Below are 71,171 nucleotides of genomic sequence, written 5' to 3'. Positions count from 1 at the left end.
GCAATAGGTGGGGTGATAATGGCAGACCATGGCGGTATCGCAAGGAATGTGTTGTATGGGGTCACACATACATGCAGTCAAGGCTGCCACTAGGAATTTCGGGGCCCCAGACTGGCAAAAATATTCGGGGCCCCCTTGAGACTCTGCCCAGTTCCGCCTCCACCTCACGAAATTTCCACAGTCCCTCCTCCCTTTTTTGGAAAAACTCCACTTCTGCACCACGTCCTCACACATTAACACCATATCACACACATTATTATTTATTTATATAGCACCATTGATTCCATGGTGCTGTACATGAGAAGGGGTTACATACAAGTTACAAATATCACATACAGTAAACAAACTAACAATGACGGACTGATACAGAGGGACGAGGACCCTGCCTTTGAGGGCTTACATTCTACAGGATTATGGAGAAGGAGACAGTAGGTTGAGGGTTGCACACATAGCCATCAACTTTTCTTTTGACCAAAATATTTTTTAAGGCTACTTTCACACTAGCATCGTACGACGCACGTCGCAATGTGTCGTTTTGCAGAAAAAAACGCATCCTGCAAAGTTGTCTGCAGGATGGGTTTTGATAGGGTATTCAGGGACCCTCATGGTTCACTCACACATATATGAATAATCAATCATAAAAATAAATAGAAATGGATGGCACTAGAGCGACAAAATGTAATCAGGACTTAGAACGGAATCCCAAGTTGCCAGGTGTCACGCATGCTGGGGGTAGTGGTGCTCTGCACGATAATAAAGCATGAAGAGTTCATATGAGCGGTAAAGAAAAAATCTGCGGCACTCACCCCAATGTAGCAGTGAAGACGTGAAACTTTAATGGAGAAAATAAATCAATATTACATCCATCAGGACATAAGGTAAGCAGGAGGGTGCGGTAATGGAGCTTGGACGACGGCCGTTTCGCACGTAATGTGCTTCGACGGGTCCGGGACCCGTTGAAGCACATTACGTGCGAAACGGCCGTCGTCCAAGCTCCATTACCGCACCCTCCTGCTTACCTTATGTCCTGATGGATGTAATATTGATTTATTTTCTCCATTAAAGTTTCACGTCTTCACTGCTACATTGGGGTGAGTGCCGCAGATTTTTTCTTTACCACACATATATGAATATATGACTTGTGTTTCACCTCTTCTCTTGTTTACCACATTCTTTCAGTTATGTGAGCTACTGACAAACCCTATATTGCTTAAAGGGAACCTGTCACCCCGAAAATCGCGGGTGAGGTAAGCTTCATCAGGGGCTTATCTACAGCATTCTGTAATGCTGTAGATAAGCCCCTGATGTTACCTGAAAGAGGAGAAAAAGACATTAGATTATACTCACCCAAGGGCGGTCCCGCTGCTGGTCCGGTCGGATGGGCGTCTCTGGTACGCTGCGGCGCCTCCCATCTACATTCCAAGACGTCCTCTTCTGATCTTCAGCCATGGCTCCGGAGCAGGCGTACTTTGTCTGCCCTGTTGAGGGCAGAACAAAGTACTGCAGTGCGCAGGCGCCGGAAAGCTCAGAGAGGCCCGGCGCCTGCGCACTGCAGTACTTTGCTCTTCCCTCAACAGGGCAGACAAAGTACGCCTGCGCCGCAGCCGTGGCTGAAGATCAGAAGAGGACGTCTTGGAATGAAGATGGGAGGCGCCGCATCGGACCAGAGACGCCCATCCGACCAGACCAGCAGCGGGACCGCCCCTGGGTGACTATAATCTAACGTCTTTTTCTCCTCTTTCAGGTACCATCGGGGGCTTATCTACAGCATTACAGAATGCTGTAGATAAGCCCCTGATGCCGGTGGGCTTACCTCACCCGCGATTTTTGGGGTGAAAGGTTCCCTTTAATTAAGGGAATAGTTAAAGGGACACTGTCACCCCCTCCAGCCGTTATAAACTAAAAGAGCCACCTTGTGCAGCAGTAATGCTGCATTCTAACAAGGTGACTCTTAGTTTTTGCTGCTGTTATTCCCTCAATAAAGCGTTTTATAATTTTCCCCAAATACCTATCTTTATACCTGGAGGCGGGTCTGAAGCCTCCTCTGTGAAGCGCCCAACTGCCGTCAGTCATCTCTTCTGGGGCGCTGGTCGTCGCACCCTGAGTGCTGTTTTCGTCTGAAATCCGGCGCCTGCGCTGTGCTCACCTGCCTGGGGCAGGCGTATTGAGCATTGGCCGTCATAGTTCCTGACTGTGCCTGTGCGGGCAGGCAGCCACCCTGTTACTGAATCACCGCCCCGCACTGTGTTATGCATTATGCACAGTGCGGGGCTGGGATTCCTGGGCATGCGCACTGCGCTTGTCAGACGCTCCCCCAGGTCCACCGCCTTCCAACGTCGGTCTGTGCAGCTGATCCATCCTCCTTCCAATCGCCGGCAAGGATACTTGTATATTCCTGCAAGGATGGATCAGCTGCACAGGCCGACGCTGGAAGGCGGGGGACCTGGGGGAGCGTCTGACAAGCGCAGTGCGCATGCCCAGGAATCCCAGCCCCGCACTGTGCATCATGCATAACATAGTGCAGGGCGGGGATTCAGTAACAGGGTGGCCGCACTGCCCGCACAGGCGCAGTCAGGAACTATGACGGCCAATGCTCAATACGCCTGCTCCAGGCAGGCGAGCACAGCGCAGGCGCCGCATTTCAGACGAAAACAGCGCTCAGGGGGCGGCGACAAGCGCCCCAGAAGAGATGACTGACGGCAGTTGGGCGCTTCACAGAGGAGGCTTCAGACCTGCCTCCAGGTATAAAGATAGGTATTTGGGGAAAATTATAAAACGCTTTATTGAGGGAATAACAGCAGCAAAAACTAAAAGAGTCACCTTGTTAGAATGCAGCATTACTGCTGCACAAGGTGGCTCTTTTAGTTTATAACGGCTGGAGGGGGTGACAGTGTCCCTTTAATAACGGTGTTGGTGGTGGGAGCTATCAGATAGTAATGATTAACCCCTTTACCCCCAAGGGTGGTTTGCATTTTAATGACCAGGCCAATTTTTACAATTCTGACCACTGTCCCTTTATGAGGTTATAACTCTGGAACGCTTCAACGGATCCCAGTGATTCTGACACTGTTTTCTCGTGACTTATTGTACTTCATGATAGTGGTAAAATTTCTTTGATATTACCTGCGTTTATTTGTGAAAAAAACGGAAATTTGGCGAAAATTTTGGAAATTTTGCAATTTTCCAGCTTTTAATTTTTATGCAATTAAATCACAGAGATATGTCACACAAAATTACACACACACACAATTGTCACACACAATTAATAAGTAACATTTCCCACATGTCTACTTTACATCAGCACAATTTTGGAACCAAAATTTTTTTTTTTAGGGAGTTAAAGTTGACCAGCAATTTCTTATTTTTACAACACCATTTTTTTTATTTTTTTTAGGGACCACATCTCATTTGAAGTCATTTTGAGGGGTCTATATGATAGAAAATACCCAAGTGTGACACCATTCTAAAAACTGCACCCCTCAAGGTGCTCAAAACCATATTCAAGAAGTTTATTAACCCTTCTGGTGCTTCACAGGAATTTTTGGAATGTTTAAATAAAAATGAACATTTAACTTTTTTTCACAAAAAATTTACTTCAGCTCCAATTTGTTTTATTTTACCAAGGGTAACAGGAGAAAATGGACCACAAAAGTTGTTGTACAACTTGTACTGAGTACACCGATACCCCGTATGTGAGGATAAACCACTGTTTGGGCGCATGACAGAGCTCGGAAGCGAAGGAGCGCCATTTGACTTTTCAATGCAAAATTGACTGGAATCGAGATGGGACACCATGTTGCGATTGGAGAGCCCCTGATGTGCCTAAACATTGAAACCCCCACAAGTGACACCATTTTGGAAAGTAGACCCCCTAAGGAACTTATCTAGAGGTGTGGTGAGCACTTTGACCAACCAAGTGCTTTACAGAAGTTTATAATGCAGAACCGTAAAAATAAAAAATCATATTTTTTCACAAAAATTATCTTTTCGCCCCCAATTTTTTATTTTCTCAAGGGTAAGAGACGAAATTGGACCCCAAAAGTTGTACAATTTGTCCTGAGTATGCTGATCCCCCATATGTGGGGGTAAACCACTGTTTGGGCGCATGGGAGGGCTCGGAAGGGAAGGAGGGCTCGGAAAGGAAGGAGCGCCGTTTGACTTTTCAATGCAAAATTGACAGGAATTGAGATGGGACGCCATGTTGCATTTGGAGAGCCACTGATGTGCCCAAACATTGAAACCCCCCACAAGTGACACCATTTTGGAAAGTAGACCCCCTAAGGAACTTATCTGGATGTGTGGTGAGCGCTTTGACCCACCAAGGGCTTCACAGAAGTTTATAATGCAGAGCCATAAAAATAAAACAAACATTTTTTCCCACAAAAATTATTTTTTAGCCCCCAGTTTTGTATTTTTCCAAGGGTAACAGGAAAAATTGGACCTTAAAATTTGTTGTCCAATTTTGTTATGTAGGCAATCCAGTGACACAGTGTGCCAGCAATCAGAGCACATACAGTGATCTGACAATAACCCAAAAACAATAGAACGAGCTCTGAGACGTGGAATCTCTGTAGACCGCAATACCTGAACCTAACCTAAACACAACTAAAAGGCAGCTGTGGATTGCGCCTGACACTACCTATGCAACTCGGCACAGCCTGAGGAGCTGACTAGCCTGAAGATAGAAAAACAAGCCTGACTTGCCTCAGAGAAATACCCCAAAGGAAAAGGCAGCCCCCCACATATAATGACTGTTAGCAAGATGAAAAGACAAACGTAGGGATGAAATAGATTCAGCAAAGTGAGGCCCGATATTCTAGATAGAGCGAGGATAGCAAAGAGAACTTTGCAGTCTACAAAAAACCCTAAAGCAAAAAACCACGCAAAGGGGGCAAAAAGACCCACCGTGCCGAACTAACGGCACGGCGGTACACCCTTTGCGTCTCAGAGCTTCCAGCAAAACGAAATGACAAGCTGGACAGAAAAAGTAGCAACAAAAGCAAAAAGCACTTATCTAAGCAGAGCAGCAGGCCACAGGAAAGATCCTTAAGCTCAGATCCAACACTGGAACATTGACAAGGAGCAAGGAAGACAGAATCAGGTGGAGTTAAATAACAAAGCAGCCAACGAGCTCACCAGAACACCTGAGAGAGGAAGCTCAGAAGCTGCAGTACCACTTGTGACCACAGGAGTGAATTCAGCCACAGAATTCACAACACAATTTGTCCTGAGTGCGCTGATACCCCATATGTGGGGGGGGAACCACCGTTTGGATGCATGGGAGGGCTCGGAAGGGAAGGAGCGCCATTTGGAATGCAGACTTAGATGGAATGGTCTGCAAGCGTCACATTGCATTTGCAGAGCCCCTAATGTACCTAAACAGTAGAAACCCCCACAAGTGACACCATTTTGGAAAGGAGACCCCCTAAGAAACTCATCTAGATGTGCTGTGAGAGCTTTGAACCCCCAAGTGTTTCACTACAGTTTATAACGCAGAGCCGTGAAAATAAAAAAAAAAACTTTCCCCCCAAAATTATTTTTTAGCCCCCAGTTTTGTATTTTCCCGAGGGTAACAGGAGAAATTCGACCCCAAAAGTTGTTGTCCAATTTGTCCTGAGTACGCTGATACCCCATATGTGGGGGGGAACCACCGTTTGGGCGCATGGTAGGGCTCGGAAGGGAAGGAGCGCCATTTGGAATGCAGACTTAGATGGAATGGTCTGCAGGCGTCACATTCCGTTTGCAGAGCCCCTAATGTACCTAAACAGTAGAAACCCCCCACAAGTGACCCCATATTGGAAACTAGACGCCCCAAGGAACTTATCTAGATATGTTGTGAGAACTTTGAACCACCAAGTGTTTCACTACAGTTTATAACGCAGAGCCGTGAAAATAAAAAATCTTTTTTTTCCCACAAAAATTATTTTTTAGCCCCCAATTTTGTATTTTCCCAAGAGTAACAGGAGAAATTGGACCCCAAAAGTTGTCCTATTTGTCCTGAGTACGCTGATACTGCATATGTTGGGGTAAACCCCTGTTTGGGCATACGGGAGAGCTCGGAAGGGAAGGAGCACTGTTTTACTTTTTCAACGCAGAATTGGCTGGAATTGAGATCTGACGCCATGTCGCGTTTGGAGAGCCCCTGATGTGCCTAAACAGTGGAAACCCCCCAATTATAACTGAAACCCTAATCCAAACACATCCCTAACCCTAATCCCAACAGTAACCCTAACCACACCTCTAACCCTGGCACACCCCTAACCGTAATCCCAACCCTATTCCAAACCGTAAATGTAATCTAAACCCTAACCGTAACTTTAGCCCCAACCCTAACCCTAACTTTAGCCCCAACCCTAATTGTAGCCTTAACCCTAGCCCTAACCCTAGCCCCAACCCTAGCCCTAACCCTAACCCTAGCCCTAACCCTAGCCCTAATGGGAAAATGGAAATAAATACATTTTTTTAATTTTTCCCTAATTAAGGGGGTGATGAAGGGGGGGTTTGATTTACTTTTATAACGGGTTTTTTAGCGGATTTTTATGATTGGCAGCCGTCACACACTGAAAGACGCTTTTTATTGCAAAAAATATGTTTTGCGTTGCCACATTTTGAGAGCTATAATTTTTCCATATTTTGGTTCACAGAGTCATGTGAGGTCTTGTTTTTTGCGGGACGAGCTTACGTTTTTATTGCTAACATTTTCGGGCACGTGACATTTTTTGATCGCTTTTTATTCCGATTTTTGTGAGGCAGAATGACCAAAAACCGGCTATTCATGAATTTCTTTTGGGGGAGGCGTTTATACCATTCCACGTTTGGTAAAATTGATGAAGCAGTTTTATTCTTCGGGTCAGTACGATTACAGTGATACCTCATTTATATCATTTTTTAATGTTTTGGCACTTTTATACGATAAAAACTATTTCATAGAAAAAATAATTATTTTTGCATCACTTTATTCTGAGGACTGTAACTTTTTTATTTTTTTGCTGATGATGCTGTATAGTGGCTCGTTTTTTGCGGGACAAGATAACGTTTTCAGCGGTACCATTGTTATTTATATCTATCTTTTTGATCGCGTGTTATTCCACTTTTTGTTCGGCGGTATGATAATAAAGCGTTGTTTTTTGCCTCGTTTTTTTTTTTTTCTTACGGTGTTTACTGAAGGGGTTAACTAGTGGGCCAGTTTTTTAGTTCGGGTCGTTACGGACGCGGCGATACTAAATATGTGAACTTTTATTGTTTTTTTAACCCCTTCATGACCCAGCCTATTTTGACCTTAAAGACCTTGCCGTTTTTTGCAATTCTGACCAGTGTCCCTTTATGAGGTAATAACTCAGGAACGCTTCAACGGATCCTAGCAGTTCTGAGATTGTTTTTTCGTGACATATTGGGCTTCATGTTAGTGGTAAATTTAGGTCAATAAATTCTGCGTTTATTTGTGATAAAAACGGAAATTTGGCGAAAATTTTGAAAATTTCGCAATTTTCACATTTTGAATTTTTATTCTGTTAAACCAGAGAGATATGTGACACAAAATAGTTAATAAATAACATTTCCCACATGTTTACTTTACATCAGCACAATTTTGGAAACAAAATTTTTTTTTGTTAGGAAGTTATAAGGGTTAAAATTTGACCAGCGATTTGTCATTTTTACAACGAAATTTACAAAACCATTTTTTTTAGGGACCACCTCACATTTGAAGTCAGTTTGAGGGGTCTATATGGCTGAAAATACCCAAAAGTGACACCATTCTAAAAACTGCACCCCTCAAGGTACTCAAAACCACATTCAAGAAGTTTATTAACCCTTCAGGTGCTTCACAGCAGCAGAAGCAACATGGAAGGAAAAAATGAACATTTAACTTTTTAGTCACAAAAATTATCTTTTAGCAACAATTTTTTTATTTTCCCAATGGTAAAAGGAGAAACTGAACCACGAAAGTTGTTGTCCAATTTGTCCTGAGTACGCTGATACCTCATATGTGGGGGTAAACCACTGTTTGGGCGCACGGCAGGGCTTGGAAGGGAAGGAGCGCCATTTGACTTTTTGAATCAAAAATTGGCTCCACTCTTTTTTTTTATCAGATAGATTTTTATTATCCGCAAAGAATAAACAATCAGAATATTTCTCATGGCAATGTTTCATTAAACATTTACAGATAACTTTTTCCCCCCCGACCCAGAGCCCCCCCACCCTGCCCAACCCGAGACCTCAGCCAGAGCCACCCCACTTCCCATCATCATACAACCATTTGAATAAACATCCGTTATATTTCCATTGAATACTAGGTTCCCTATATTCTCATGGCTCCACTCTTTAGCGGACACCATGTCACGTTTGGAGAGCCCCCGTGTGCCTAAAAATTGGAGCTCCCCCACAAGTGACCCCATTTTGGAAACTAGACGCCCCAAGGAACTTATCTAGATGCATAGTGAGCACTTTGAACCCCCAGGTGCTTCACAAATTAATCCGTAAAAATGAAAAAGTACTTTTTTTTCACAAAAAAATTCTTTTAGCCTCAATTTTTTCATTTTCACATGGGCAACAGGATAAAATGGATCCTTTAATGTGTTGGGCAATTTCTCCTGAGTACACCAATACCTCACATGTGGGGGTAAACCACTGTTTGGGCACATGGTAAGGCTCGGAAGGGAAGGAGCGCCATTTGACTTTTTGAATGAAAAATTATTTCCATCGTTAGCGGACACCATGTCGCGTTTGGAGAGCTCCTGTGTGCCTAAACATTGGCGCTCCCCCACAAGTGACCCCATTTTGGAAACTAGACCCCCCAAGGAACTTATTTAGATGCCTAGTGAGCACTTTAAACCCTCAGGTGCTTCACAAATTGATCTGTAAAAATGAAAAAGTACTTTTTTTTCACAAAAAAATTCTTTTCGCCTCAATTTTTTCATTTTCACATGGGCAGTAGGGTAAAATGGATCATAAAATTTGTTGGGCAATTTCTCCCGAGTACGTCGATACCTCATATGTGGGGGTAAACCACTGTTTGGGCACTCGGCAGGGCTCGGAAGGGAAGGCGCGCCATTTGACTTTTTGAATGGAAAATTAGCTCCAATTGTTAGCGGACACCATGTCGCGTTTGGAGAGCCCCTGTGTGCCTAAACATTGGAGCTCCCCCACAAGTGACCCCATTTTGGAAACTAGACCCCCCAAGGAACTTATCTAGATGCATATTGAGCACTTTAAACCCCCAGGTGCTTCACAGAAGTTTATAACGCAGAGCCATGAAAATAAAAAATAATTTTTCTTTCCTCAAAAATGATTTTTTAGCCTGGAATTTCCTATTTTGCCAAGGATAATAGGAGAAATTGGACCCCAAATATTGTTGTCCTGTTTGTCCTGAGTACGCAGATACCCCATATGTGGGGGTAAACCACTGTTTGGGCGCACGGCAGGGCTCGGAAGGGATGGCACGCCATTTGGCTTTTTAAATGGAAAATTAGCTTCAATCATTAGCGGACACCATGTCACGTTTGGAGAGCCCCTGTGTGCCTAAACATTGGAGATCCCCCAGAAATGACACCATTTTGGAAACTAGACCCCCAAAGGAACTAATCTAGATGTGTGGTGAGGACTTTGAACCCCCAAGTGCTTCACAGAAGTTTATAACGCAGAGCCATGAAAAAAAAAAAAAATTATTTTCTCAAAAATGATCTTTTAGCCTGCAATTTTTTATTTTCCCAAGGGTAACAGGAGAAATTTGACCCCAAAAGTTGTTGTCCAGTTTCTCCTGAGTACGATGATACCCCATATGTGGGGGTAAATTACTGTTTGGGCACATGCCGGGGCTCGGAAGTGAAGTAGTGACGTTTTGAAATGCAGACTTTGATGGAATGCTCTGTGGGCGTCACGTTGCGTTTGCAGAGCCCCTGATGTGGCTTAACAGTAGAAACCCCCCACAAGTGACCCCATTTTGGAAACTAGACCCCCAAAGGAACTTATCTAGATGTGTGGTGAGCACTTTGAACCCCCAAGTGCTTCATAGAAGTTTATAATGCAGAGCCGTGAAAATAATAAATACGTTTTCTTTCCTCAAAAATAATTATTTAGCCCAGATTTTTTTATTTTCCCAAGGGTTACAGAAGAAATTGGACCCCAAAAGTTGTTGTCCAGTTTCTCCTGAGTACGCTGATACCCCATATGTGGGGGTAAACCACTGTTTGGGCACATGCCGAGGCTCGGAAGTGAAGTAGTGACGTTTTGAAATGCAGACTTTGATGGAATGCTCTGTGGGCGTCACGTTGCGTTTGCAGAGCCCCTGATGTGGCTTAACAGTAGAAACCCCCCACAAGTGACCGCATTTTGGAAACTAGACCCCGAAAGGAACTTATCTAGATGTGTGGTGAGCACTTTGAACCCCCAAGCGCTTCATAGAAGTTTATAATGCAGAGCCGTGAAAATAATAAATACGTTTTCTTTCCTCAAAAATAATTATTTAGCCCAGAATTTTTTAATTTTCCCAAGGGTAACAGGAGAAATTTGACCCCAAAAGTTGTTGTCCAGTTTCTCCTGAGTACGCTGATACCCCATGAGTGGGGGTAAACCACTGTTTGGGCACATGTCGGGGCTCAGAAGGGAAGTAGTGACTTTTGAAATGCAGACTTTGATGGAATGGTCTGCGGGTGTCACGTTGCGTTTGCAGAGCCCCTGGTGTGCCTAAACAGTAGAAACCCCCACAAGTGACCCCATTTTAGAAATTAGACCCCCCAAGGAACTTATCTAGATATGTGGTGAGCACTTTGAACCCCCAAGTGCTTCACAGACGTTTACAACGCAGAGCCGTGAAAATAAAAAATCATTTTTCTTTCCTCAAAAATTATGTTTTAGCAAGCATTTTTTTTGATTCACAAGGGTAACAGGAGAAATTGGACCCCAGTAATTGTTGCGCAGTTTGTCCTGAGTATGCTGGTACCCCATATGTGGGGGTAAACCACTGTTTGGGCACACGTCAGGGCTCGGAAGTGAGGGAGCACCATTTGACTTTTTGAATACGAGATTGGCTGGAATCAATGGTGGCGCCATGTTGCGTTTGGAGACCCCTGATGTGCCTAAACAGTGGTAACCCCTCAATTCTACCTCCAACACTAACCCCAACACACCCCTAACCCTAATCCCAACTGTAGCCATAACCCTAAACACAACCCTAACCGCAACACACCCCTAACCATAACCACAACCCTAATTCCAACCCTAAGGCTATGTGCCCACGTTGCGGATTCGTGTGAGATATTTTCGCACCATTTTTGAAAAATCCGCGGGTAAAAGGCACTGCGTTTTACCTGCGGATTTTCCGCGGATTTCCAGTGTTTTTTGTGCGGATTTCACCTGCGGATTCCTATTGAGGAACAGGTGTAATTCGCTGCGGAATCCGCACAAAGAATTGACATGCTGCGGAAAATACAACGCAGCGTTTCCGCGCGGTATTTTCCGCACCATGGGCACAGCGGATTTGGTTTTTCATATGTTTACATGGTACTGTAAACCTGATTGAACACTGCTGCGAATCCGCAGCGGCCAATCCGCACCGTGTGCACATAGCCTAATTCTAAAGGTATGTGCACACGCTGCGGAAAACGCTGCGGATCCGCAGCAGTTTCCCATGAGTTTACAGTTCAATGTAAACCTACGGGAAACAAAAATCGCTGTACACATGCTGCGGAAAAACTGCACGGAAACGCAGCGGTTTACATTCCGCAGCATGTCACTTCTTTGTGTGGATTCCGCAGCGGTTTTACAACTGCTGAAATAGAAAATCGAAGTTGTAAAACCGCAGTGAAATGCGCAGAAAAACCGCGGTAAATCCGCCATAAATCCGCAGCGGTTTAGCACTGCGGATTTATCAAATCCGCAGCGGAAAAATCCGCAGAGGACCAGAATACGTGTGCACATACCGAAACCCTACCCCTAACCCTAACCCTACCCCTAACCCTACCCCTAACCCTAACCCTACCCCTAACCCTAACCCTATTCTAACATTAGTGGAAAAAAAAAATTTCTTTATTTTTTTATTGTCCCTACCTATGGGGGTGACAAAGTGGGGGGGTCATTTATTATTTTTTTTATTTTGATCACTGAGATATAATCTATCTCAGTGATCAAAATGCACTTTGGAACGAATCTGCCGGCCGGCAGATTCGGCGGGCGCACTGCGTATGCGCCCGCCATTTTGGAAAATGGCGGCGCCCAGGGAGAAGACGGACGGGACCCCGGCTGGATCGGTAAGTATGATGGGGTGGGGGGGAGACCACGGGGGGGGATTGGAGCACGGGGGGGGAATCGGAGTGCGGGAGGGGTGGAACGGAGCACGGGGGGCGTGGAACGGAGCACGGGGGGCGTGGAACGGAGCACGGGGGGGCTGGAATGGACCACGGGGGGGTGGAACGGAGCACCGGGGGGGGTGGATCGGAGTGCGGGGGGGGGGTGGATCGGAGTGCAGGGGGGGTGATTGGAGCACGGGGGGGTGATTGGAGCACGGGGGGAGCGGACAAGAGCACGGGGGGGGAGCGGAGCACTGGACGGAGGGGAGCCGGAGCAGTGTACCGGCCAGATCAGAGGGCTGGGGGGGCGATCGGTGGGGTGGGGTGGGGGCACACTAGTATTTCCAGCCATGGCCGATGATATTTCAGCATCGGCCATGGCTGGATTGTAATATTTCACCCGTTATAATAGGTGAAATATTACAAATCGCTCTGATTGGCAGTTTCACTTTCAACAGCCAATCAGAGCGATCGTAGCCACGAGGGGGTGAAGCCACCCCCCCTGGGCTAAACTACCACTCCCCCTGTCCCTGCAGATGGGGTGAAATGGGAGTTAACCCTTTCACCCGATCTGCAGGGACGCGATCTTTCCATGACGCCGCATAGGCGTCATGGGTCGGAATGGCACCGACTTTCATGACGCCTACGTGGCGTCATGGGTCGGGAAGGGGTTAAATTTAGATAAAGAAATGTATTTATGGGAATAATATATATTTTTTTTTTTCATTATTTAGGAATTTTTTTTTTAATTTTTTTTACACATTTGGAAATTTATTTTTTTTTTACTTTGTCCCAGGGGGGGACATCACAGATCAGTGATCTGACAGTTTGCACAGCACTCTGTCAGATCACCGATCTGTCTCAGAGCACTGCAGCCTTACCAAGCGCCTGCTCTGAGCAGGCACTTGGTAAGACACCTCCCTCCCTGCAGGACCCGGATGCCGCGGCCATATTGGATCCGGGCCTGCTGCAGGGAGGGAGGTAGGAGACCCTCGCAGCAACGCGATCACATCGCGTTGCTGTGGGGGTCTCAGGGAAGCCCGCAGGGAGCCCCCTCCCTGCGTGATGCTTCCCTGCACTGCCGGCACACCGCGATCATGTTTGATCGCGGTGTGCCGGGGGTTAATGTGCTGGGGGCGGTCCGTGACCGCTCCTGGCACATAGTTCCGGACATCAGCTGCGATAGGCAGCTGACACCCCGCCGCAATCAGCCGCGCTCCACCCGTGAGCGCGTCCGATCGCGTATGACATACTATCCCGTCAGTGGTCATACGGGCCCACCCCACCTCGACGGGATAGTACGTCATATGGCAGAAAGGGTTAATGAGCGTTGTCCACCTTAATCATACTAATTATCTACTTTCTGTAGAGGAACAGTACTTTTCCATGTGAGAATATGTGTTTATCCAATCAATAGTTTGTATATCACATTGATGTAAACGCCCTAAGGTGAAAGGGTATATAATGTGAGCTATGGAATAAAGGAGTTATGATTGTTTTCTATGCAGATACAATTTGTCTCTGTGTGAATTCATCATCCGCTCGAGCTTCCTCATAATAATATTTGGAAACCATCCAATATACTCTGGTCCGCTTGAGACCACCCTAACAGTTTTTTCTCCATAGGCTTGTATTAGCGACGCATTGCCACACGTCGCAACCGTCGTGCGACGGTTGCGTCGTGTTGTGGCGGACAGTCGGCACCAAAAAACATTGCTTGTAACGTTTTTTGGTGCGTTGTGTCCGCCATTTCCGACTGCGCATGCGCGGCCGGAACTCCGCCCCCTCCTCCCCGCAACTCACAATGGGGCAGCGGATGCGTTGTAATAATGCATCCTTTGCCCCCGTTGTGCTGCGTTGTCACAGGATGCGTCGGTACGTCGGCATGACGCACTGCGACGGGCCGACGCTAGTGTGAAAGTAGCCTAAGGCTGCCACCACGACAAGGTAGACTCTTGGCAGGGCCCTACTCTAACCTATTAAACAGTCAACTTTTTTTGGGGGGATACCATTCTGTCCTCCGATTTCGACAATACGAAGGTCTGTCTTATCATCAGTAAAGACGGAGGGGAGACCTCAACGGCCATATCCAGAGACCACCTGAAAATATGCCCTGATAAGCTGAAAGATGGGGAAACAGATCCCAGGACTTCTCCGCCCGTGGAAGAGGAGAAGATGATGCACACTGTTCTTGGCGATTTTCCCCAGTCCTGGACCCAAATAAATCAGGCCATTGTGGTACCTGTCTTAACGTTTCGTCAACTGAGACCGCCAGAACTAAATGTGGTGCCAGGGCATCTGGACCCGCAAGCGCAGCCGACCCCACCGGAAGATGCGATGCCAACGGTCGAGCCAGTGGGCCCTCCCTCTGCCATCGGTGAATCTGCTATGCCCACCACTAGTAGTGGCAGCACTGAGAACTCCAGCATGCCAGTGATGCCCAGACTCACTATAATTGTAGCTATAAGACAGTGCACTACACCAGCGATAGCAAGCGTAGCGGGCCCTGTCAGGCCAATAGCAACCCCTGCGCTGCGAAGGTCTACGCATAGCACCCAGAATCAGACTCCACTTCGCTATAAAACGTGGAGATATTAACGATAGTTGCTATTTGGTTGAAAATGCTTGTGTAAATATCTGTGTTATAGGTTTAAAAATGGACAATGGTGTGATGGACAGTGAGTCACTCCAAAGCTTTCACAGGGGCCCCTTTGTTTACCCGGGGTCCCTGCTGTTCTATGGTTGCACCTACTGAACTGGGAGTCATGGACTATGCATGACCAATCTTTTGCAACGTTCAAGCGTCCTTACCTTCCGTAACGGAAAGCACTGTTATATTTACTTGTTCATAGTATGTAAAAATTTTGTGTGTTTTCTATTAACATGTATTGTTATTCTTCTTTTCCCAGTCCGGGAGTACTGGAATCACCCGGGGGGGAGTGCAGCGCCCCAGAGTTCTGGTTGTTGCAGTAATGTCGCTCTGCCAAATAAGAGGAGCGATGTTATGTCTGATTGCACTAAAGGAGTTCATCTGACCAGGTATCACAAACACACATTACACTTCACACTCTGGCCACCAGGGGGAGTGGTTCTATCTACTAGGCCACTCCTCACACTCTGGTAAAACTGGGGGTTGGACGGGAAGTTAGGCAGAAAGCCCGGGAGAGTTCGGGAGAGGACCTGTCAGGGGTGGGATCCTGACAGCAGCCTAGAAAGAGGACAGATCGTTACGGAGCCGCGCCTTCACTACCTTGCGGCGGCATCTTAAGAAAGGACGCAAAGCGAAGTATAGTGTGGGGAAGTGAGAAGCGTGATCACAGCACAAAGGAGATATAACCAACATCCTTCTGAGGCGCGTAGCCGGTGGCCGGAGCACCGAGAAAGTAAGAGACTCTTCGCATTACTTTGAACCACGGCAGGACAGTTAACTCTAGGTTGGCTGTCTCACCTAAATCACCTAAGCAGACAAAGGAGGCAATTGTGGGAGAGGGGCGACTCTAGGGCCCCGGAAGAACTCCAGACCTACCCCGTCATACGGGTGCGTCCTAGCCATATCATCTGGGGGACGGAGAGAGACAAGAACATCAGAAACAGACACGACAGTTGTTAGGACTATCCCGTGGTTCTCAGCAGGGAAGGACTACAACACACAGGCGCTAGTTGGTATGCACTGATTTCCACCTGCAAAGGGAACTCTGGATGTGCCTTCGGACCGGCCGGTCTCAGCCAGCCCTGTTAGCAGTGCTCTGGATTGCGGATCCCTAAGTCTCCAGTAAAGAGACTGCAACCCTGTGTCCTCGTTATTCATTACACCTTGCACCACGCACCAAACCACCACCTTTCATTGGATGCTCCTTAGCAGGGTCACGAACCAGGTCTAGCCACCGTGACATCCTCAGAACAGAAGAAGAAGAGGCCCGGTACCGAGTACCCCGTGGCCCTGTGTCTGGGGGCGCTCCACTGACATGTCCGTTTTTTGCCGTCAGCATAGACAGCAAAACATCCCGCACATATGCACATGGATAACACACTTTGATGTCCTCCGTGTGACTCGGCCGGAGCTACAGTAAGCGCTGTTCCACGGTGACTGGTGCTAAAGACGGCTCTCTTCATTCTCCCCTGCTCTGCCGGCGAGCAGAGGAGAATGATGAGCGTTATATTAACGTCCGAATGACAGCAGATGGTGGCTTTTGGGACTGTTACCCCCATCATCCGACACCTGCTGTCGCTAATAACAGCTGATTTTTAATTATTTAAATAAATAATTTTAAAAAATGGCGTGGGGTCCCCCCCATTTTTGACAACAAGCCTTGCTAAAGCTCACAGCTGGGGGCTGCTATTCTCAGACTGGTAATGGGCCATTGTTATAGGCCCCCAGCCTAAAAACAACAGCCCGCAGCTGCCCAGAATAGGCACATCTGTTATATGCTCCTTTTCTAGCGCTTTGCCCGGCTCTTCCCACTTGCCTTGTAGCGTTGGCAAGTGGGGTAATATTTGTGGGGTTGATGTCACCTTTCAGGTGACATCAAGCCCACGGGTAAGTAATGGAAAAGCGTCTATAAGAAACCTATCCATTACTAATTCTATAGTTGTAATGTTAAATAAAGACACAGCCAGAATAAAGTCTTTTATTTGAAATAATTAGACACCTTTAATGTTCCAAATGAAACCATACTTACTGTAACACCTAATTCCCCGATGCCCTCGATCTCCTGAAATAAAAATAAAATAATAAACCAAAAATATACCATACCTGTCCGTTGTTGTGTCCCACTTTGTAATCCAAGTCTGGGGGCTAAATAGTTTTCAACCAGGACGGTGCCAAGATGCGACCGTCCCGGCTGAAAACCACTGGTAAATGAGCTGCAGAGAGCGCAGCATCATTCATCAGTGGTGAAATCATCACCGCCTTTTTCCCATGGTCCAGAGTCACCTCAGTTCAGGCCGGGTGTGATGATGTCACCGCTGGTGAATGATGCTGCGCTCTCTGTAGCTCATTCACCAGTGGTTTTCAGCCGGAACGGTCGAGCTGGCAGAGCAGAGGAGAATGATGAGAGCCGTCTTCAGCACCAGCCGTCCGTGTGGTACTGATGCGGTACACGGTTGCCATACGTAATACACACATGGACACACGTACATGGATATCTCCGGTACAGTTTTTTCCGGTATCGGAAATATCAGGATGTGTGAAATCGGCCTAAACGTATTTTGTCTGTATGGATTTTGTCTGATTTATTTTTACTGATATTGTGGAATAAAATTTTTAATTTTTATCCATATTGTGGTTTGCTGTTACTTTAATCAGTTGTGATTAGCATATTTGGAGTACTCCACTTTATTTACAATGTTTGTATTGTAGTTGGGAGAGCCTGATACAAATATGCTCTTGACCCCGTTATTTAACTTGTGTTTTTGATTACTTATTTAATAAGCATTATAGAATGCTGTAGACAAGCCCTGAAAGGCGGTGGCTGTAATTCGTATTGGCCAAACCTGGTGACAGGTTTGCTTTAAATAACAAATGTTTCCGAGCAGTCGGCTGGGGACATTTTCAGAAGCGCGCAAACCCTAAGCATTCTCCCAGGTAACTTGCATGCCGTATGGAGGCTCTGGGAGTCGACAGAACCGGCAGGGACTGATGCAGCATGGAGAGGTGAGAGAACATGCTGGAATCTCTGCTGAGAAGGGGAAGAGGACTCATGCAGGGTAGCCGGCGCTGTCCTAACAGTTGGCATCTATGCCAGTTCCATTAATTACTTGTGCAAGCTCTACTCCATCACTTGGTAACACTGCTATTGTGTGGTCCATTTTTGCCTAAATCAACATTACCATTCTGCTACCAGCTTTGCATTGGACTTTGTGACAAATTCAGTTCTGCTATATCTCTGAGTTCACATTGCCATATTATTGTGAACCTAAGCTTTGATCCAGTGGTTCCCTTAGGCTGGTTTCACATTTGCGGTAGTGTCCGCAGCGTTTCGGATGCATACATCTGTATGCGTCTCGATTTCCTATATTTAACATTGTAGACGCAGGTGCATGAATTTGCCTGCGTTAGCCTGCGTTTGCTTACGCATGCATATTTTGGCGGTGTGCGGCGGGCACGGCTGACGCACCATGTTAGAATTTTTGTGGCGGCAAATTTCCGCCGCCATACCCGTGGGTACACCTGCGGAAGGAATGTGTAAAATTAACGCGTTACAGTCTATGGGAATGCACGCGTACGCAAGTGTTTGTGTTTGCTTGCGTTTGCGTACGCATGCGTTCTCAGCAAACATGTCTAGGAACTTGTTTGAAGCCACCCCCCAAGCAAAGGTTATAAAAGTAGGTGTGGGCAGTGGAACTCCATTAGGCCGGCGTCACACTCAGCGTATGAAAATACGGTCCATTTTTTACGGCCGTAATACGCAGAAATGTTCCCAAAATAGTGATCCGTATGTCATCCGTAGGCAGGGTGCGTCAGCGTATTTTGCGCATGTCATCCTCCGTATGTTATCCGTATGGCATCCGTACTGCGAGATTTTTTCACAGTTTTGCAAAACCGACATACAATGGATCCATGGTCTCAAATATTTGTTAAAACATATATACTGTCATATATACAGTGGGGCAAAAAAGTATTTAGTCAGTCAGCAATAGTGCAAGTTCCACCACTTAAAAAGATGAGAGGCGTCTGTAATTTACATCATAGGTAGACCTCAACTATGGGAGACAAACTGAGAAAAAAAAATCCAGAAAATCACATTGTCTGTTTTTTTAACATTTTATTTGCATATTATGGTGGAAAATAAGTATTTGGTCAGAAACAAAATTTCATCTCAATACTTTGTAATATATCCTTTGTTGGCAATGACAGAGGTCAAACGTTTCTGTAAGTCTTCACAAGGTTGCCACACACTGTTGTTGGTATGTTGGCCCATTCCTCCATGCAGATCTCCTCTAGAGCAGTGATGTTTTTGGCTTTTCGCTTGGCAACACGGACTTTCAACTCCCTCCAAAGGTTTTCTATAGGGTTGAGATCTGGAGACTGGCTAGGCCACTCCAGGACCTTGAAATGCTTCTTACGAAGCCACTCCTTCGTTGCCCTGGTGGTGTGCTTTGGATCATTGTCATGTTGAAAGACCCAGCCACGTTTCATCTTCAATGCCCTTGCTGATGGAAGGAGGTTTGCACTCAAAATCTCACGATACATGGCCCCATTCATTCTTTCATGTACCCGGATCAGTCGTACTGGCCCCTTTGCAGAGAAACAGCCCCAAAGCATGATGTTTCCACCAGCATGCTTTTCGGTAGGTATGGTGTTTGATGGATGCAACTCAGTATTCTTTTTCCTCCAAACACGACAAGTTGTGTTTCTACCAAACAGTTCCAGTTTGGTTTCATCAGACCATAGGACATTCTCCCAAAACTCCTCTGGATCATCCAAATGCTCTCTAGCAAACTTCAGACGGGCCCGGACATGTACTGGCTTAAGCAGTGGGACACGTCTGGCACTGCAGGATCTGAGTCCATGGTGGCGTAGTGTGTTACTTATGGTAGGCCTTGTTACATTGGTCCCAGCTCTCTGCAGTTCATTCACTAGGTCCCCCCGCGTGGTTCTGGGATTTTTGCTCACCGTTCTTGTGATCATTCTGACCCCACGGGGTGGGATTTTGCGTGGAGCCCCAGATCGAGGGAGATTATCAGTGGTCTTGTATGTCTTCCATTTTCTAATTATTGCTCCCACTGTTGATTTCTTCACTCCAAGCTGGTTGGCTATTGCAGATTCAGTCTTCCCAGCCTGGTGCAGGGCTACAATTTTGTTTCTGGTGTCCTTTGACAGCTCTTTGGTCTTCACCATAGTGGAGTTTGGAGTCAGACTGTTTGAGGGTGTGCACAGGTGTCTTTTTATACTGATAACAAGTTTAAACAGGTGCCATTACTACAGGTAATGAGTGGAGGAAAGAGGAGACTCTTAAAGAAGAAGTTACAGGTCTGTGAGAGTCAGAAATCTTGATTGTTTGTTTCTGACCAAATACTTATTTTCCACCATAATATGCAAAAAAAATGATAAAAAAACAGACAATGTGATTTTCTGGATTTTTTTTTCTCAGTTTGTCTCCCATAGTTGAGGTCTACCTATGATGTAAATTACAGACGCCTCTCATCTTTTTAAGTGGTGGAACTTGCACTATTGCTGACTGACTAAATACTTTTTTGCCCCACTGTATATATATATATATGTCAGTGAGACACATATATGTATATATATTAATATTTCATACAGCGCTAGATAGCAGAAAAGCCGATAATTCAATTGCCGGCTTTTCCTATCTCCTTCTCTAACCCAACATGATATGAGACATGGTTTACATACAGTAAACCATGTCATATCCCTTCTTTTATTACATATTCCTCTTTAGTAATGTAAGAAGTGTCTTGGTGTAAAATTTGGGGGCTCTAGCTATTAAATTGAAGGGTTAAATCGCGGAAAAAATTGGCATGGGCTCCCGCGCAATTTTGTCCGCCAGAGTGGGAAAGCCAGTGACTGAAGGCAGATATTAATAGCCTAGAGAGGGTCCATGGTTATTGCCCCCCCCCCTGGCTAAAAACATCTGCCCCCAGCCACCCCAGAAGAGGCACATCTGGAAAATGCGCCTATTCTGGCACTTAGCCTCTCTCTTCCCACTCCCGTGTAGCAGTGGGATATGGGGTAATGAAGGGTTAATGTCACCTTGCTATTGTAAGGTGACATTAAACCAGATTAATAATAGAGAGGCGTCAATTATGACACCTATCCATTATTAATCCAATAGTATGAAATGGCTAAATAAAACACACACACATTATTACAAAGTATTTTAATGAAATAAAGACACAGGTTGTTTTAATATTTTATTATACTCTTAATCCACCTGAAGACCCTTGTCACCTGAAACAAAGTTAAAAAAAAAAAACAACAATATTCCATACCTTCCGTCGTTCAGTCTTGTCCCACGCTGTAAATCCATCTGAAGGGGTTAAATCATTTTACACCCAGGAGCTCTGCTAATGCAGCTGTGCTCCTGGCTGTAAAAACCCGGGGAATTAATGGAATGCAGGGGAACGTACTGTAGTTACCTCGAGTCGCGGTGATGCGCCCTCTGCTGGATGAACTCATATGAACTCGAGCCTGGGAACTTTTCAGAATATTTTCCCACGCTCAAGTTCATATGAAGACATCCAGCAGAAGGCGCATCACCGCAACTCGAGGTAACTACAGGTCATTCCCCTGCATTCCATTCATTCCCCAGAATGTCTTCTTCTTCGGCTTCTTCTCATGAGGAGTTTGTTCCTGGGCCGTCGAAAGTCGAGCATGTCAGTGAGGTGAGTACTTGCCTCGTCCGATTGGTAAGTATTCATTGTCACATCCACACATGGGACAATTTTTGTTTTTAATTTTTTTAGAGCTCTTCTTCATCTGTGGCAGAGACTGGGCAGGAGCAGCGGAGTCAAGGTCGGGTGGAAAGACAGCAGCAGGTACGTATACAAGGCTGACTGTTTTATGTATCCTCAGTGTAATATTCTTGAATCTTCCTTTCTTTCCATTCGTATTTCTTTACTTTTTTCTTCTGGAATGCTTTTGTATGTTGACTTTCCTATTCATGCCATTTTTCTGCATCTTTTTTCTTTCTTTTCCTTATGTTAATTGACCAAACTTTAATGACTTTATTTAATTTTTAGGTTTCACAATGGGAAAATGATCTCATAGAGAATGAACTCCTCATCTCCCTGGTCCAGGAGCGAGTCCCGTTGTGGGACACCCGGGATCCACTGCACTCAAACAATGTCACGATGCGGCGCCTATGGAATGAGGTGGCCAAAGAGCTGTGGGATGGCTGGGACAACGCCCCGACTCGGGTCCGAAGTGCATTTGGTAGGTATTGCACTGCAGTGTGAAGCAGCAGAGACCTTGGCCGTGCTCACTCGACTGTGTGTGATGAAAGAAACTCTGAGGAGTTTCTGTCATCACACACAGTTGTGTGAGCACGGCCAAAAGTCCTTTTTGTGACTTTTTTTTTTTTTAATTTATTTTAACAGTGGCCAAAGTCAAAAGACGTTGGCGTTCGATTAAGGACCGCTTCAACAAGGACCTGCGTCAAGAGAGCCGTGTTCCCAGTGGTTCAGGAGCAAGGATCCGAACGTACAAATACCATCGCGTTCTGGCATTTTTAAGACCGGTCTTTGCTCAGAGAACGTAAGTATTTCTCCTGTGCATTTGGATGTGTTGTATTGCCATACTATGTATGTTTCTATTCCACAGGATTTGGCGTCTTGTTAAATTTTGGTATTAATTTTCTTTTTCCTTTTTTCACAGCACATGGAGCACTACTGTTGGCCCAGGTTCTGGAGCGGTCCTTCATCCGACAGACGCGGACCCGTCCCAGCCATCCAGCAGCGCAGTAGCAAGTGGGCCTTCCACATTAACTGGAGACCAGGGAGCTGGTCCATCAGGTCTTCCCCTTTCGCAGTCCTCTTCCACTGCCCCTTTGTTTTTGGGCTCCTCCTGGCAGCGGCAGGGGGCTTCGGACAGGTCACTCATGCCCGAGTTTTTGCACTTGAGCTCGGTTTTACACGAAGCAGTCAAGGCTTTGGGTGACCGAATGGATGTTTCACATAGCCTCTTGAATGCACGTATCCAGGAGGTCACCAAAAGCCTTGATCAAGTGAAATCCGACCTCCAGAGGCCAGCACATCATTTTTTTTAACCAAATTGAACAGGGCATGTCGGAACACCTTACTCCTGATCTCCAGCTGAGTGTCATGCAGGCCTGCAATGCTGCACGTAAGCAGGCTATGCAGCAGAGTTGGTATTTCCAGCAGACAGTGTCGGCATATCCAACTGTGCCTTCACTGTCACGATTAACCTCAATGCCGACCTCTGCTGCATACCACTGCACGGCCACCTCAATTCCTTCCAGAGCCGGACACCACTACAGCGCCAGCACCATGCCGAGTGCAGTTGGACATCCCACCGCCACCACCATGACAACCGCTGCTCCTGCTTGGACCTCCTCCACTGACACCACGATGCAGCAGGACCCTGGCATGGCCTTCCGTACCGCCACCACCACGATGCAGCAGGACCCTGGCATGGCTTTCCATACCGCCACCACCACGATGCAGCAGGACCCTGGCATGGCCTTCCGTACTGCCACCACCACGATGCAGCAGGATCCTGGCATGGCTTTCCGTACCGCCACCACCACGATGCAGCAGGACCCTGGCATGGCCTTCCGTACCACCACCACCACGATGCAGCAGGACCCTGGCATGGCCTTCCGCTCTACAAGCTCTATGGACTCTGGCATGGCTGCACGCTCTACGAGTACTATGGACTCTGGCATGGTTGCACGCTCTACGAGCACTATGGACTCTGGCATGGCTGCACGCTGTACGAGCACTATGGACTGTGACACAGTGCAGCCGGACCCTGACAGGTCACCCACCACCACGCCACGCCATATGAGCCCACCAATACCTCCCAGAACCCGGCAAACTAAAAAAAAAACACAAAAAAAAAAACAAACCAGAGAACTCTTAGCATTCCTCCCCCTTCACCTCCCAATGTGTCTGTAATGTTAGGTTTGTCTCACCCTTCCAGTGCGTCTCAAGCCTCTCATGTGTCAAGCCCCCTCCCCGAACTTCCAGACCCCACTAGTTTCATTGCCCCTTCTCCTGCCACCATGGTTAGCCAAGCCTCAGTGCTTCACTCTATTCCAAGCCGGCGCAGTTAAATACATTTTTTTGGTTGTTAAAAATATAAATTCAATTTGATTTGCCACAATTATATTTGGTTTACTGTGTCTATCGCCGCCGGCAACACACACCGTGCGCCAAATAAGAAACTTCGCCACACACGTAATTTTTGGGCCACATCATATCTCCAGTAGTTATAAAAAAAGACTGCAGCTTTGTGTGTCTTTAGTATAAAGATATGAGGTGGGCCAAAAAATAATAGGTGTATTATCTCCATAATCTCTTCTTTCTGCTGTGACCAGTGTTGCAGTCTGAAGAGAAAATGGCGGAAATATAGTGCAGAACTCTACTGAAGAGGTCAGGTGTCAAAAAAACGAATTAGTTTGGAAACCTGACCTGGTGAGTAGAGAACTGCCTTGTATAACCTCCATTTTCTCTTCTGTGTACATAATCTATTACACACAAATACGGAGAAGGGACAATGGTGGTCACACACGGCATATCTATGCTCACCTGCACAGGTGACAGAAATAGTGAATTCATGAGGCTGTTATATGTGCATCATGAATTCATTATTTCTGACACCTGACTTGATGAGTATAGATCTCTTTAATGTGACAGTCATTGTCTCTTCAGTCTGTGTCCAATGGATACTGCAGAACAGAATCAGGACGCAATGACGTCACCAAGCTTAACCCCTTTACCCCCAAGGGTGGTTTGCACGTTAATGACCGGGCCAATTTTTTCAATTCAGACCACTGTCCCTTTATGAGGTTATAACTCTGGAACGCTTCAACGGATCCCAGTGATTCTTACATTGTTTTCTCGTGACATATTGTACTTCATGATAGTGGTAAAAATTCTTTGATAGTACCTGCGTTTATTTGTGAAAAAAACTGAAATTTGGCGAAAATTATGAAAATTTCACAATTTTCCAACTTTGAATTTTTATGCCCTTAAATCACAGAGATATGTCACACAAAATACGTAATAAGTAACATTTCCCACATGTCTACTTTACATCAGCACAATTTTGGAACCAAAATTTTTTTTGTTAGGGAGTTATAAGGGTTAAAAGTTGACCAGCAATTTCTCGTTTTTACAACACCATTTTTTTTTTAGGGACCACATCTCATTTGAAGTCATTTTGAGGGGTCTATATGATAGAAAATACCCAAGTGTGACACCATTCTAAAAACTGCACCCCTCAAGGTGCTCAAAACCATATTCAAGAAGTTTATTAACCCTTCTGGTGCTTCTAAGGAACTTATCTAGAGGTGTGGTGAGCACTTTGACCCACCAAGTGCTTCACAGAAGTTTATAATGCAGAACCGTAAAAATAAAAAATAATATTTTTTCACAAAAATTATCTTTTCGTCCCCAATTTTTTATTTGTGGTGTGGTGAGCGCTTTGACCCACCAAGGGCTTCACAGAAGTTTATAATGCAGAGCCGTAAAAATAAAACAAAAATTTTTTCCCACAAAAATTATTTTTTAAGCCCCCAGTTTTGCATTTTCCTGAGGGTAACAGGAGAAATTGGACCCCAAAATTTGTTGCCCAATTTGTCCTGAGTGCGATGATACACCGTATGTGGGGGGAACCACTGTTTGGGTGCATGGGAGGGCTCGGAAGGGAAGGAGCGCCATTTGGAATGCAGACTTAGATGGAATGGTCTGCAGGTGTCACATTGTGTTTGCAGAGCCCCTAATGTACCTAAACAGTAGAAACCCCCCACAAGTGACACCATTTTGGAAAGTAGACCCCCTAAGGAACTTATCTAGATGTGTGGTGGGCTCTTTGACCCACCAAGGGCTTCACAGAAGTTTATAATGCAGAGCCGTAAAAATAAAACAAAAATTTTTTCCCACAAAAATTATTTTTTAGCCCCCAGTTTTGTATTTTCCCGAGGGTAACAGGAGAAATTGGACCCCAAAATTTGTTGTCCAATTTGTCCTGAGTGCGCTGATACCCCATATGTGGGAGGGAACCATCGTTTGGGCGCATGGGAGGGCTCGGAAGGGAAGGAGCTCCATTTGGAATGCAGACTTAGATGGAATGGTCTGCAGGTGTCACATTGCGTTTGCAGAGCCCCTAATGTACTTAAACTGTAGAAACCCCCACAAGTGACACCATTTTGGAAAGGAGACCCCCTAAGGAACTTATCTAGATGTGTTGTGAGAGCTTAGAACCCTCAAGTGTTTCACTACAGTTTGTAACGCAGAGCCGTGGAAAAAAAAAAAAAAACTTTCCCCCAAAAATTATTTTTTAGCCCCCAGTTTTGTTTTTTCCCGGGGGTAAGAGGAGAAATTCGACTGCATATGTTGGGGTAAACCCCTGTTTGGGTGCACGGGAGAGCTCGGAAGGGAAGAAGTACTGTTTTACTTTTTCAACGCAAAATTGGCTGGAATTGAGATCGGACGCCATGTCGCGTTTGGAGAGCCCCTGATGTGCCTAAACAGTGGAAACCCCCCAATTATAACTGAAACCTTAATCCAAACACACCCCTAACCCTAATCCCAACAGTAACCCTAACCACACCCCTAACCCTAATCCCAACCCTATTCCCAACTGTAAATGTAATCTAAACCCTAACCGTAACTTTAGCACCAACCCTAACTTTAGCCCCAACCCTAACTGTAACCCTAACCCTAGCCCTAACCCTAGCCCTAACCCTAATGGGAGAATGGAAATAAATACATTTTTTAAATTTTTTAATTTTTCCCTAACTAAGGGGGTGATGAAGGGGGGGTTTGATTTACTTTTATAGCGGGTTTTTTAGCGGATTTGTATGATTGGCAGCCGTCAGACACTGAAAGACGCTTTTTATTGCAAAAAATATTTTTTGCGTTACCACATTTTGAGAGCTATAATTTTTCCACATTTTGGTCCACAGAGTCATGTGAGGTCTTGTTTTTTGCGGGACGAGTTGACGTTTTTATTGGTAACATTTTCGGGCACGTGACATTTTTTGATCGCTTTTTATTCAGATTTTTGTGAGGCAGAATGACCAAAAACCAGCTATTCATGAATTTCTTTTGGGGGAGGCATCTATACCGTTCCGCGTTTGGTAAAATTGATAAAGCGTTGCTGCGGGGGGCTCAGGGAAGCCCGCAAGGAGCCCCCTCCTTGCGCGATGCTTCCCTGTACTGCTGGCACCTCGCGATCATGTTTGATAGCGGTGTGCCGGGGGTTAATGTGCGGGGAGCGGTCCGTAACCGCTCCTGGCACATAGTGCCAGATGTCAGCTGCGATAGGCAGCTGACACCCGGCCGCGATCGGCCGCGCTCCCCCCGAGAGCGCGGCCGATCGCGTATGACGTACTATCCCATCGGTGGTCATAGGGGCCCACCTGTTATGATCAGGTGACCTTGGAGCAGAATGAATAACTTTCACTGGAGTAGGTGGTAACTATACTGACCGCAAACCCTGATCTTAACACCGCAACTAGAAGTAGCCGTGGGGTGTGCCTAACAAAACCTAGACACCTCGACACAGCCGGAGGACTAAATACCCCTATAGATGGAAATAGGAATTTCTACCTTGCCTCAGAGCAGAACCCCAAAGGATAGGCAGCCCCCCACAAATATTGACTGTGAGTAGTAGAGGAAAAGACACACGCAGGCAGGAAACAGGATTTAGCAAATGAGGCACACACTAGCTAAATAGGAAAGGATAGGACAGGATACCTAGCGCTCAGTATTAAAAGTCTTTCCAAAAATATCCACAGCAGAAAATACAAAAACTCCACCATCTAACTAAAGATGTGGAGCGTATATCTGCAACTCCAGAGAATCCAACAAGACTGAGAAAACACTGACACAGTCTAAGCTGGACAAGAGAAAGACAAATGAATAGCAGAGAATATAAGCACACTGCATGTGTGCCACAGAAACAAAAACCAGACACTTATCTTTGCTGAATTGGCAGCTAAGCAGGAGAAGCCAGAAAGTGATCCAACACTTCACAAGAAACATTGACAACTGGCAAGGACTAATGAATCCTGCACAAATAAATATCCCAGTCAGAACTGCAATCAGCAGATACACCTGGCCAGGACTGCGACTCAGAGACAACTGCATTCCCACCTACAACCACTGGAGGGAACCCAAGAGCAGAATTCACAACAGTACCCCCCCTTGAGGAGGGGTCACCGAACCCTCACCAGGGCCCCCAGGACGATCAGGATGAGCCAGATGAAAGGCATGGACCAAATCAGTAGCATGGACATCAGTGGCAAAAAGCAAAGAATTATCCTCCTGGCCATAACCCTTCCATTTGACAAGGTACTGAAGCCTCCGCCTCGAAAAACGAGAATCCAAAATCTTCTCAACCACATACTCCAACTCTCCATCAACCAACACAGGGGCCGGAGGATCAACAGAGGGAACAACGGGCACCACATTTTTCCGCAATAAAGATCTATGGAAGACATTATGGATAGCAAAAGAGACCGGAAGCGCCAAACGAAAAGACACCGGATTAATAATCTCAGAAATGTTATAAGGACCAATAAACCGAGGCTTAAAATTAGGGGAAAAAACCTTCATAGGAACATGACGGGAAGATAACCAGACCAGATCCCCAACCCGAAGCCGGGAACCAACACACCGACGACGGTTAGCAAAACGTTGAGCCTCCTCCTGAGACAACACCAAATTGTCCACCACATGAGCCCAAATCTGCGGCAACCTGCCAACCACAGAATCCACACCAGGACAGTCAGAAGGCTCAACCTGCCCAGAAGAAAAACGAGGATGAAAACCAAACATAAATACGAGAAGAAAAAGCACATGCTCAAGAAAGGTTGGAACTCCACAAGAAAAATTATTGAAAAAATGACTAAAGTTTATTTCCACATAGAGATACTACACAGTTAAAAACATTTAAAACATACTCCAAAGAGTAGATGGCTCCAGTAATCCAAAAGACAAGTGTTGCATATAAAATACACTATATCCTACAACAATAATGGCTGGCATAGATGAAAGTTTTTTTGCACCAAACATAAATTTGTTTGTATCACAAATGCTGCATACAGATATAATATAAGGAAAAAATCCAATAGACAGAACCTAAAATCTCTGGGGGGACATAATAAATAGCAGGCTCATAGGGCTTAACACTTTTTCCTTTGATTGGTATAATAACCTAATTTTTGATCTCATAGAGGTGTGAACCAATAGAACCTATATAAGGGCACAGCACTTATAGTGATATGACAAAGTCATGCATAAAGTCGCTTTTACCTGCAATTAGCGAACGCTGATACACGCAGGTCTGATAACCCTATTAAGTCTGGAATTTGGTCTCCAGAAATGCTCACACCAACACAGGCAGTGCCGTGAATCAGGAGTGCCCATGTGAAAACATAGTATGCCCAGTAAATATGGTAGGAGAGAGCTGTATACTTCACCCTAACCAGTCCTCTACAGTCGCCCCCTGGTCCCTTTAAGCAGCGGTGCAGCCAGCTTTGTAATGGAGATTGGAAACCCATGCGTTCCGACACACACACGGGTGTCTTTTTCAAGGTGAGTGTGCCCCTTGTGTGGAGTTGCGATTATTTAAGCCGTCTTAATTTCATTTACCTGTCCCGCAGGTGTGGGAAGTAGGAAGCTGCGGTGGTGTTCACCTGTTTGTTGCTGACCCGGAAGTCTAAGTCCGGGGTCACCTCCTTATTACGCACTTGCGCATTAGCCCCTTTCATTTGCCTTTCGGTGTGCGCAGGCACATCTACAAGCAAGAGGATGCGTCCATCCTTACCCATGTTTGTACATATAAGTCCGGGATCACCTCCTTATTGTGCGCTTGCGCATTAGTCCATATCATTTATCTTTCAGTATTCGCTGGCGCATCCAAGAACGGGAGGATATCTGCATCCTTACCTGTATATGTGCATTGTGTGGTTGCTTTTACATACTGGGTACTCAGCCCTTACAAATAATGCGCTTGCGCAGAGGGCTGGGAAAATAACTCTGCACGATCAGACTGCAGAGCCAATCCCTGCTCCTTCTTGTTGTGACAGGGCTAAATATGCTCAAAGATCCGATAGTACCATTGCGGACCCCAAGTTTCAGCGCCCGTGCCTCTAATATTGCAGTGGTCTTAGGGCTATAGCCCTGCTCGCCCGCACTTCCAGCATAACATTGGTCCCCTACGCTAAGCGCATAATCATGGTGGTCCCACCAGTGATCCAGGACGTACGGCAACGATCATTGTTATGTGACCATATGAACAAATAAAACATATTTACATATGTCACTCATGAGTCTGAATTACTCTGCAATCTTAATACTTTATAATGACACTAAATGTCATAAAGGTAGAGGCTAAACATCATAAATTACAATAGTAAATGACTAGTATATATGTTCTTTGGTATTCTATCCCATTTCAGGAAAAATTCCCATGAGGAGGTTGTTGAATCTCAAGGATATATTTTGAATCACATAGACCCCGCTGTCGGGAGAAAAAAAAAACAAAACAAAACAAAAAAAAAACCATAATAATATAATTAAAGGGTTTTCTCTTGTTCTTGCTTCTAAGATTTTCGTCATAGCTGGCTAGGTCTCCAGGATCTTACATATTTCATCCAGACTTTTTGTAGTAGATTGCTACTGGAGAAAACCTAGAAAGAGGGAGGGAAAAAGAAAGAGATAGGGGGGAACAAAAACATAAAAAATATATAAAATTATAAATGAATGGAAACAAAGTTTTTTTTTGGGGATCTCAGAAACTGTGTACATGGGCATGGAAAACACAGGGAAGGAGAGCTTGCTACCCATGGTCAAACAAAGAGGAGCCGTTCAGATCATTTCTTTTTATAAAAACCAGAGTATAACAACTCCTCGTTGAGACCATTTGGTGCCAAACTATCCAGATCATATATCCATCTGGCTTCCCGACGCAAAAGCTCTTCTGTTGCATTGCCTCCCCTTATGTTGATGTTTACCCCTTCTAAACCCATGACCTTGAGGGAATCCCCCGAGCCCGCGTGGGCTTCTAAGAAGTGTGCTGCCACTGATGTTATTGCTTTGCCTTTTATTTTATCTGTCTGGCGGTCGCTATATTAGACAGATGTTGTTGTGTTCTGCGTCTTATCTCTTGTGTCGTTTGGCCGACATAGATTTTGTCGCAACCACAGAACAATGCATAGACCACATTTCGTGAGCGGCAATTGAAGTAGGCTTTAGATTGTATCTGTGTGGGCAGATGTTTAACTGTAATCCCCCTGCTGACAATCATTTTAGGGCAAATTGTGCAGTTCCCACAAGGGAAGGAACCCTTATTGGAGTGGCTGGTTCTTAATCTTGTAGTTGGGTGTCTATAATGACTATTAGACAAATAGTCTTTCAGATTCTTCGCCCTCCTTGCTATTATTTTGTGCCGGTCTCCAATGTATGGTCTTAGTTTCGGTTCACTTTTTAAAATACCCCAATTGGCATTTAGAATGCGATATATATCGCTCCATTGGTTGTTGTACTTAGTAATCAGATGGACTGTACTTGAGGTTGGTCTTACCTTTGGTTTTAAGGCCTCCTCTCTTGTTCTCCCTCTTGATGCCTCAAAAGCTCTTGAGATAGTTCTGCGGGGGTATCCTCGTTCACGAAATCTGTTGGTCAGATGGCGAGACTCATTGATGAAATCATCTGTGCAGCTGCAGTTCCTTTCAGTCTAAGGAATTGTCCTTTTGTGATACCTTTTTTTAGGTGCATCGGGTGGAAGCTTTCGAAGTGGAGAAGATTGTTTGTTTTTGTTCGTTTTCGGAATAATGTGGTACTGATCCGGTTTTGGTTGATCATTAGTTTCAAATCTAGGAACTCAACAGAAATGGTAGAAAAACAAGACGTTAATTTGATGTTCCAATCATTATTGTTGAGTCTTCCTATGAAACTATGTAGTTCTTCAGTTGTCCCTGACCAAATTATGACAATGTCATCTATATACCGTAGCCATTTTACCACATGTATAGAAAACTCATCCAACTTCCGTGCATACATCTCCTCCCACCATCCCATGAAAAGGTTAGCATATGAGGGCGCGCATTTTGCCCCCATAGCTGTACCCGAGGTTTGTTTATAAAAGTCCCTGTCAAATACGAAATAGTTCTTTTCCAGGACAAATTTAAGCAATTTCAAAATGAAAAGATCATGGGCTCTATCACCTGTAGACTGTTTATTTAGAAAATAAGATGTAGTTGTCATACCCAAGTCGTGTCCAATGTTCGTATACAGTGCCTCCACGTCTAAGGTCACTAAGATTGCATTCTCAGGAACTTCTAGGCCTTCACAGATTTCTATCAGATGGGAGGAGTCTCGCACATAGGAATCCAAGGACTTCACCAACGGCTGAAAAAAGAAATCCAAATAGGAGCATGGTTTCTCATATAGTCCCCCTATCCCCGAAATGATCGGTCTACCTGGTGGCCTGTCGATGGATTTATGGACTTTAGGCACCAAGTAGAACGTTGGGATGACCGGGTGGGTTGTAATTAGATAATCTCGCTCTCTTTTTTTTATTTATCGTACCCATGGAGAAAGCTCCTGTAATCAAATTGTCCAATTGATTTTTAAATATTGCTGTTGGATCAGATGGTAATTTTTGATAATATTGGACACTATTCAATTGACATTTTGCTTCCTGGAGATACATGTCCTTAGGCCAAAGTACGATGTTTCCACCCTTATCAGATTCCTTGATTTCAATTAAATCATTGTTCTTTAAATTATATAGTGCTACTTTTTCCTCCTTTGTGAGATTATTTTGACCATGTAAGTCCAAACGGAGTCTTTTAATCTCTCTGCACATCGACTCAAAAAAGATCTGTATAGTTCGAAACATTGAAAATTTGGGGGTTGCCTGAGATGGCACTCTGCCATTGAAGCGTCTCCTTCCCTGATCTCTGTCATTCTCAGTCAAAAGATCTAATAGGTCTCTGTTATGATAAGGTAATTCAGTACCACAATGGACATAGAGGTCAGAGCACATACAGTGACCTGACAATAATCCAAAAACATAGAACGAGCTCTGAGACGTGGGAACTCTGCTGACCGCAATCCCTAATCCTCTCCAACCACACTAGAGGCAGCCGTGGATTGCGCCTAACGCTCCCTATGCAACTCGGCACAGCCTGAGAAACTAGCTAGCCTGAAGAAAGAAAATAAGGCTACCTTGCCTCAGAGAAATACCCCAAAGGAAAAGGCAGCCCCCACATATAATGACTGTGAGTTAAGATGAAAAGACAAACGTAGAGATGAAATAGATTTAGCAAAGTGAGGCCCGACTTTCTGAACAGAGCGAGGATAGGAAAGGTAACTTTGCGGTCAACACAAAACCCTACAAAAACCACGCAAAGGGGGCAAAAAGACCCTCCGTACCGAACTAACGGCACGGAGGTACACCCTCTGCGTCCCACAGCTTCCAGCAAGCAGGAAAAAACAAATAGACAAGCTGGACAGAAAAAAACAGTAAACAAAATAGCAAAGCAGAACTTAGCTATGCAGAGCAGCAGGCCACAGGAACGATCCAGGAGGAAACAGGTCCAATACTAGAACATTGACTGGAGGCCAGGATCAAAGCACTAGGTGGAGTTAAATAGAGCAGCACCTAACGACTTCACCACATCACCTGAGGAAGGAAACTCAGAAGCCGCAGTACCACTTTCCTCCACCAACGGAAGCTCACAGAGCGAATCAGCCGAAGTACCACTTGTGACCACAGGAGGGAGCTCTGCCACAGAATTCACAACAGTACCCCCCCTTGAGGAGGGGTCACCGAACCCTCACCAGAGCCCCCAAGATGACCAGGATGAGCCATATGAAAGGCACGAACAAGATCAGGAGCATGGACATCAGAGGCAAAGACCCAGGAATTATCTTCCTGAGCATAACCCTTCCACTTAACCAGATACTGGAGTTTCCGTCTTGAAACACGAGAATCCAAAATCTTCTCCACAATATACTCCAACTCCCACCAAAACCGGGGCAGGAGGATCAACAGATGGAACCATAGGTGCCACGTATCTCCGCAACAATGACCTATGGAATACGTTATGTATGGAAAAAGAATCTGGAAGGATCAGACGAAAAGACACAGGATTAAGAACCTCAGAAATCCTACACGGACCAATGAAACGAGGTTTAAACTTAGGAGAGGAAACCTTCATAGGAATATGACGAGAAGATAACCAAACCAAATACCCAACACGAAGTCGGGGACCCACACAGCGTCTGCGATTAGCGAAACGTTGAGCCTTCTCCTGGGACAAGGTCAAATTGTCCACTACATGAGTCCAAATCTGCTGCAACCTGTCCACTACAGTATCCACACCAGGACAGTCCGAAGACTCAACCTGCCCTGAAGAGAAACGAGGATGGAACCCAGAGTTGCAGAAAAACGGCGAAACCAAGGTAGCCGAGCTGGCCCGATTATTAAGGGCGAACTCAGCCAAAGGCAAAAAGGACACCCAGTCATCCTGATCAGCAGAAACAAAGCATCTCAGATATGTTTCCAAGGTCTGATTGGTTCGTTCGGTCTGGCCATTAGTCTGAGGATGGAAAGCCGAGGAAAAAGACAAGTCAATGCCCATCCTACCACAAAAGGCTCGCCAAAACCTCGAAACAAACTGGGAACCTCTGTCAGAAACGATATTCTCTGGAATGCCATGTAAACGAACCACATGCTGGAAGAACAATGGCACCAAATCAGAGGAGGAAGGCAATTTAGACAAGGGTACCAAATGGACCATTTTAGAGAAGCGATCACAGACCACCCAAATGACTGACATCTTTTGAGAGACGGGAAGATCTGAAATAAAATCCATAGAGATATGTGTCCAAGGCCTCTTCGGGACCGGCAAGGGCAAAAGCAACCCACTGGCACGAGAACAGCAGGGCTTAGCCCGAGCACAAATCCCACAGGACTGCACAAAAGTACGCACATCCCGCGACAGAGATGGCCACCAAAAGGATCTAGCCACTAACTCTCTGGTACCAAAGATTCCAGGATGACCAGCCAACACCGAACAATGAACCTCAGAGATAACTTTATTCGTCCACCTATCAGGGACAAACAGTTTCTCCGCTGGGCAACGATCAGGTTTATTAGCCTGAAATTTAATTTTTGCAGCACCCGCCGCAAATCAGGGGAGATGGCAGACACAATTACTCCCTCTTTGAGGATACCCGCCAGCTCAGACAAACCCGGTGAGTCGGGCACAAAACTCCTAGACAGAGCATCCGCCTTCACATTTTTAGAGCCCGGAAGGTACGAAATCACAAAGTCAAAACGGGCAAAAAACAGCGAACAACGAGCCTGTCTAGGATTCAACCGCTTGGCAGACTCGAGATAAGTCAAGTTCTTATGATCAGTCAAGACCAATACGCGATGCTTAGCTCCTTCGAGCCAATGACGCCACTCCTCGAATGCCCACTTCATGGCCAGCAACTCTCGATTGCCCACACCATAATTTCGCTCAGTAGTCGAAAACTTCCTGGAAAAGAAGGCGCATGGTTTCATCACCGAGCAATCAGAACTTCTCTGCGACAAAACAGCCCCTGCTCCAATCTCAGAAGCATCAACCTCGACCTGGAACGGAAGCGAAACATCTGGTTGACACAACACAGGGGCAGAAGAAAAACGACGCTTCAACTCTTGAAAAGCTTCCACAGCAGCAGAAGACCAATTGACCACATCAGCACCCTTCTTGGTCAAATCGGTCAATGGTTTAGCAATACTAGAAAAATTGCAGATGAAGCGACGATAAAAATTAGCAAATCCCAGGAACTTTTGCAGACTTTTCAGAGATGTCGGCTGAGTCCAATCATGGATGGCTTGGACCTTAACAGGGTCCATCTCGATAGTAGAAGGGGAAAAGATGAACCCCAAAAATGAAACCTTCTGAACACCAAAGAGACACTTTGATCCCTTCACAAACAAAGAATTAGCACGCAGGATCTGAAACACCATTCTGACCTGCTTCACATGAGACTCCCAATCATCCGAGAAGATCAAAATGTCATCCAAGTACACAATCAGGAATTTATCCAGGTACTCTCGGAAGATGTCATGCATAAAGGACTGAAACACTGATGGAGCATTGGCAAGTCCGAATGGCATTACTAGATACTCAAAATGGCCCTCGGGCGTATTAAATGCAGTTTTCCATTCATCGCCTCGCTTAATACGCACAAGATTATACGCACCACGAAGATCTATCTTGGTGAACCAACTAGCCCCCTTAATCCGAGCAAACAAATCAGATAACAACGGCAAGGGGTACTGAAATTTAACCGTGATCTTATTTAGAAGGCGGTAATCTATACAAGGTCTCAGTGAACCATCCTTCTTGGCTACAAAAAAGAACCCTGCTCCTAATGGCGACGATGACGGGCGCATATGCCCCTTCTCCAAGGACTCCTTCACATAACTCCGCATAGCGGCGTGCTCAGGTACAGATAAATTAAACAGTCGACCTTTTGGGAATTTACTACCAGGAATCAAATCGATAGCACAATCACAATCCCTATGCGGAGGTAGGGTATCGGATTTGGGCTCATCAAATACATCCCGGTAGTCAGACAAGAACTCTGGAACCTCAGAAGGGGTGGATGACGAAATAGTCAGAAATGGGACATCACCATGTACCCCCTGACAACCCCAGCTGGACACAGACATGGATTTCCAATCTAATACTGGATTATGGACTTGTAGCCATGGCAACCCCAACACGACCACATCATGCAGATTATGCAACACCAGAAAGCGAATAACTTCCTGATGTGCAGGAGCCATGCACATGGTCAGCTGGGTCCAGTACTGAGGCTTATTCTTGGCCAAAGGCATAGCATCAATTCCTCTCAATGGAATAGGACACTGCAAGGGCTCCAAGAAAAACCCACAACGCCTAGCATACTCCAAGTCCATCAAATTCAGGGCAGCGCCTGAATCCACAAATGCCATGACAGAATACGACGACAAAGAGCAGATCAAGGTAACGGACAGAAGAAATTTTGACTGTACCGTGCCAATGGTGGCAGACCTAGCGAACCGCTTAGTGCGCTTAGGACAATCAGAGATAGCATGAGTGGAATCACCACAGTAGAAACACAGCCCATTCAGACTTCTGTGTTCTTGCCGTTCAACTCTGGTCAAAGTCCTATCGCACTGCATAGGCTCAGGTTTAAGCTCAGGTAATACCGCCAAATGGTGCACAGATTTACGCTCACGCAAGCGTCGACCAATCTGAATGGCCAAAGACATAGACTCATTCAGACCAGCAGGCATAGGAAATCCCACCATGACATCCTTAAGGGCTTCAGAGAGACCTTTTCTGAAAATAGCTGCGAGCGCACCTTCATTCCATTTAGTGAGTACGGACCACTTTATAAATTTCTGACAATATACCTCTATCTCATCCTGGCCCTGACACAGAGCCAGCAAATTTTTCTCTGCCTGATCCACTGAATTAGGTTCATCTTACAGCAATCCGAGCGCCAGCAAAAACGCATCGATATTACTTAATGCAGGATCTCCTGATGCAAGAGAAAATGCCCAGTCCTGAGGGTCGCCACGTAAAAAAGAAATAATGATCCTAACTTGTTGAACTGGGTCACCAGAGGAGCGAGGTTTCAAAGCCAGAAATAGTTTACAATTATTTTTAAAACTCAGAAATTTAGTTCTATCTCCAAAAAACAAATCAGGAATAGGAATTCTCGGTTCTAACATAGAATTCTGAACCACAAAGTCTTGAATATTTTGTACTCTTGCCGTGAGCTGATCCACACATGAAGACAGACCTTTAATGTCCATCGCTACACCTGTGTCCTGAACCACCCAAATGTCTAGGGGGAAAAAAAGGCAAAACACAGTGCAGAGAAAAAAAAATGGTCTCAGAACTTCTTTTTTCCCTCTATTGAGAATCATTAGTACTTTGGGCCTCCAGTACTGTTATGATAAGGTAATTCAGTACCACAATGGACATAGAGTTCAGAGCACATACAGTGACCTGACAATAATCCAAAAACATAGAACGAGCTCTGAGACGTGGGAACTCTGCTGACCGCAATCACTAATCCTCTCCAACCACACTAGAGGCAGCCGTGGATTGCGCCTAACGCTCCCTATGCAACTCGGCACAGCCTGAGAAACTAGCTAGCCTGAAGAAAGAAAATAAGCCTACCTTGCCTCAGAGAAATACCCCAAAGGAAAAGGCAGCCCCCACATATAATGACTGTGAGTTAAGATGAAAAGACAAACGTAGAGATGAAATAGATTTAGCAAAGTGAGGCCCGACTTTCTGAACAGAGCGAGGATAGGAAAGGTAACTTTGCGGTCAACACAAAACCCTACAAAAACCACGCAAAGGGGGCAAAAAGACCCTCCGTACCGAACTAACGACACGGAGGTACACCCTCTGCGTCCCAGAGCTTCCAGCAAGCAGGAAAAAACAAATAGACAAGCTGGACAGAAAAAAACAGTAAACAAAATAGCAAAGCAGAACTTAGCTATGCAGAGCAGCAGGCCGCAGGAACGATCCAGGAGGAAACAGGTCCAATACTAGAACATTGACTGGAGGCCAGGATCAAAGCACTAGGTGGAGTTAAATAGAGCAGCACCTAACGACTTCACCACATCACCTGAGGAAGGAAACTCAGAAGCCGCAGTACCACTTTCCTCCACCAACGGAAGCTCACAGAGCGAATTAGCCGAAGTACCACTTGTGACCACAGGAGGGAGCTCTGCCACATAATTCACAACAGGTCTCTAAAGGTCTGTCTATCTTGGTCTGGTAATTCGTCCACTAGTGATGGTTGGTGATATAACATTTTGAAAGTTAGTTGTCTACAAAAAAGATAGATGTCTTTAGTTAGTTCAAATTTGTCAAGGCCGGCCATAGGTGAAAAGGATAGACCTTTTGTAAGTAAATTGGTTTCTACTTGTGATAGTTGGTACGTTGAGAGATTGATAATGCGGAACTCATTTGTATCATTGCCTATATTTGCTGGGGGTGATTAATATTTAAAACCGTTTCCGGCTGTTGTATCGTGTAGTTCTCTTCGAGCTCGGGGACCAGTGTCTTAAATTGCCTTTTTTTCTGGCTCGGGTGTTTGGGTTTTCTTCGCCCCCTTCTATGCTGCTTTCCCTGTCGCTTGTATCTGTTGATAAAAAAATCGCTGCTACTAGAGTTGAGCGACCTTGACCTTTTTAGAGTCGAGCCGGGTTTCGCGAAACCCGACTATCTCAAAAGTCGGGTCGAGTGAAATCGGCCGATTATGACGTAAAGTCGGGATCGACCGAAACACGAAACCCAATGCAAGTCAATGGGGCAGCATAGTCGGCAGTGAGTGGGGGCCAGGAAAACACCTAGAGTGCCCATTTTAATGTCAAAACCATCCATTCTTCTTAATGAAGCTTGTCAAGCGTAATTTACCCTATAATAATTGGAAGGCATTTGAAATTGGGGGTCATTTGGCTAAAGTTGTGGTGGGTAGGGCTGGTTCAAGTAATTAGTGGGCCCAGGAAATCTGGACCACGTCATGGCAGTGGAGCAGGGAGAGGTAAGTATTTCAACTTTGCAAGTGCTGTGAACCTGAGCAAGCAGGGGGGGCCCACTCGTTGGCATTGGCACTGGCACAGGGCCCCTCAAAGTACAGCGGTGTGTTTGCACAGCGGGGGCGCCTCCCACCGGCAGCAACACTTTTGCGTACTATGAGAGGCCCTGTGCCAGTGACGTCGCCAACTAGTATTCCTCCCCCCACCTGATGAAGGAACCTGCACTTTCATCTGCACCTTCCTCTTTGTCCCCGTGTAAGGTGGTATGGTATGCGGGAAGAGCAACCTGACTTTCAGCAGGGTCACAATGTTGTTGTGTAGCGTGCACAGGGAATGTTGCGTTATGGGTCAATGTACCAGCAGACTCATCTATCACTGGCTGGGCAATGGGCAGGATGAGGAGGAAACACAGATATAGGCCCAAAGAATAAAGTTGGCTAAATGCAGTTCAAAATTGGTAACACAGGAATAACCAGGGGGCATTGCAGTGGAGGACAACTGGAATGAGAGGCAGACACCGATAGTAGGCCCCAACCCAACTAGTAGGCCAAATGCAGTCTAACATTAACAACTACTTAACGAGCGCCTGAAAACGGAATTTCAGGACAGGAAACCAGGAGAACAGCAAGGAGCGGCAGACACTGTCAGTAGTCCCCAAACCAACTAGTACGCCAAATGCAGTTGTTCCATTTAACCACAATTTAACGAGAGCCTGAAGATAGAAGCTCAGGAAAGGCAACCTGGAGAACACCTTGGAGTGTAACACACCATCTCTCTCCACCCGATACCCAATTTGTAGGCCTAATGCAGTGTAGTTTTCTACAACTACTAAACGAGAGTCGGAAGACCGAAGCAATGGCAAGGAAACCTGGGGAACACCTTGGAGTGTAACACACCATCTCTCTCCACCCGATACCCATTTTGTAGGCCTAATGCAGTGTAGTTTTCTACAACTACTAAACGAGAGTCGGAAGACCAAAGCAATGGCAAGGAAACCTGGGGAACACCTTGGAGTGTAACACACCATCTCTCTCCACCCGATACCCATTTTGTAGGCCTAATGCAGTGTAGTTTTCTACAACTACTAAACGAGAGTCGGAAGACCGAAGCAATGGCAAGGAAACCTGGGGAACACCTTGGAGTGTAACACACCATCTCTCTCCACCCCATACCCAATTTGTAGGCCTAATGCAGCCTACTTTCCGACAACTACTAAACGAGAGCATGAAGATCGAAGCTCAGGAAAGGCAACCTGGGGAACACCTTGGAGTGTAACACACCCTCTCTCTACACCACGGAAGGGCTGATTCTTAGGAAGGAAGGCTGTCGGAAAGAAGCAGGGCGCGTCCGAGGGTGATTATATTCTTATTAGGTATATACTCACCCTCGGACGCGCCCTGCTTCTTTATTTGTAATGAATGTTTATTTGCAATGTGGTTTTGACTTACTCTATTTTTTTGGTAAATAATGATTTTATTATTTTCATTGTTTTGCATCTTCTTGGCAATAATATAAAGAAGACGCGACAGGACAACACTCGGTGGATGCCATATCTGTGTTTTAAATTGAAAAAAACTTTCAGTTAACTACTTGCAGGAGAAAGTTATTGTAGCTGGTGGCCATTTTTAGTACTGTACCAGATTTTTGTTGTATGTGTTTGTTTTTAATGTTAAAATGTCTGCATTTGATATCTCTCCAGTATTTTCTTTTTTATAAGCAAAATACTTATTTTTATATTTTCTGATGTTGGTTCAAGGGGTACACGGGCAGCAGTAGACAGGTCAGTGGAGGCCTAGTGGAAGGAGGGACCGCAGACAGGCTTCGAAGCCCTAACATAATAAATTGGGCTGGCTGTAGGCAATTTAAAATTGGTTCCAGGGGAACCCGGGCAGCAGTAGACAGGTCAGTGGAGGCCTAGTGGAAGGAGGGACCGCAGACAGGCTTCGAAGCCCTAACATAATAAATTGGGCTGGCTGTAGGCAATTTAAAATTGGTTCCAGGGGAACACGGGCGGCAGTAGACAGGTCAGTGGAGGCCTAGTGGAAGGAGGGACCGCAGACAGGCTTCGAAGCCCTAACATAATAAATTGGGCTGGCTGTAGGCAATTTAAAATTGGTTCCAGGGGAACACGGGCGGCAGTAGACAGGTCAGTGGAGGCCTAGTGGAAGGAGGGACCGCAGACAGGCTTCGAAGCCCTAACATAATAAATTGAGCTGGCTGTAGGCAATTTAAAATTGGTTCCAGGGGAACACGGGCGGCAGTAGACAGGTCAGTGGAGGCCTAGTGGAAGGAGGGACCGCAGACAGGCTTCGAAGCCCTAACATAATAAATTGGGCTGGCTGCAGGCAATTTAAAATTGGTTCCAGGGGAACACGGACAGCAGTAGACAGGTCAGTGGAGGCCTAGTGGAAGGAGGGACCGCAGACAGGCTTCGAAGCCCTAACATAATAAATTGGGCTGGCTGTAGGCAATTTAAAATTGGTTCCAGGGGAACCCGGGCAGCAGTAGACAGGTCAGTGGAGGCCTAGTGGAAGGAGGGACCGCAGACAGGCTTCGAAGCCCTAACATAATAAATTGGGCTGGCTGTAGGCAATTTAAAATTGGTTCCAGGGGAACACGGGCGGCAGTAGCCAGGTCAGTGTAGTAGTAGTGGAAAGAACGGGCCGCAGACAGGCTTTGAAGCCCTAACATAATAAATTGGGCTGGCTGTAGGCAATTTAAAATTGGTTCCAGGGGAACACGGGCGGCAGTAGACAGGTCAGTGGAGGCCTAGTGGAAGGAGGGACCGCAGACAGGCTTCGAAGCCCTAACATAATAAATTGGGCTGGCTGTAGGCAATTTAAAATTGGTTCCAGGGGAACCCGGGCAGCAGTAGACAGGTCAGTGGAGGCCTAGTGGAAGGAGGGACCGCAGACAGGCTTCGAAGCCCTAACATAATAAATTGGGCTGGCTGTAGGCAATTTAAAATTGGTTCCAGGGGAACACGGGCGGCAGTAGCCAGGTCAGTGTAGTAGTAGTGGAAAGAACGGGCCGCAGACAGGCTTCGAAGGCCTAACATAACAAAAATTGGGCTGTAGGCAATTTAAAATTGGTTCCAGGGGAACACGGGCGGCAGTAGACAGGTCAGTGGAGGCCTAGTGGAAGGAGGGACCGCAGACAGGCTTCGAAGCCCTAACATAATAAATTGGGCTGGCTGTAGGCAATTTAAAATTGGTTCCAGGGGAACCCGGGCAGCAGTAGACAGGTCAGTGGAGGCCTAGTGGAAGGAGGGACCGCAGACAGGCTTCGAAGCCCTAACATAATAAATTGGGCTGGCTGTAAGCAATTTAAAATTGGTTCCAGGGGAACACGGGCGGCAGTAGCCAGGTCAGTGTAGTAGTAGTGGAAAGAACGGGCCGCAGACAGGCTTCGAAGGCCTAACATAACAAAAATTGGGCTGTAGGCAATTTAAAATTGGTTCCAGGGGAACACGGGCGGCAGTAGACAGGTCAGTGGAGGCCTAGTGGAAGGAGGGACCGCAGACAGGCTTCGAAGCCCTAACATAATAAATTGGGCTGGCTGTAGGCAATTTAAAATTGGTTCCAGGGGAACACGGGCAGCAGTAGACAGGTCAGTGGAGGCCTAGTGGAAGGAGTGACCGCAGACAGGCTTCGAAGGCCTAACATAAGAAAAATGTCAATACAATGGTATTGACAGTGCCAGGCATTGAAGGATGTCAGCGCATAGACTAAACATTGGTGGAGCTGTGAGAGAAAATTTTGCAAGTGGTAGAGCACTGTTTGACCTGGGGGGGGGGGGACTGTCTTGTGGCCGGCGGTACAGGCCCAGGGCCCCTCATATTACAACGGTGTGTCTGACGTTGGGTGCGCACCACCACCGCCAGACACTTTATTGTACTATGAGGGACCTAGTGGCAGTGCCGTCGACCAAAAGCGGGCACACCCACCTCTTCAGACAAACAGTACTCTCATGGGTGCTGGCGCCAAGTGGCGATACCACGGCCCCGTGTGGGGACTTTGGCCATTTAGGGAGGTGTTAACATGTCGGATGCTGGACAATCAGGTGCTGCAAATTACGAGATTGGAAAAGTCGTTCAGAATAGTCCACAGACAAGACCTTTACATAGGAAAGCTAGGTGTCAGCCGGGCAAGGTGGGGCAAAAGATTTCGAAATCCAGTTGTGGTTCATTTTAATGAAGGTTAGATCATCTACATTTTGGGTAGCCAGACGAGTCCTTTTTTCTGTTAGTATTGAACCTGCAGCACTGAATACTCTTTCTGATAGGACACTAGCTGCCGGGCAAGCAAGCTCCTGCAATGCATATTCTGCCAATTCTGGCCAGGTGTCTAATTTTGATGCCCAGTAATCAAATGGGAATGACGGTTGAGGGAGAACGTCGATAAGGGATGAAAAATAGTTAGTAACCATACTGGACAAATGTTGTCTCCTGTCACTTTGAATTGATGCTGCAGTACCTGTCCTGTCTGCGGTCATAGCAAAATCACTCCACAACCTGGTCAGAAAACCCCTCTGGCCAACGCCACTTCTGATTTCTGCCCCTCTAACACCTCTGGTCTGCTGGGCCCTGCAGCTCGTGTTAGAACGATCACGGGCGCTGTGTGCAGGGAATGCCAGAAGCAAACGGTCAATAAGAGTTGATTGTTTGGTTGCTAATATTAGTTCCAAGTTCTCATGTGGCATTATATTTTGCAATTTGCCTTTATAGCGAGGATCAAGGAGGCAGGCCAACCAGTAATCGTCATCGTTCATCATTTTTGTTATGCGTGTGTCCCTTTTGAGGATACGTAAGGCATAATCCGCCATGTGGCCCAAAGTTCCAGTTCTCAAATCTGTGGTTGTGCTTGGTTGAGGGGCAGTTTCAGGCAAATCCACGTCACTTGTGTCCCTCCAAAAACCAGAACCCGGCCTTGCCGCGCCAACAATTTCCACTGGCCCCGGAAAAGCTTCCTCATTAAAAATATAATCATCCCTATCATCTTCCTCGTCCTCCTCCTCCTGTTCGCCCGCTACCTCGTCCTGTACACTGCCCTGGCCAGACAATGGCTGACTGTCATCAAGGCTTTCCTCTTCCTCAGCTGCAGACGCCTGATCCTTTATGTGCGTCAAACTTTGCATCAGCAGACGCATTAGGGGGATGCTCATGCTTATTATGGCGTTGTCTGCACTAACCAGCCGTGTGCATTCCTCAAAACACTGAAGGACTTGACACATGTCTTGAATCTTCGACCACTGCACACCTGACAACTCCATGTCTGCCATCCTACTGCCTGCCCGTGCATGTGTATCCTCCCACAAAAACATAACAGCCCGCCTCTGTTCACACAGTCTCTGAAGCATGTGCAGTGTTGAGTTCCACCTTGTTGCAACGTCTATGATTAGGCGATGCTGGGGAAGGTTCAAAGAACGCTGATAGGTCTGCATACGGCTGGAGTGTACGGGCGAATGGCGGATATGTGAGCAAAGTCCACGCACTTTGAGGAGCAGGTCGGATAACCCCGGATAACTTTTCAGGAAGCACTGCACCACCAGGTTTAAGGTGTGAGCCAGGCAAGGAATGTGTTTCAGTTGGGAAAGGGAGATGGCAGCCATGAAATTCCTTCCGTTATCACTCACTACCTTGCCTGCCTCAAGATCTACAGTGCCCAGCCACGACTGCGTTTCTTTCTGCAAGAACTCGGACAGAACTTCAGCGGTGTGTCTGTTGTCGCCCAAACACTTCATAGCCAATACAGCCTGCTGACGTTTGCCAGTAGCTGCCCCATAATGGGAGACCTGGTGTGCAACAGTGGCAGCTGCGGATGGAGTGGTTGTGCGACTGCGGTCTGTGGACGAGGTCTCGCTTCTGCAGGAGGACGAGGAGGAGGAGGGGGTGCGAACGGCTACAGCCAACTGTTTCCTAGACCGTGGGCTAGGCAGAACTGTCCCAAACTTGCTGTCCCCTGTGGATCCTGCATCCACCACATTTACCCAGTGTGCCGTGATGGACACGTAACGTCCCTGGCCATGCCTACTGGTCCATGCATCTGTTGTCAGGTGCACCTTTGTGCTCACACATTGCCTGAGTGCATGGACGATGCGCTCTTTAACATGCTGGTGGAGGGCTGGGATGGTTTTTCTGGAAAAAAAGTGTCGACTGGGTAGCTCGTAGCGTGGTACAGCGTAGTCCATCAGGGCTTTGAAAGCTTCGCTTTCAACTAACCGGTAGGGCATCATCTCTAACGAGATTAGTCTAGCTATGTGGGCGTTCAAACCCTGTGTACGCGGATGCGAGGCTAAGTACTTCCTTTTTCTAACCATAGTCTCATGTAGGGTGAGCTGGACTGGAGAGCTGGAGATCGTGGAACTAGCGGGGGTGCCGGTGGACATGGCAGACTGAGAGACGGTGGGAGATGGTATTGTTGCCGCCGGTGCCCTAGATGCAGTGTTTCCTACTACAAAACTGGTGATTCCCTGACCCTGACTGCTTTGGCCTGGCAAAGAAACCTGCACAGATACTGCAGGTGGTGCAGAAAATGGTGGCCCTACACTGCCGGAAGGGATGTTGCGTTGATGACTAGCTTCATTGGCCGAGGGTGCTACAACCTTAAGGGACGTTTGGTAGTTAGTCCAAGCTTGCAAATGCATGGTGGTTAAATGTCTATGCATGCAACTTGTATTGAGACTTTTCAGATTCTGCCCTCTGCTTAAGGTAGTTGAACATTTTTGACAGATGACTTTGCGCTGATCAATTGGCTGTTGTTTAAAAAAAATGCCAGACTGCACTCTTTCTAGCATCGGATACCTTTTCAGGCATTGCAGACTGAGCTTTAACCGGATGGCCATGTTGTCCTCCAACAGGTTTTGACTTTGCCACGCGTTTTGGGCAAGATACGGGCCCGGCAGATGGAACCTGTTGCGATGTTGATGCCTGCTGCGGCCCCTCCTCCTCCGCTTCAGAACTGCTGCCGCCTGCACCCTGTTCCCCCAATGGCTGCCAATCGGGGTCAAGAACTGGGTCATCTATTACCTCTTCTTGTAGCTGGTGTGCAACTTCGTCTGTGTCACCGTGTCGGTCGGTGGTATAGCGTTCGTGATGGGGCAACATAGTCTCATCAGGGTCTGATTCTTGATCAGCACCCTGCGAGGGCAATGTTGTGGTCTGAGTCAAAGGACCAGCATAGTAGTCTGGCTGTGGCTGTGCATCAGTGCACTCCATGTCAGATTCAACTTGTAATGGGCATGGACTGTTAACTGCTTCACTTTCTAAGCCGGGGACGGTATGTGTAAAGAGCTCCATGGAGTAACCCGTTGTGTCGCCTGCTGCATTCTTCTCTGTTGTTGTTTTTGCTGAAGAGGACAAGGAAGCGACTTGTCCCTGACCGTGAACATCCACTAATGACGCGCTGCTTTTACTTTTACCAGTTTCACGAGAGGAGGCAAAAGAGCTAGAGGCTGAGTCAGCAAGATAAGCCAAAACTTGCTCTTGCTGCTCCGGCTTTAAAAGCGGTTTTCCTACTCCCAGAAAAGGGAGCGTTCGAGGCCTTGTGTAGCCAGACGACGAACCTGGCTCCACAGCTCCAGACTTAGGTGCAATATTTTTTTTCCCACGACCACCTGATGCTCTACCACTACCCTCATTACCAGCTGACAATGAACGCCCCCGGCCACGACCTCTTCCACCAGACTTCCTCATTTTTTTAAAAACGTTACCAAACTAACGGTATTTGTTGCTGTCACACAACTTACACGGTGAGCTATAACTTCAGTATGATTTAGCTACCCCTTTACAGGTGGGTGAGACCACAACGAAAATCAGGCACAATGTTACACACTCTGTTGTTGGTGGCAACAAATGAGAGAGATGCCACACACGCAGGACTGTCACTGAAGCGCAAATGTAAATATTAATCTCCCACTGATTTTTTTTTTTTTTTTTTAACAGGGAGACTTTAGAAAAAAAAAAAAATTAAAAAAAATGATTTTTTAAGGAAGAATTTATAAACCAAATAAAATGAAATGATTGTTTCAGGGAGAATTTAGAAAACAAATAAAAAAAATAGGCTTTCTATGGCCCACTGAGTGAGAGAGGACGCACACAGGAGTCAGGAGTGGCACACAAGCCCAGAGGCCAATATTTATCTCCCACTGATTGATTTAGTGATTTTTTCAGGTAGATTTTGGAACCCAAATCAAGCAAAAAAATAAATAGGCTTTATATGGCCCACAATTGGAGAGAGAGAGAGAGAGAGAGAGAGATGGCACACCCAGGAGTCAAGACTGGCACACAAGCAGAAAGGGCAATATTAATCTCCCACTGATTTGATTTTTTTTTTTTTTTCAGGGAGACTTTAGAAAAAAAAATACAAAAAAAAGAATTTTTCAGGAAGAATTTAGAAACAAAATAAAATAAAATGATTGTTTCAGGGAGAATTTAGAAAAAAAAAAAAAAAAATAGGCTTTGTAGGGCCCACTGAGTGAGAGAGGACGCACACAGGAGTCAGGAGTGGCACACAAGCCCAGAGGCCAATATTTATCTCCCACTGATTGATTTAGTGATTTTTTTCAGGTAGATTTTGGAACCCAAATCAAGCAAAAAAATTAATAGGCTTTCTATGGCCCACAATTGGAGAGAGAGAGATGGCACACCCAGGAGTCAAGACTGGCACACAAGCAGAAAGGGCAATATTAATCTCCCACTGATTTGATTTTTTTTTTTTTTGTTTCAGGGAGACTTTAGAAAAAAAAAATACAAAAAAAATGATTTTTTCAGGAATAATTTAGAAACCAAATAAAATAAAATGATTTTTTCAGGGAGAATTTAGAAAACAAATAAAACAAAAAATAGGCTTTCTAGGGCCCACTGAGTGAGAGATGACGCACACAGGAGTCAGGAGTGGCACACAAGCCCAGAGGCCAATATTTATCTCCCACTGATTGATTTAGTGATTTTTTCAGGTAGATTTTGGAACCCAAATCAAGCAAAAAAATAAATAGGCTTTCTATGGCCCACAATTGGAGAGAGAGAGAGAGAGATGGCACACCCAGGAGTCAAGACTGGCACACAAGCAGAAAGGGCAATATTAATCTCCCACTGATTTGACTTTTTTTTTTTTTTTTTCAGGGAGACTTTAGAAAAAAAAATACAAAAAAAATGATTTTTTCAGGAATAATTTAGAAACCAAATAAAATAAAATGATTTTTTCAGGAAGAATTTAGAAAACAAATAAAACAAAAAATAGGCTTTCTAGGGCCCACTGAGTGAGAGATGACGCACACAGGAGTCAGGAGTGGCACACAAGCCCAGAGGCCAATATTTATCTCCCACTGATTGATTTATTGATTTTTTCAGGTAGAATTTAGAACCCAAATCAACCCAAAAAATAAATAGGCTTTCTATGGCCCACTATTTGTGAGAGAGATGGCACGCTCAGGACTGGCACACAAGCCCAGAGGCCAATATTAATCTCCCACTTTTTTTTTTTTTTCCAGGGAAAATTTATAAACCCAATAAAAAAAATAATAAATAGGCTTTCTATGGCCCACTATCTGAGAGAGAGAGATGGCACGCTTAGGACTGGCACACAAGCCCAAAGGCCAATATTAATCTCCCACTGATTGATTTATTGATTTTTTCAGGTAGAATTTAGAACCCAAATCAAGCAAAAAAATTAATAGGCTTTCTATGGCCCACTGAGTGAGAGATGGCACACACAGGAGTCAGGAGTGGCACACAAGCCCTGAGGCCAATATTTTTCTCCCACTGATTGATGTTGTGATTTTTTCAGGTAGATTTTGGAACCCAAATCAAGCAAAAAAAATAAATAGGCTTTCTATGGCCCACTGAGTGAGAGATGGCACACACAGGAGTCAGGAGTGGCACACAAGCCCTGAGGCCAATATTTTTCTCCCACTGATTGATGTAGTGATTTTTTCAGGTAGATTTTAGAACCCAAATCAAGCAAAAAAATAAATAGGCTTTCTATGGCCCACTGAGTGAGAGATGACACAGACAGGGATGACACTCTAGCAGAAATGCCAATCTTAATCTCCCACAAAAAAAAAAAAAAAAAGGAACTGTCCTTCAATTACTATCTCCCTGCAGTAATCTCAGCCAGGTATGGCAGGCAGCAATAAGGAGTGGACTGATGCACAAATTAAATAAAAAGTGTGGACAAACAAACAAGATAGCTGTGCAGAAAGGAAGGAACAAGAGGATTTGTGCTTTGAAAAAAGCAGTTGGTTTGCACAGCGGCGTACACACAGCAATGCAGCTATCAGGGAGCCTTCTAGGGCAGCCCAATGAGCTACAGCGCTGAGGAAAAAAAAAAAAATGTAGCTTCCACTATCCCTGCACACCGAAGGTGGTGTTGGGCAGTGGAAATTGCTACAGCTGAAATGGTAGAAAAACAAGACGTTAATTTGATGTTCCAATCATTATTGTTGAGTCTTCCTATGAAACTATGTAGTTCTTCAGTTGTCCCTGACCAAATTATGACAATGTCATCTATATACCGTAGCCATTTTACCACATGCATAGAAAACTCATCCAACTTCCGTGCATACGTCTCCTCCCACCATCCCATGAAAAGGTTAGCATATGAGGGCGCGCATTTTGCCCCCATAGCTGTACCCGAGGTTTGTTTATAAAAGTCTCTGTCAAATACGAAATAGTTCTTTTCCAGGACAAATTTAAGCAATTTCAAAATGAAAAGATCATGGGCTCTATCACCTGTAGACTGTTTATTTAGAAAATAAGATGTAGTTGTCATACCCAAGTCGTGTCCAATGTTCGTATACAGTGCCTCCACGTCTAAGGTCACTAAGATTGCATTCTCAGGAACTTCTAGGCCTTCACAGATTTCTATCAGATGGGAGGAGTCTCGCACATAGGAATCCAAGGACTTCACCAACGGCTGAAAAAAGAAATCCAAATAGGAGCATGGTTTCTCATATAGTCCCCCTATCCCCGAAATGATCAGTCTACCTGGTGGCCTGTCGATGGATTTATGGACTTTAGGCACCAAGTAGAACGTTGGGATGACCGGGTGGGTTGTAATTAGATAATCTCGCTCTCTCTTATTTATCGTACCCATGGAGAAAGCTCCTGTAATCAAATTGTCCAATTGATTTTTAAATATTGCTGTTGGATCAGATGGTAATTTTTGATAATATTGGACACTATTCAATTGACATTTTGCTTCCTGGAGATACATGTCCTTAGGCCAAAGTACGATGTTTCCACCCTTATCAGATTCCTTGATTTCAATTAAATCATTGTTCTTTAAATTATATAGTGCTACTTTTTCCTCCTTTGTGAGATTATTTTGACCATGTAAGTCCAAACGGAGTCTTTTAATCTCTCTGCACATCGACTCAAAAAAGATCTGTATAGTTCGAAACATTGAAAATTTGGGGGTTGCCTGAGATGGCACTCTGCCATTGAAGCGTCTCCTTCCCTGATCTCTGTCATTCTCAGTCAAAAGATCTAATAGGTCTCTGTTATGATAAGGTAATTCAGTACCACAATGGACATAGAGGTCAGAGCACATACAGTGACCTGACAATAATCCAAAAACATAGAACGAGCTCTGAGACGTGGGAACTCTGCTGACCGCAATCCCTAATCCTCTCCAACCACACTAGAGGCAGCCGTGGATTGCGCCTAACGCTCCCTATGCAACTCGGCACAGCCTGAGAAACTAGCTAGCCTGAAGAAAGAAAATAAGGCTACCTTGCCTCAGAGAAATACCCCAAAGGAAAAGGCAGCCCCCACATATAATGACTGTGAGTTAAGATGAAAAGACAAACGTAGAGATGAAATAGATTTAGCAAAGTGAGGCCCGACTTTCTGAACAGAGCGAGGATAGGAAAGGTAACTTTGCGGTCAACACAAAACCCTACAAAAACCACGCAAAGGGGGCAAAAAGACCCACGGAGGTACACCCTCTGCGTCCCAGAGCTTCCAGCAAGCAGGAAAAAACAAATAGACAAGCTGGACAGAAAAAAACAGTAAACAAAATAGCAAAGCAGAACTTAGCTATGCAGAGCAGCAGGCCACAGGAACGATCCAGGAGGAAACAGGTCCAATACTAGAACATTGACTGGAGGCCAGGATCAAAGCACTAGGTGGAGTTAAATAGAGCAGCACCTAACGACTTCACCACAGCACCTGAGGAAGGAAACTCAGAAGCCGCAGTACCACTTTCCTCCACCAACGGAAGCTCACAGAGCGAATCAGCCGAAGTACCACTTGTGACCACAGGAGGGAGCTCTGCCACAGAATTCACAACAGTACCCCCCCCCCTTGAGGAGGGGTCACCGAACCCTCACCAGAGCCCCCAAGATGACCAGGATGAGCCATATGAAAGGCACGAACAAGATCAGGAGCATGGACATCAGAGGCAAAGACCCAGGAATTATCTTCCTGAGCATAACCCTTCCACTTAACCAGATACTGGAGTTTCCGTCTTGAAACACGAGAATCCAAAATCTTCTCCACAATATACTCCAACTCCCCCTCCACCAAAACCGGGGCAGGAGGATCAACAGATGGAACCATAGGTGCCACGTATCTCCGCAACAATGACCTATGGAATACGTTATGTATGGAAAAAGAATCTGGAAGGATCAGACGAAAAGACACAGGATTAAGAACCTCAGAAATCCTATACGGACCAATGAAACGAGGTTTAAACTTAGGAGAGGAAACCTTCATAGGAATATGACGAGAAGATAACCAAACCAAATCCCCAACACGAAGTCGGGGACCCACACAGCGTCTGCGATTAGCGAAACGTTGAGCCTTCTCCTGGGACAAGGTCAAATTGTCCACTACATGAGTCCAAATCTGCTGCAACCTGTCCACCACAGTATCCACACCAGGACAGTCCGAAGACTCAACCTGCCCTGAAGAGAAACGAGGATGGAACCCAGAGTTGCAGAAAAACAGCGAAACCAAGGTAGCCGAGCTGGCCCGATTATTAAGGGCGAACTCAGCCAAAGGCAAAAAGGACACCCAGTCATCCTGATCAGCAGAAACAAAGCATCTCAGATATGTTTCCAAGGTCTGATTGGTTCGTTCGGTCTGGCCATTAGTCTGAGGATGGAAAGCCGAGGAAAAAGACAAGTCAATGCCCATCCTACCACAAAAGGCTCGCCAAAACCTCGAAACAAACTGGGAACCTCTGTCAGAAACGATATTCTCTGGAATGCCATGTAAACGAACCACATGCTGGAAGAACAATGGCACCAAATCAGAGGAGGAAGGCAATTTAGACAAGGGTACCAAATGGACCATTTTAGAGAAGCGATCACAGACCACCCAAATGACTGACATCTTTTGAAAGACGGGAAGATCTGAAATAAAATCCATAGAGATATGTGTCCAAGGCCTCTTCGGGACCGGCAAGGGCAAAAGCAACCCACTGGCACGAGAACAGCAGGGCTTAGCCCGAGCACAAATCCCACAGGACTGCACAAAAGTACGCACATCCCGCGACAGAGATGGCCACCAAAAGGATCTAGCCACTAACTCTCTGGTACCAAAGATTCCAGGATGACCAGCCAACACCGAACAATGAACCTCAGAGATAACTTTATTCGTCCACCTATCAGGGACAAACAGTTTCTCCGCTGGGCAACGATCAGGTTTATTAGCCTGAAATTTTTGCAGCACCCGCCGCAAATCAGGGGAGATGGCAGACACAATTACTCCCTCTTTGAGGATACCCGCCGGCTCAGACAAACCCGGTGAGTCGGGCACAAAACTCCTAGACAGAGCATCCGCCTTCACATTTTTAGAGCCCTGAAGGTACGAAATCACAAAGTCAAAACGGGCAAAAAACAGCGAACAACGAGCCTGTCTAGGATTCAACCGCTTGGCAGACTCGAGATAAGTCAAGTTCTTATGATCAGTCAAGACCAACACGCGATGCTTAGCTCCTTCGAGCCAATGACGCCACTCCTCGAATGCCCACTTCATGGCCAGCAACTCTCGATTGCCCACATCATAATTTCGCTCAGCAGGCGAAAACTTCCTGGAAAAGAAGGCGAATGGTTTCATCACCGAGCAATCAGAACTTCTCTGCGACAAAACAGCCCCTGCTCCAATCTCAGAAGCATCAACCTCGACCTGGAACGGAAGCGAAACATCTGGTTGACACAACACAGGGGCAGAAGAAAAACGACGCTTCAACTCTTGAAAAGCTTCCACAGCAGCAGAAGACCAATTGACCACATCAGCACCCTTCTTGGTCAAATCGGTCAATGGTTTAGCAATACTAGAAAAATTGCAGATGAAGCGACGATAAAAATTAGCAAAGCCCAGGAACTTTTGCAGACTTTTCAGAGATGTCGGCTGAGTCCAATCATGGATGGCTTGGACCTTAACAGGGTCCATCTCGATAGTAGAAGGGGAAAAGATGAACCCCAAAAATGAAACCTTCTGAACACCAAAGAGACACTTTGATCCCTTCACAAACAAAGAATTAGCACGCAGGATCTGAAACACCATTCTGACCTGCTTCACATGAGACTCCCAATCATCCGAGAAGATCAAAATGTCATCCAAGTACACAATCAGGAATTTATCCAGGTACTCTCGGAAGATGTCATGCATAAAGGACTGAAACACTGATGGAGCATTGGCAAGTCCGAATGGCATTACTAGATACTCAAAATGGCCCTCGGGCGTATTAAATGCAGTTTTCCATTCATCGCCTCGCTTAATACGCACAAGATTATACGCACCACGAAGATCTATCTTGGTGAACCAACTAGCCCCCTTAATCCGAGCAAACAAATCAGATAACAACGGCAAGGGGTACTGAAATTTAACCGTGATCTTATCTAGAAGGCGGTAATCTATACAAGGTCTCAGTGAACCATCCTTCTTGGCTACAAAAAAGAACCCTGCTCCTAATGGCGACGATGACGGGCGCATATGCCCCTTCTCCAAGGACTCCTTCACATAACTCCGCATAGCGGCGTGCTCAGGTACAGATAAATTAAACAGTCGACCTTTTGGGAATTTACTACCAGGAATCAAATCGATAGCACAATCACAATCCCTATGCGGAGGTAGGGTATCGGATTTGGGCTCATCAAATACATCCCGGTAGTCAGACAAGAACTCTGGAACCTCAGAAAGGGTGGATCACGAAATAGTCAGAAATGGGACATCACCATGTACCCCCTGACAACCCCAGCTGGACACAGACATGGATTTCCAATCTAATACTGGATTATGGACTTGTAGCCATGGCAACCCCAACACGACCACATCATGCAGATTATGCAACACCAGAAAGCGAATAACTTCCTGATGTGCAGGAGCCATGCACATGGTCAGCTGGGTCCAGTACTGAGGCTTATTCTTGGCCAAAGGCATAGCATCAATTCCTCTCAATGGAATAGGACACTGCAAGGGCTCCAAGAAAAACCCACAACGCCTAGCATACTCCAAGTCCATCAAATTCAGGGCAGCGCCTGAATCCACAAATGCCATGACAGAATACGACGACAAAGAGCAGATCAAGGTAACGGACAGAAGAAATTTTGACTGTACCGTACCAATGGTGGCAGACCTAGCGAACCGCTTAGTGCGCTTAGGACAATCAGAGATAGCATGAGTGGAATCACCACAGTAGAAACACAGCCCATTCAGACTTCTGTGTTCTTGCCGTTCAACTCTGGTCAAAGTCCTATCGCACTGCATAGGCTCAGGTTTAAGCTCAGGTAATACCGCCAAATGGTGCACAGATTTACGCTCACGCAAGCGTCGACCAATCTGAATGGCCAAAGACATAGACTCATTCAGACCAGCAGGCATAGGAAATCCCACCATGACATCCTTAAGGGCTTCAGAGAGACCTTTTCTGAAAATAGCTGCGAGCGCACCTTCATTCCATTTAGTGAGTACGGACCACTTTATAAATTTCTGACAATATACCTCTATCTCATCCTGGCCCTGACACAGAGCCAGCAAATTTTTCTCTGCCTGATCCACTGAATTAGGTTCATCGTACAGCAATCAGAGCTCCAGGAAAAACGCATCGATATTACTTAATGCAGGATCTCCTGATGCAAGAGAAAATGCCCAGTCCTGAGGGTCGCCACGTAAAAAAAGAAATAATGATCCTAACTTGTTGAACTGGGTCACCAGAGGAGCGAGGTTTCAAAGCCAGAAATAGTTTACAATTATTTTTAAAACTCAGAAATTTAGTTCTATCTCCAAAAAACAAATCAGGAATAGGAATTCTCGGTTCGAACATAGAATTCTGAACCACAAAGTCTTGAATATTTTGTACTCTTGCCGTGAGCTGATCCACACATGAAGACAGACCTTTAATGTCCATCGCTACACCTGTGTCCTGAACCACCCAAATGTCTAGGGGAAAAAAAGGCAAAACACAGTGCAGAGAAAAAAAAATGGTCTCAGAACTTCTTTTTTCCCTCTATTGAGAATCATTAGTACTTTGGGCCTCCAGTACTGTTATGATAAGGTAATTCAGTACCACAATGGACATAGAGTTCAGAGCACATACAGTGACCTGACAATAATCCAAAAACATAGAACGAGCTCTGAGACGTGGGAACTCTGCTGACCGCAATCACTAATCCTCTCCAACCACACTAGAGGCAGCCGTGGATTGCGCCTAACGCTCCCTATGCAACTCGGCACAGCCTGAGAAACTAGCTAGCCTGAAGAAAGAAAATAAGCCTACCTTGCCTCAGAGAAATACCCCAAAGGAAAAGGCAGCCCCCACATATAATGACTGTGAGTTAAGATGAAAAGACAAACGTAGAGATGAAATAGATTTAGCAAAGTGAGGCCCGACTTTCTGAACAGAGCGAGGATAGGAAAGGTAACTTTGCGGTCAACACAAAACCCTACAAAAACCACGCAAAGGGGGCAAAAAGACCCTCCGTACCGAACTAACGGCACGGAGGTACACCCTCTGCGTCCCAGAGCTTCCAGCAAGCAGGAAAAAACAAATAGACAAGCTGGACAGAAAAAAACAGTAAACAAAATAGCAAAGCAGAACTTAGCTATGCAGAGCAGCAGGCCGCAGGAACGATCCAGGAGGAAACAGGTCCAATACTAGAACATTGACTGGAGGCCAGGATCAAAGCACTAGGTGGAGTTAAATAGAGCAGCACCTAACGACTTCACCACATCACCTGAGGAAGGAAACTCAGAAGCCGCAGTACCACTTTCCTCCACCAACGGAAGCTCACAGAGCGAATTAGCCGAAGTACCACTTGTGACCACAGGAGGGAGCTCTGCCACATAATTCACAACAGGTCTCTAAAGGTCTGTCTATCTTGGTCTGGTAATTCGTCCACTAGTGATGGTTGGTGATATAACATTTTGAAAGTTAGTTGTCTACAAAAAAGATAGATGTCTTTAGTTAGTTCGAATTTGTCAAGGCCGGCCATAGGTGAAAAGGATAGACCTTTTGTAAGTAAATTGGTTTCTACTTGTGATAGTTGGTACGTTGAGAGATTGATAATGCGGAACTCATTTGTATCATTGCCTATATTTGCTGGGGGTGATTAATATTTAAAACCGTTTCCGGCTGTTGTATCGTGTAGTTCTCTTCGAGCTCGGGGACCAGTGTCTTAAATTGCCTTTTTTTCTGGCTCGGGTGTTTGGGTTTTCTTCGCCCCCTTCTATGCTGCTTTCCCTGTCGCTTGTATCTGTTGATAAAAAAATCGCTGCTACTAGAGTTGAGCGACCTTGACCTTTTTAGAGTCGAGCCGGGTTTCGCGAAACCCGACTATCTCAAAAGTCGGGTCGAGTGAAATCGGCCGATTATGACGTAAAGTCGGGATCGACCGAAATACGAAACCCAATGCAAGTCAATGGGGCAGCATAGTCGGCAGTGAGTGGGGGCCAGGAAAACACCTAGAGTGCCCATTTTAATGTCAAAACCATCCATTCTTCTTAATGAAGCTTGTCAAGCGTAATTTACCTTATAATAATTGGAAGGCATTTGAAATTGGGGGTCATTTGGCTAAAGTTGTGGTGGGTAGGGCTGGTTCAAGTAATTAGTGGGCCCAGGAAATCTGGACCACGTCACGGCAGTGGAGCAGGGAGAGGTAAGTATTTCAACTTTGCAAGTGCTGTGAACCTGAGCAAGCAGGGGGGGCCCACTCGTTGGCATTGGCACTGGCACAGGGCCCCTTAAAGTACAGCGGTGTGTTTGCACGGCGGGGGCGCCTCCCACCGGCAGCAACACTTTTGCGTACTATGAGAGGCCCTGTGCCAGTGACGTCGCCAACTAGTATTCCTCCCCCCACCTGATGAAGGAACCTGCACTTTCATCTGCACCTTCCTCTTTGTCGCCGTGTAAGGTGGTATGGTATGCGGGAAGAGCAACCTGACTTTCAGCAGGGTCACAATGTTGTTGTGTAGCGTGCACGGGGAATGTTGCGTTATGGGTCAATGTACCAGCAGACTCATCTATCACTGGCTGGGCAATGGGCAGGATGAGGAGGAAACACAGATATAGGCCCAAAGAATAAAGTTGGCTAAATGCAGTTCAAAATTGGTAACACAGGAATAACCAGGGGGCATTGCAGTGGAGGACAACTGGAATGAGAGGCAGACACCGATAGTAGGCCCCAACCCAACTAGTAGGCCAAATGCAGTCTAACATTAACAACTACTTAACGAGCGCCTGAAAACGGAATTTCAGGACAGGAAACCAGGAGAACAGCAAGGAGCGGTAGACACTGTTAGTAGTCCCCAAACCAACTAGTACGCCAAATGCAGTTGTTCCATTTAACCACAATTTAACGAGAGCCTGAAGATAGAAGCTCAGGAAAGGCAACCTGGAGAACACCTTGGAGTGTAACACACCATCTCTCTCCACCCGATACCCAATTTGTAGGCCTAATGCAGTGTAGTTTTCTACAACTACTAAACGAGAGTCGGAAGCCCGAAGCAATGGCAAGGAAAGCTGGGGAACACCTTGGAGTGTAACACACCATCTCTCTCCACCCGATACCCATTTTGTAGGCCTAATGCAGTGTAGTTTTCTACAACTACTAAACGAGAGTCGGAAGACCGAAGCAATGGCAAGGAAACCTGGGGAACACCTTGGAGTGTAACACACCATCTCTCTCCACCCGATACCCAATTTGTAGGCCTAATGCAGTGTAGTTTTCTACAACTACTAAACGAGAGTCGGAAGACCGAAGCAATGGCAAGGAAACCTGGGGAACACCTTGGAGTGTAACACACCATCTCTCTCCACCCGATACCCATTTTGTAGGCCTAATGCAGTGTAGTTTTCTACAACTACTAAACGAGAGTCGGAAGACCAAAGCAATGGCAAGGAAACCTGGGGAACACCTTGGAGTGTAACACACCATCTCTCTCCACCCGATACCCATTTTGTAGGCCTAATGCAGTGTAGTTTTCTACAACTACTAAACGAGAGTCGGAAGACCGAAGCAATGGCAAGGAAACCTGGGGAACACCTTGGAGTGTAACACACCATCTCTCTCCACCCCATACCCAATTTGTAGGCCTAATGCAGCCTACTTTCCGACAACTACTAAACGAGAGCATGAAGATCGAAGCTCAGGAAAGGCAACCTGGGGAACACTTTGGAGTGTAACACACCCTCTCTCTACACCACGGAAGGGCTGATTCTTAGGAAGGAAGGCTGTCGGAAAGAAGCAGGGCGCGTCCGAGGGTGATTATATTCTTATTAGGTATATACTCACCCTCGGACGCGCCCTGCTTCTTTATTTGTAATGAATGTTTATTTGCAATGTGGTTTTGACTTACTCTATTTTTTTGGTAAATAATGATTTTATTATTTTCATTGTTTTGCATCTTCTTGGCAATAATATAAAGAAGACGCGACAGGACAACACTCGGTGGATGCCATATCTGTGTTTTAAATTGAAAAAAACTTTCAGTTAACTACTTGCAGGAGAAAGTTATTGTAGCTGGTGGCCATTTTTAGTACTGTACCAGATTTTTGTTGTATGTGTTTGTTTTTAATGTTAAAATGTCTGCATTTGATATCTCTCCAGTATTTTCTATTTTATAAGCAAAATACTTATTTTTATATTTTCTGATGTTGGTTCAAGGGGTACACGGGCAGCAGTAGACAGGTCAGTGGAGGCCTAGTGGAAGGAGGGACCGCAGACAGGCTTCGAAGCCCTAACATAATAAATTGGGCTGGCTGTAGGCAATTTAAAATTGGTTCCAGGGGAACCCGGGCAGCAGTAGACAGGTCAGTGGAGGCCTAGTGGAAGGAGGGACCGCAGACAGGCTTCGAAGCCCTAACATAATAAATTGGGCTGGCTGTAGGCAATTTAAAATTGGTTCCAGGGGAACACGGGCGGCAGTAGACAGGTCAGTGGAGGCCTAGTGGAAGGAGGGACCGCAGACAGGCTTTGGAGCCCTAACATAATAAATTGGGCTGGCTGTAGGCAATTTAAAATTGGTTCCAGGGGAACACGGGCGGCAGTAGACAGGTCAGTGGAGGCCTAGTGGAAGGAGGGACCGCAGACAGGCTTCGAAGCCCTAACATAATAAATTGGGCTGGCTGTAGGCAATTTAAAATTGGTTCCAGGGGAACACGGGCGGCAGTAGACAGGTCAGTGGAGGCCTAGTGGAAGGAGGGACCGCAGACAGGCTTCGAAGCCCTAACATAATAAATTGGGCTGGCTGCAGGCAATTTAAAATTGGTTCCAGGGGAACACGGACAGCAGTAGACAGGTCAGTGGAGGCCTAGTGGAAGGAGGGACCGCAGACAGGCTTCGAAGCCCTAACATAATAAATTGGGCTGGCTGTAGGCAATTTAAAATTGGTTCCAGGGGAACCCGGGCAGCAGTAGACAGGTCAGTGGAGGCCTAGTGGAAGGAGGGACCGCAGACAGGCTTCGAAGCCCTAACATAATAAATTGGGCTGGCTGTAGGCAATTTAAAATTGGTTCCAGGGGAACACGGGCGGCAGTAGCCAGGTCAGTGTAGTAGTAGTGGAAAGAACGGGCCGCAGACAGGCTTCGAAGGCCTAACATAACAAAAATTGGGCTGTAGGCAATTTAAAATTGGTTCCAGGGGAACACGGGCGGCAGTAGACAGGTCAGTGGAGGCCTAGTGGAAGGAGGGACCGCAGACAGGCTTCGAAGCCCTAACATAATAAATCGGGCTGGCTGTAGGCAATTTAAAATTGGTTCCAGGGGAACCCGGGCAGCAGTAGACAGGTCAGTGGAGGCCTAGTGGAAGGAGGGACCGCAGACAGGCTTCGAAGCCCTAACATAATAAATTGGGCTGGCTGTAGGCAATTTAAAATTGGTTCCAGGGGAACACGGGCGGCAGTAGCCAGGTCAGTGTAGTAGTAGTGGAAAGAACGGGCCGCAGACAGGCTTCGAAGGCCTAACATAACAAAAATTGGGCTGTAGGCAATTTAAAATTGGTTCCAGGGGAACACGGGCGGCAGTAGACAGGTCAGTGGAGGCCTAGTGGAAGGAGGGACCGCAGACAGGCTTCGAAGCCCTAACATAATAAATTGGGCTGGCTGTAGGCAATTTAAAATTGGTTCCAGGGGAACCCGGGCAGCAGTAGACAGGTCAGTGGAGGCCTAGTGGAAGGAGGGACCGCAGACAGGCTTCGAAGCCCTAACATAATAAATTGGGCTGGCTGTAGGCAATTTAAAATTGGTTCCAGGGGAACACGGGCGGCAGTAGCCAGGTCAGTGTAGTAGTAGTGGAAAGAACGGGCCGCAGACAGGCTTCGAAGGCCTAACATAACAAAGATTGGGCTGTAGGCAATTTAAAATTGGTTCCAGGGGAACACGGGCGGCAGTAGACAGGTCAGTGGAGGCCTAGTGGAAGGAGGGACCGCAGACAGGCTTCGAAGCCCTAACATAATAAATTGGGCTGGCTGTAGGCAATTTAAAATTGGTTCCAGGGGAACACGGACGGCAGTAGCCAGGTCAGTGTAGTAGTAGTGGAAAGAACGGGCCGCAGACAGGCTTCGAAGGCCTAACATAACAAAAATTGGGCTGTAGGCAATTTAAAATTGGTTCCAGGGGAACACGGGCGGCAGTAGACAGGTCAGTGGAGGCCTAGTGGAAGGAGGGACCGCAGACAGGCTTCGAAGCCCTAACATAATAAATTGGGCTGGCTGTAGGCAATTTAAAATTGGTTCCAGGGGAACACGGGCGGCAGTAGCCAGGTCAGTGTAGTAGTAGTGGAAAGAACAGGCCGCAGACAGGCTTCGAAGGCCTAACATAACAAAAATTGGGCTGTAGGCAATTTAAAATTGGTTCCAGGGGAACACGGGCGGCAGTAGACAGGTCAGTGGAGGCCTAGTGGAAGGAGGGACCGCAGACAGGCTTCGAAGCCCTGACATAATAAATTGGGCTGGCTGTAGGCAATTTAAAATTGGTTCCAGGGGAACACGGGCAGCAGTAGACAGGTCAGTGGAGGCCTAGTGGAAGGAGTGACCGCAGACAGGCTTCGAAGGCCTAACATAAGAAAAATGTCAATACAATGGTATTGACAGTGCCAGGCATTGAAGGATGTCAGCGCATAGACTAAACATTGGTGGAGCTGTGAGAGAAAATTTTGCAAGTGGTAGAGCACTGTTTGACCTGGGGGGGGGGGGACTGTCTTGTGGCCGGCGGTACAGGCCCAGGGCCCCTCATATTACAACGGTGTGTCTGACGTTGGGTGCGCACCACCACCGCCAGACACTTTATTGTACTATGAGGGACCTAGTGGCAGTGCCGTCGACCAAAAGCGGGCACACCCACCTCTTCAGACAAACAGTACTCTCACGGGTGCTGGCGCCAAGTGGCGATACCACGGCCCCGTGTGGGGACTTTGGCCATTTAGGGAGGTGTTAACATGTCGGATGCTGGACAATCAGGAGCTGCAAATTACGAGATTGGAAAAGTCGTTCAGAATAGTCCACAGGCAAGACCTTTACATAGGAAAGCTAGGTGTCAGCCGGGCAAGGTGGGGCAAAAGATTTCGAAATCCAGTTGTGGTTCATTTTAACCCCTTACCGGCATCGGACGTACTATACCGTCCGATGCCGGCTCCCCTGCTTTGATGCAGGGCTCCGCGGTGAGCCCGCACCAAAGCCGGGACATGTCAGCTGTTTTGAACAGCTGACATGTGCCCGTAATAGGCGCGGGCAGAATCGTGATCTGCCCGCACCTATTAACTAGTTAAATGCCGCTGTCAAACGCAGACAGCGGCATTTAACTACCGCTTCCGGCCGGGCGGCCGGAAATGACGTCATCGCCGACCCCCGTCACATGTCCGGGGGTCGGCGATGCGTCTCCATTGTAGCCATAGAGGTCCTTGAGACCTCTATGGTTACTGATTGCCCGTCGCTGTGAGCGCCACCCTGTGGTCGGCGCTCACAGCACACGTGCAATTCTGCTACATAGCAGCGATCAGCAGATCGCTGCTATGTAGCAGAGCCGATCGGCTTGTGCCTGCTTCTAGCCTCTCATGGAGGCTATTGAAGCATGGCAAAAGTTAAAAAAAAAAGTTTAAAAAAATGTGAAAAAAATAAAAAAAACATAAAAGTTTAAATCACCCCCCTTTCGCCCCAATCAAAATAAATCAATAAAAAAAATATCAAATCTACGCATATTTGGTATCGCCGCGCTCAGAATTGCCCGATCTATCAAATAAAAAAAAGTATTAACCTGATCGCTAAACAGCGTAGCGGGAAAAAAACTCGAAACGCCAGAATTACGTTTTTTTGGTCGCCGCGACATTGCATTAAAATGCAATAACGGGCGATCAAAAGAACGTATCTGCACCGAAATGCTATCATTAAAAACGTCATCTTGGCACGCAAAAAATAAGCCCTCAACCGACCCCAGATCACGAAAAATGGAGACGCTACGAGTATCGGAAAATGGCGCAATTTTTTTTTTTTTTTTTTTTTTTTTAGCAAAGTTTGGAATTTTTTTTCACCACTTAGATAAAAAATAACCTAGTCATGTTTGGTGTCTATGAACTCGTAATGACCTGGAGAATCATAATGGCAGGTCATTTTTAGCATTTAGTGAACCTAGCAAAAAAGCCAAACAAAAAACCAATGTGGGATTGCACTTTTTTTGCAATTTCACCGCACTTGGAATTTTTTTCCCGTTTTCTAGTACACGACATGCTAAAACCAATGATGTCGTTCAAAAGTACAACTCGTCCCGCAAAAAATAAGCCCTCACATGGCCAAATTGACGGAAAAATAAAAAAGTTATGGCTCTGGGAAGGAGGGGAGCGAAAAACGAACACGGAAAAACGAAAAATCCCCTGGTCATGAAGGGGTTAATGAAGGTTAGATCATCTACATTTTGGGTAGCCAGACGAGTCCTTTTTTCTGTTAGTATTGAACCTGCAGCACTGAATACTCTTTCTGATAGGACACTAGCTGCCGGGCAAGCAAGCTCCTGCAATGCATATTCTGCCAATTCTGGCCAGGTGTCTAATTTTGATGCCCAGTAATCAAATGGGAATGACGGTTGAGGGAGAACGTCGATAAGGGATGAAAAATAGTTAGTAACCATACTGGACAAATGTTGTCTCCTGTCACTTTGAATTGATGCTGCAGTACCTGTCCTGTCTGCGGTCATAGCAAAATCACTCCACAACCTGGTCAGAAAACCCCTCTGGCCAACGCCACTTCTGATTTCTGCCCCTCTAACACCTCTGGTCTGCTGGCCCCTGCAGCTCGTGTTAGAACGATCACGGGCGCTGTGTGCAGGGAATGCCAGAAGCAAACGGTCAATAAGAGTTGATTGTTTGGTTGCTAATATTAGTTCCAAGTTCTCATGTGGCATTATATTTTGCAATTTGCCTTTATAGCGAGGATCAAGGAGGCAGGCCAACCAGTAATCGTCATCGTTCATCATTTTTGTTATGCGTGTGTCCCTTTTGAGGATACGTAAGACATAATCCGCCATGTGGCCCAAAGTTCCAGTTCTCAAATCTGTGGTTGTGCTTGGTTGAGGGGCAGTTTCAGGCAAATCCACGTCACTTGTGTCCCTCCAAAAACCAGAACCCGGCCTTGCCGCGCCAACAATTTCCACTGGCCCCGGAAAAGCTTCCTCATTAAAAATATAATCATCCCCATCATCCTCCTCGTCCTCCTCCTCCTGTTCGCCCGCTACCTCGTCCTGTACACTGCCCTGGCCAGACAATGGCTGACTGTCATCAAGGCTTTCCTCTTCCTCAGCTGCAGACGCCTGATCCTTTATGTGCGTCAAACTTTGCATCAGCAGACGCATTAGGGGGATGCTCATGCTTATTATGGCGTTGTCTGCACTAACCAGCCGTGTGCATTCCTCAAAACACTGAAGGACTTGACACATGTCTTGAATCTTCGACCACCGCACACCTGACAACTCCATGTCTGCCATCCTACTGCCTGCCCGTGTATGTGTATCCTCCCACAAAAACATAACAGCCCGCCTCTGTTCACACAGTCTCTGAAGCATGTGCAGTGTTGAGTTCCACCTTGTTGCAACGTCTATGATTAGGCGATGCTGGGGAAGGTTCAAAGAACGCTGATAGGTCTGCATACGGCTGGAGTGTACGGGCGAACGGCGGATATGTGAGCAAAGTCCACGCACTTTGAGGAGCAGGTCGGATAACCCCGGATAACTTTTCAGGAAGCACTGCACCACCAGGTTTAAGGTGTGAGCCAGGCAAGGAATGTGTTTCAGTTGGGAAAGGGAGATGGCAGCCATGAAATTCCTTCCGTTATCACTCACTACCTTGCCTGCCTCAAGATCTACAGTGCCCAGCCACGACTGCGTTTCTTTCTGCAAGAACTCGGACAGAACTTCAGCGGTGTGTCTGTTGTCGCCCAAACACTTCATAGCCAATACAGCCTGCTGACGTTTGCCAGTAGCTGCCCCATAATGGGAGACCTGGTGTGCAACAGTGGCAGCTGCGGATGGAGTGGTTGTGCGACTGCGGTCTGTGGACGAGGTCTCGCTTCTGCAGGAGGACGAGGAGGAGGAGGAGGGGGTGCGAACGGCTACAGCCAACTGTTTCCTAGACCGTGGGCTAGGCAGAACTGTCCCAAACTTGATGTCCCCTGTGGACCCTGCATCCACCACATTTACCCAGTGTGCCGTGATGGACACGTAACGTCCCTGGCCATGCCTACTGGTCCATGCATCTGTTGTCAGGTGCACCTTTGTGCTCACACATTGCCTGAGTGCATGGACGATGCGCTCTTTAACATGCTGGTGGAGGGCTGGGATGGCTTTTCTGGAAAAAAAGTGTCGACTGGGTAGCTCGTAGCGTGGTACAGCGTAGTCCATCAGGGCTTTGAAAGCTTCGCTTTCAACTAACCGGTAGGGCATCATCTCTAACGAGATTAGTCTAGCTATGTGGGCGTTCAAACCCTGTGTACGCGGATGCGAGGCTAAGTACTTCCTTTTTCTAACCATAGTCTCATGTAGGGTGAGCTGGACTGGAGAGCTGGAGATCGTGGAACTAGCGGGGGTGCCGGTGGACATGGCAGACTGAGAGACGGTGGGAGATGGTATTGTTGCCGCCGGTGCCCTAGATGCAGTGTTTCCTACTACAAAACTGGTGATTCCCTGACCCTGACTGCTTTGGCCTGGCAAAGAAACCTGCACAGATACTGCAGGTGGTGCAGAAAATGGTGGCCCTACACTGCCGGAAGGGATGTTGCGTTGATGACTAGCTTCATTGGCCGAGGGTGCTACAACCTTAAGGGACGTTTGGTAGTTAGTCCAAGCTTGCAAATGCATGGTGGTTAAATGTCTATGCATGCAACTTGTATTGAGACTTTTCAGATTCTGCCCTCTGCTTAAGGTAGTTGAACATTTTTGACAGATGACTTTGCGCTGATCAATTGGCTGTTGTTTAAAAAAAATGCCAGACTGCACTCTTTCTAGCATCGGATACCTTTTCAGGCATTGCAGACTGAGCTTTAACCGGATGGCCACGCTGTCCTCCAACAGGTTTTGACTTTGCCACGCGTTTTGGGCAAGATACGGGCCCGGCAGATGGAACCTGTTGCGATGTTGATGCCTGCTGCGGCCCCTCCTCCTCCGCTTCAGAACTGCTGCCGCCTGCACCCTGTTCCCCCAATGGCTGCCAATCGGGGTCAAGAACTGGGTCATCTATTACCTCTTCTTGTAGCTCGTGTGCAACTTCGTCTGTGTCACCGTGTCGGTCGGTGGTATAGCGTTCGTGATGGGGCAACATAGTCTCATCAGGGTCTGATTCTTGATCAGCACCCTGCGAGGGCAATGTTGTGGTCTGAGTCAAAGGACCAGCATAGTAGTCTGGCTGTGGCTGTGCATCAGTGCACTCCATGTCAGATTCAACTTGTAATGGGCATGGACTGTTAACTGCTTCACTTTCTAAGCCAGGGACGGTATGTGTAAAGAGCTCCATGGAGTAACCCGTTGTGTCGCCTGCTGCATTCTTCTCTGTTGTTGTTTTTGCTGAAGAGGACAAGGAAGCGACTTGTCCCTGACCGTGAACATCCACTAACGACGCGCTGCTTTTACTTTTACCAGTTTCACGAGAGGAGGCAAAAGAGCTAGAGGCTGAGTCAGCAAGATAAGCCAAAACTTGCTCTTGCTGCTCCGGCTTTAAAAGCGGTTTTCCTACTCCCAGAAAAGGGAGCGTTCGAGGCCTTGTGTAGCCAGACGACGAACCTGGCTCCACAGCTCCAGACTTAGGTGCAATATTTTTTTTCCCACGACCACCTGATGCTTCACCACTACCACTACCCTCATTACCAGCTGACAATGAACGCCCCCGGCCACGACCTCTTCCACCAGACTTCCTCATTTTTTTAAAAACGTTACCAAACTAACGGTATTTGTTGCTGTCACACAACTTACACGGTGAGCTATAACTTCAGTATGATTTAGCTACCCCTTTACAGGTGGGTGAGACCACAACGAAAATCAGGCACAATGTTACACACTCTGTTGTTGGTGGCAACAAATGAGAGAGATGCCACACACGCAGGACTGTCACTGAAGCGCAAATGTAAATATTAATCTCCCACTGATTTGTTTTGTTTTTTTTAACAGGGAGACTTTAGAAAAAAAAAATAATTAAAAAAAATGATTTTTTAAGGAAGAATTTATAAACCAAATAAAATGAAATGATTGTTTCAGGGAGAATTTAGAAAACAAATAAAAAAAAAATAGGCTTTCTATGGCCCACTGAGTGAGATAGGACGCACACAGGAGTCAGGAGTGGCACACAAGCCCAGAGGCCAATATTTATCTCCCACTGATTGATTTAGTGATTTTTTCAGGTAGATTTTGGAACCCAAATCAAGCAAAAAAATTAATAGGCTTTCTATGGCCCACAATTGGAGAGAGAGAGATGGCACACCCAGGAGTCAAGACTGGCACACAAGCAGAAAGGGCAATATTAATCTCCCACTGATTTGATTTTTTTTTTTTTTTCAGGGAGACTTTAGAAAAAAAATACAAAAAAAATGATTTTTTCAGGAATAATTTAGAAACCAAATAAAATAAAATGATTTTTTCAGGGAGAATTTAGAAAACAAATAAAACAAAAAATAGGCTTTCTAGGGCCCACTGAGTGAGAGATGACGCACACAGGAGTCAGGAATGGCACACAAGCCCAGAGGCCAATATTTATCTCCCACTGATTGATTTAGTGATTTTTTCAGGTAGAATTTAGAACCCAAATCAACCCAAAAAATAAATAGGCTTTCTATGGCCCACTATTTGTGAGAGAGATGGCACGCTCAGGACTGGCACACAAGCCCAGAGGCCAATATTAATCTCCCACTTTTTTTTTTTTTTTCCAGGGAAAATTTATAAACCCAATAAAAAAAATAATAAATAGGCTTTCTATGGCCCACTATCTGAGAGAGAGAGATGGCACGCTTAGGACTGGCACACAAGCCCAAAGGCCAATATTAATCTCCCACTGATTGATTTATTGATTTTTTCAGGTAGAATTTAGAACCCAAATCAACCCAAAAAATAAATAGGCTTTCTATGGCCCACAATTGGAGAGAGAGAGAGAGAGATGGCACACCCAGGAGTCAAGACTGGCACACAAGCAGAAAGGGCAATATTAATCTCCCACTGATTTGATTTTTTTTTTTTTTTTCAGGGAGACTTTAGAAAAAAAAAATACAAAAAAAATCATTTTTTCAGGAATAATTTAGAAACCAAATAAAATAAAATGATTTTTTCAGGGAGAATTTTGAAACCAAATAAAACAAAAATAGGCTTTCTAGGGCCCACTGAGTGAGAGATGACGCACACAGGAGTCAGGAGTGGCACACAAGCCCAGAGGCCAATATTTATCTCCCACTGATTGATTTATTGATTTTTTCAGGTAGAATTTAGAACCCAAATCAACCCAAAAAATAAATAGGCTTTCTATGGCCCACTATTTGTGAGGGAGATGGCACGCTCAGGACTGGCACACAAGCCCAGAGGCCAATATTAATCTCCCACTTTTTTTTTTTTTTCCAGGGAAAATTTATAAACCCAATAAAAAAAATAATAAATAGGCTTTCTATGGCCCACTGTTATGTTTGCTAATGACAGGTGTTATGAAGGCAATCCAGAAACACAGTGTGCTTAGCGATCAGAGCGCACACAGTGATCTGACAAATACCCAAAAATACAAGAACGAGCTCTGAGACGTGGAAACTCTGTAGACTGCACACCTGATCCTATCCTAAGCGCCTAACAACTACCTAGGCAACTCGGCACAGCCTAAGAAACTAGCTAGCCTGAAGATAGAAAAATAGGCCTGACTTGCCCCAGAGAAATTCCCCAAAGGAAAAGGCAGCCCCCCACATATAATGACTGTGAGTAAGATGAAAAGACAAAACGTAGGGATGAAATAGATTCAGCAAAGTGGGGCCCGATATTCTAGGACAGAGCGAGGACAGTAAAGCGAACTTTGCAGTCTACCAAAAACCCTAAAGCAAAACCACGCAAAGGGGGCAAAAAAAAACCACCGTGCCAAACTAACGGCACGGCAGTACACCCTTTGCGTCTCAGAGCTTCCAGCAAAACAAAAGACAAGCTGGACAGAAAAAAAGCAACAAAAAAGCAAAAAGCACTTAGCTATACAGAGCAGCAGGTCACAGGAACAATCAGGAGAAGCTCAGATCCAACACTGAAACATTGACAAGGAGCAAGGATAGCAGCATCAGGCGGAGTTAAGTAATGAAGCAGTTAACGAGCTCACCAGAACACCTGAGGGAGGAAGCTCAGAAGCTGCAGTACCACTTGTGACCACAGGAGTGAATTCAGCCACAGAATTCACAACAGTACCCCCCCCTTGAGGAGGGGTCACCGAACCCTCACCAGAGCCCCCAGGCCGACCAGGATGAGCCGCATGAAAGGCACGAACAAGATCGGAAGCATGAACATCAGAGGCAAAAACCCAGGAATTATCTTCCTGAGCATAACCCTTCCATTTAACCAGATACTGGAGTTTCCGTCTAGAAACACGAGAATCCAAAATCTTCTCCACAATATACTCCAATTCCCCCTCCACCAAAACCGGGGCAGGAGGCTCAACAGATGGAACCATAGGTGCCACGTATCTCCGCAACAACGACCTATGGAATACATTATGTATGGAAAAGGAGTCTGGGAGGGTCAAACGAAAAGACACAGGATTGAGAACCTCAGAAATCCTATACGGACCAATAAAACGAGGTTTAAATTTAGGAGAGGAAACCTTCATAGGAATATGACGAGAAGATAACCAAACCAGATCCCCAACACGAAGTCGGGGACCCACACGGCGTCTGCGATTAGCGAAAAGTTGAGCTTTCTCCTGGGACAAGATCAAATTGTCCACTACCTGAGTCCAGATCTGCTGCAACCTATCCACCACAGAATCCACACCAGGACAGTCCGAAGACTCAACCTGTCCTGAAGAGAAACGAGGATGGAACCCAGAATTGCAAAAAAATGGAGAAACCAAGGTAGCCGAGCTGGCCCGATTATTAAGGGCGAACTCAGCCAACGGCAAAAAGGACACCCAATCATCCTGGTCTGCAGAAACAAAACATCTCAGATATGTTTCCAAGGTCTGATTGGTTCGTTCGGTCTGGCCATTAGTCTGAGGATGGAAAGCCGAGGAAAAGGATAGGTCAATGCCCATCCTACCACAAAAGGCTCGCCAAAACCTTGAAACAAACTGGGAACCTCTGTCAGAAACAATATTCTCAGGAATGCCATGCAACCGAACCACATGCTGAAAGAACAAAGGTACCAAATCAGAGGAGGAAGGCAATTTAGCCAAGGGCACCAGATGGACCATTTTAGAAAAGCGATCACAGACCACCCAAATGACTGACATCTTTTGAGAAACGGGAAGGTCAGAAATGAAATCCATCGAAATATGTGTCCAAGGCCTCTTTGGGACCGGCAAGGGCAAAAGCAGCCCACTGGCACGAGAACAGCAGGGCTTAGCCCTAGCACAAATCCCACAGGACTGCACAAAAGTACGTACATCCCGTGACAGAGATGGCCACCAGAAGGATCTAGCCACTAACTCTCTGGTACCAAAGATTCCAGGATGACCAGCCAACACCGAACAATGAAGTTCAGA

At 46.1% G+C, this 71,171-nt stretch overlaps 1 long non-coding RNA gene across 1 annotated transcript; it reads right to left on the bottom strand.

Annotated features, from left to right (window-relative positions):
• Positions 1-30,334: 30,334 nt before the first annotated feature.
• Positions 30,335-50,455, bottom strand: LOC138674186 (uncharacterized). The gene is made up of 5 exons (XR_011320523.1): positions 50,324-50,455; positions 32,207-32,348; positions 31,700-31,820; positions 31,522-31,612; positions 30,335-30,628 (listed from the first exon to the last, which is right to left on the bottom strand). It is a non-coding gene; the product is annotated as an uncharacterized lncRNA (long non-coding RNA).
• Between the last annotated feature and the right edge of the window lie 20,716 nt (positions 50,456-71,171).

Source organism: Ranitomeya imitator, chromosome 4 (genome assembly GCF_032444005.1).
Source record: "Ranitomeya imitator isolate aRanImi1 chromosome 4, aRanImi1.pri, whole genome shotgun sequence".
Lineage (NCBI taxonomy): Eukaryota > Metazoa > Chordata > Amphibia > Anura > Dendrobatidae > Ranitomeya > Ranitomeya imitator.
The sequence above is the reverse complement of the archived record's forward strand: the minus strand, read 5'-3'. Positions and strand labels throughout refer to the sequence as shown.